The 72,089-nt window shown below is 36.7% G+C and overlaps 1 protein-coding gene and 1 pseudogene across 1 annotated transcript; both read right to left on the bottom strand.

Moving 5' to 3' along the window:
* Positions 1-36,435: 36,435 nt before the first annotated feature.
* On the bottom strand, positions 36,436-66,938 carry ZC3H15 (zinc finger CCCH-type containing 15). The gene is made up of 10 exons (XM_077154381.1): positions 66,695-66,938; positions 48,515-48,616; positions 44,136-44,247; positions 43,352-43,504; positions 42,830-42,921; positions 41,476-41,658; positions 40,191-40,337; positions 39,938-40,039; positions 39,061-39,184; positions 36,436-37,913 (listed from the first exon to the last, which is right to left on the bottom strand). Exons 1-10 carry the CDS (start codon positions 66,767-66,769, stop codon positions 37,723-37,725), a joined length of 1,281 nt encoding a protein of 426 aa, XP_077010496.1. The 5' UTR covers positions 66,770-66,938; the 3' UTR covers positions 36,436-37,722.
* LOC143676823 (unconventional prefoldin RPB5 interactor-like) lies at positions 51,889-59,805 on the bottom strand (annotated as a pseudogene).
* Positions 66,939-72,089: the final 5,151 nt, after the last annotated feature.

The raw sequence follows: 72,089 nt of genomic DNA, 5'->3' as shown, positions 1-72,089 counted from the left end.
CAGATACCGACTTTGAGATGCCAGTGGGGCATTCAAGCAAGTGACTCTTGCCGCTTCTGGCTCTACATTCTTCAAATGGTGGGGAAATAGACTCCTCCTCTGTATGACTAGAACTGAAAAGAATTTGTTACCCCTTCGAATCTACCAGGGCAATTCTGCATTTTATTAGCTCTGTTACCTAGGGCTTTTAGTTTCTTAATATGGAACAAGAGAAACCTCATAGACTTCTTAAAGTAGATAACATGTGTCAGGTCCTGCCATCTAGTTGGGTGCTGAGATATGATGGGTATCATCATCCTCATCATCCTTACAGTTAAGTTCAAATATTGGCTGTGACATTTACTAGGTGAGTGATTGTTAACCTCTCTAAACCTCAGTCTTCTCATCTGTAAAATGGAGATAATGAGAATAACGACCCCATGGGATCGTTGTCAAGATTTATCTAAAGATGATCTATGTATAAAATCTCTTCACAGGACAGTACTAGTAGCTCCCATATAAAGTTAAGATTTAATACACTCTTCAGTGTAAAACATCTAGTATGATGGCTGGCATAGAGTCAGGGCTCAATAAATGTTAGTTGCCACTATGTTGCTAATACTGCTGCTACTGCTACTACTGCTAGTACTAGTACAATTGCATTAGATAGATACTTGACTTTCTCCTCTCCATTCATCATGAGTTCTTTAAAGAATTTTCTCAGTACCTATCTTTGTCATGAAGAATCAACTTTACCCAAAGAGAAGTCTGAACTTTGTCTCTGGCCTTGGGGGGTGGGTAGAGGGTGGTAGAGGGTAACCTCTAAACCTTTGGGATTTCCTAATAGTTTATACTCAGGAGAGGACTCAGGGTAGGCAAGCTACAACAGAAAAACAAAACAAAACAATAACATGATTAGAGGGTTGGGGCTTTGAGTCATGTGATATCCACCAGACTTTCAGGGAGGAGAGGGGACTAGAGAATGAGTTCAACCACTGGCCAATGATTCAATCAGTTGTGCCTAAATAGTGAAATGACAACAAAAACTCTAGAGACCAAAGCTTGGATGGGCTTCCTTTGTTGACAATATTTTGAGTATTTTCACACATTGACTTGCTGGAAAGGTGATGCATACTGACTCTTTGGAGAGAGGACAACAAAAACTTCACGTTGGAGACCTTTCCAGACCTCACCCTATATGTCTTTTCTTTTGGCTAGTTCTTATTTGTATCTCTTTTGATACAATAAAACTGTAATAATAAATATAGCACTCTAGGTACAAATTAGTACCTAAAGGTCTGAGAAAAATTGTGGGCTTTGCCAAGTGTGGCGTAATCAGTGATATTGAGAGAGCAGTTTTAGAAAGAGAACCAGAGCAGACCAAGATTTCAAGGAACTGAGGCATGAGTGGGTGGCAGGAAAAATAGAAGCAATAATGGTAGCATGTAATGGCATAAAGGAAACCGTATGAATTGTTCCAGGGAATTGTCAAACCTGAGGCAGAAGCAGGAACCCTTAATTTGGAGTCAAGTGGTGACAGTGAGGGTGGCCCTGGTAACCCCCCAAATTGGGGCTGGTGTCTGAAATGAGGGCAGTCTTGCAGAGGACTATGCCCTAACTCTGGCCTAATTTCAAGTAGTTAGTATCAGAAGTCTTTGTGCTATCTCACTTGGAAAAGAGATAGATAGATGATAGATAGATAGATTTGTTGAGTTTACTTGCTAAGCAGCCCTGCCTCCTCCAGGTTTCTGGTAGGGACAGGGGTCAGGGAGAAAGAAGTGGCTAGCATGGTGCATGGATCCCAGATCCTGATTCCTGGGCCTGGCGTGTGTCTCCCAGCCCTGTTTGGGTCTGTACAGTGGCTAATTTAAGGGAAGTGGGTGATTCTGCTATGCTGCAGCTCTGCAAGAGGTAGGTTATAAGTTATCGACCTTGTACAGTCTGTTTATTAGCTCTGGAGGTTAGGGAATGGAGGGACAGAATCTCAAACCTTTAATTTATTTTAGAAACTGTGTTTCTCTGTCTCTGTTAATGCAAGAATTGTGGATGAGGGTTTCTTCCAGTTAAAAAGTGTGGAGATCAGATATTTTTAAACAGATATTTCAATTATTTTTTTTCATTTATAATAAAAATATATCATATAAATATAAACTAAAAAACATTTTGACCTGCCATGCTGGAGACCTGGGTTCGTTTCCCGGTGCCTGCACACGCAAAAAAAACCCAAACATTTTGAAGGCAATTTGTTATGTGTATCAGCAGCTTAGAGATGTTTGGTTTCAAAGTATGTATTTTAGAATAATATGCATAGAGATAATACTTGAGAACCCTGAGAGAGTATTGGGAGAAAGGACAGCTGATGCACCTTACTAGGTCTTTGCTCACAACAGATGAGAGGAAGAAGGGAAGTCAGCAAAGGGCGCATAAGGAGAGATTAGTGATCCAGAAGTTAATCCAGAATGATAGTAGTCACACTCTCAAGGAAGGAAAGAATTGCCGGAAGGAGGGGTTCCCAACAGTTCAAATTTATACCTAAAAGCCTGAGAAAAAATGAGGGCTTTGCCAAGTATGGGGTAATTGGTGCTATTGAGAGAGCAGTTTTGGAAAGTGAACAAAGAATAGACCAAGATTTCAAGGAACTGAGGAGTGAGTGGGTGGCAGTTAAAATAGAAGCTATGATGGTAGCATTGTAATGGCATAAAGGAAATTAAATTTGGTGCCTCAGTAGCCTGCCTGGCTTAGTGGTAAGTTTCTCATTGAGCAAGCAGCCCAGTTAGGGCTGCCCTGCGTGTAACTGGACTTAGCAGGGCCTGCACCTCTGTAAGGTTTGCATAAGAGTTGTCCTTAGCTTCTCCTAGTGGGTCCCTGCTGCTTTTCCTCTGGTCCTTGTTGTTTCATCTCCAAACGGCCCCTCTCCCTTTCATGCCACATAACTATCAAGACCTGTATCTCCATATGGCGTGGACTATGAGAAGGTAACCTCAGCTTCTCTAAATGGTCCTGGTTACTTCTGCTTTCTGCACTATATAGTTTGAAACTTCCCATCCCCAGTATGCACAGGAAAGCCCTCCCCTTCTCCTCTGGTCCACAATAAAGGCAAGAGCCCTGGACCTACAGGTGAGTTCTTTCTGGCTTCCTCCATGACCCTCACAGGAGCCTAGGTTAGGTAAGACCAGCGGGCCCCTCCACTGCCCTCATGCTACCCTCTCCTCTCCCAGGGCTTTTGCTCTGACAAAGCTGTCCTTTCACACATTCTCAGCTAGCCGGCTGTGTTTGCATTTCTTCACCCAAAGTGCTCTCACATACCATCTGAAACATATTTTATTTTATTTTTTTTGCATGGGCAGGCACTGGGAATCGAACCCTGGTCTCCGGCATGGCAGGTGAGAATTCTGCCACTGACCCACCATTGCACTGCCCAACAGTAGTCTACTTTTAAAAGATGTTCTCCAAAGAAGAGAGGAAAAACCACAGGACAGTGTCTCATGTGGTAACAAGGTCAAAGGAAGAATCTTTGCAAGGGAGGAGAATATTTGTAGGATCTCAAATAGGGACAGGAACTGAAAACACCATCAAGAGAGAAATCCTTGATGGAGTAAGAGCTAGAGAAAGCAGGGAAGAATAGGACTAGGGCCTGGTTAAGGGGTATCCTTGTAAAGGGAGAAAATTCACATCTTTCTGGGAAGCAATAGTAAAGGAAAGGGCTGGAAGATTGAAATTACCAAGAGATATTTTAAGATAGAGCAAATAGAATTGCACAAAGTCTACTTCACACAACTTGAATCTTACTGGTAACCAATAAAGTGACTAGCACATTCTGAGAGATTGCCAGGAGTAGGGTGGGAGTTGAAGGTCAAGAGGAGGCAACATGGAAGAGCTGCTGTTGAGAAGTAACAATAGGGCGTTGCAATGGTGGCTTAGTGGCAGAGTTCTCACCTGCCATGCCAGAGACCCAGGTTCAATTCCCGCAGCCTGCGCATACAAAAAAAAAAAGAGTTGACAATAGCCGAATACAGTAATTGTTGGGCACTAATGAGAGTCTAACTGAAATTAGACATATTAAACTGCTGTAGACCCTATTAACTTTGTCCAGCAGATTTTGCATTATATTGAGCTTGAAAATGCTGAGACAGGAATGAGAGAAGATGAAATTGGCAAGGGTTGCTTGTGGTGGTTAATAGTACATTATTGACATGATTTGGTTGTGAAACAATTAGATATTAACTATTTCAAAACAATAAATCCCCAGGTAAGTTGCTCCAAAGTTTAGGGTCATTAACTTAACAATATCCTGAAAAATCCAAATTCTTTCTCTGATTGTTGGCTTGTCCTCTTGGGCTAGTTTCTATCACAGTTCCGGTATTGTGGCTGCAGTTTTAGGAATCCTTGGGGAAGGAGTTTGGGGCATGTTAGTAGATCTCTCTAGAGTATGAGGGGCTAACACCTAGCATTTTCATTTTGGAGAATAAGATAGCAGAGAAGTACTATTCAATATTTTGCTGTGCAAACAATGCTGCAATGGACACCCTTGCTGATGCCTCATTATGTATCTGTGAAATATTTTGTAGAATGAATAGAGAGATGTGGAATTGCTTCCTAACAGTGCATATTTTAAATGCCACGAAATACTTAAAACCCGTATAACCACTTTACACTATCACTAGCAGTATAGAGAAGAAATGAGGATTTCGCTATTCTTATCCAAATTTTGATAATATCAAACTTCTAAATATTTGTTTATCTTGTAGGTAAAAAATTATATCTCATTGCTTTTTCAATGTGTATTTTATTGGATACAAATGATGTTGAGCATCTTTTCAAATGTTTGTGGCTTATTTGCATTTCATTTTCTCTGAGTTTCTTTCCCAAAGGCAATTACAGGGAGCCCTCTCCACAATGTCATTTAAAGGAGAAAGAGAGAAATGCTCAACTGCTCAAATAGATTCCTACCCTTGAGTCTAATGCCATGACTGAAATTCCCCACATTAGTCACTCCTGAGGGACTTTCTGGGAACTTGAATTTTAACCTGGTAAAGGGCACTATCTTCCTGTTGAGACAAAATACTGGTCTATTAACACATTAACTGTGATTATGTTTTTGATTAAGTGTTTTTGCCATCCATTCCCACTGAGTAGAAAAAGAACCAGAAGCGAATGAGATGTGCAACTAGAGTAAAGAACCTTTGAAACATAGGGCATGGCCCATGTTATTTAAGAACTTTAATGGAGGGCATTGAAGAGACCACTTCAGGGCAAATGCTCTCTCTGTCAGGAAGAAGGAAATGAAGGAATACTTGCAAAACAAATGAATTACCCCTCTCAGCCTAGAGTTCATTTGATCTGTTATCCTGGCTGCTTGCTAGGTCATTATTAAAACATGGTTATTTCCCACTGAAACTAATGCTACTTTGATTTTTCCTTTATTATTAAAGCAATCTTAAATAAGCAGTTCAACAACTATGATACAGTAGATCCTTTCAGATATTCCTCACAAAAGAAGCCTGTGATAGAAAAGTCATTTGAGAGAAAAATGAGCGATTTTTAAAAAGTGGCAATGAAAGGCTTGTTTTTTGCCATGTGTTAAATTAAGAGAATGTTTCTATCCTTGTAAGTGGTTTTGGTCTCTGAGAAAAAGATATTTAAGGAAAGCAGATGTTGATGAGTCACATTTAAGCTATTATGGTTTGAAATGCATTTATTATTTATATATGGAGCCGTTGTCTAGAAGGTGGCCGGCTAAGGACGCCAGACCAAACCCCCTTCTAAATGGTGAATATTTTATGTTGTCAGTGTCAAAGAAATTGGACTAGAAAATCTCTCTAAGCACACCTCCAACTCTTGAATTCTAGGCTTTTTATATGCACTTTGAGCCTTTTCCACTTTTGTCCATTTATGTAGCCACTTGGTGATGTAGTTCCTTCATCCCCTTATCCTCAACCCCTTTTTAATGTGGCAACTTCTTTTGGTCACTGTCCAACCACTGGCAGTGAAGGAATTAGGAAGGAAGGCAAAGGGAGGAAGCTTCCAGAGCACGAGACTTGGAGCAACATTTGATATTCATAAATATTTACAGATAGCCTACCATGTGTTGGGCCAACAAAAAGTAGACAGTTCAACCAAATAATCAAAGACATGATGACCCACACAGATAAGTGCTATGAAGTTTCCATGACAGCATATAAAAAAGGACTGAGGATCTGAGACTCCAGGAATCAGAAAGTCTTCTCTCAGGAAGGACTAACCAACATCTGAACTGAGCTCAGAGGAGAGTGGTCAAAGCATGTTACACATATTAACTCAAACTTAACAACAACCCTATGAGTATACGGTAGATGATGTAGACTCATGATCCTTTTCTGAGGGTCTCTGCTTTGCCTCTCTTTGATCTCCATATTCTGAGGTATTCTTATGATGAAGCAGGTTTCAGAGACAGTTTTTGTAGGAATAAGGCTGAGGCTATCTGAGAAAACACTTAAAAAAAAAATGAAGGATGAGGTTATGAAAATGTCTTTTGGTCATGCCGAGTCCCACGGTATGGAATTTAGGAAGAGACTTACAATCCAGTTATGTTTTCCTTATTTAATTGTAATGTGTCATATTATTGAGTACATGTAGTCAGGTACAGTTTATGTAATGCACTTTATGTATTAGCTTGCTTAATCCTCACATCAACTCTCAATTTTATTATCATTTTACAAATAAGATAGCCAAGAGAATTGTAGGAAGTACTGAAGGGAGGTATGAGCTGATCCCAGGCAGTCTAGCTCTGGAGGCTACACATTTAAGCACTATCCTTAATTTACCAGCAAATGTCTTGTTACCTTTTAAAGCTATTCTCTTCTTCCTTCTCTAAGAGAGACACATTAGAAAGAAAGGTCCTCAGGAAGTACACAATATAGTCACTGAATTAACGGGAAAATAGAGAACCGATGGTGGAACTCTCTAAGAGCAGCAATTGCTGAAACTGCTTTTTCTTCCACAACAACAAAAAATACTAATGAGAATATGGAAGTAATTTTGTGGCCAATGAACACGACATACTTCAGATATGCAGAAAGCCACTGTGTAACTCTAGAATCCTTAAACTGGCAGTATGGAAACAGCTTTAAAGCTGTATTTGAGTCAGGATTATAGTCAATTCTGTTATGCTGAACTAATTACAGGAGAAAAAAAGCGACTATTTTCAACAAAGTTGCAGAATTTCTCTGACCTGTATTAAATAATTTGTGTCATTTTCTTGGCTTGTCTTTTTTCCTTTCATCACTGAACCGTATGAGAGAGATTATGTATTTTAAGTCTGCCTTTCTCATCTCATCAAATTAAATTCCGGAGTTCTTTGGAGGAAGGGGTTTCCCTTGTTAGAAGGAGCTCTTCCACTTCTGGTGAGATCTAAAAAAGCAGGATTTCAGTTGATCACTCATGACTCACATTTTAATCCCTTCTTTGTATATAAAACGTCAGCGTTCTTACTGCTCACTTCCTCCAATTTATTCTCCTAGCTGACGACAAGCATTTCTATGGCACTTTCTCCATGCCAACCAGTGTTCTAAGCACTATACACCTATTAATTCGATAACTCTATGAGTATATGGGTCCAGATACAGGTAGTTTGAGAGATAGGGCGGGGAAGCATGTGAAGACTTTCTGTTACTTTAGGTAAATGAGAAACATTTATACTCATAGACGAGGAAAGTGAATTACAGGAAGGATAAGCAGTTCACTCAAGACCTTGCAGCTGCTAAGTGGCAGAACCAGAATTTAAACTAGGTCAATCTCACTCCAGCATCTGTCCTCTTAATTGCCTACTCCAAAACTCCTCCCAGGTTAAATTTAACTCTTTGCCTCCCCAATGACTGTAATTGGGGAGCTGAACATGGCTGAGGAAATACAACCATGCTGATTGTACTCACTTCAAATTCTTGTCTTGACATAGCCCTACTCTACTTTCCAGATCAATTCATTCATAGGTTATTTTACAACTCTCTCTCCAAACCTTTGCTACTTCTTCCACCCCCATTCCACTGAAGACTTGTTTCCCATGTCAGTGAGAAAATGGAAACATTCAGAAGAGAATTTTCACATGGTCCCATCACCATATCTATTGATTTGTTGCATCAAGCCACATGTCCCATGCCTTACATTTTACCGTGGATGAATGTCAATGCTCTTGTATAAATCCAAGAGCCTTTTATGAAGCACTGGGACACATCCCCTCTTCTTTTCTCCAGGATCTCTCTCAGAATTTTCTTCTCTTGCCTGTATCAACAATTTTTCCACCTCTACTAAATCATTCCATCAGCATTAGATGTAATATCTCCGTCTTAAAAACAAAAGCAAAGCAAAACAACTCTGGATTAATTTTGCACAACACATTGTCCTCCAAGTTTTATTTAGTTCATTGTGTGCCTCTTGTCCTTTCTTTTTGTAGTTGCGCCATAGTCCATCATATAAATGTATTACTGTTCATCATTGTGCTTCTCAGTCATTGTAGCCTCTGATCCCTCCATCTGTTGGGTGTAACATCTCATTTTGAACATCAAACATTGCACCAAAATATGAGCCATTTATCTCAAGAAAATTGCCTTTACTATAACTAAGAGTAATGCACTGATGTTTGCACTTAATTTCTGACAACTTATTAGTGGCATTATTGTCTAATAATCAAATACTTCATCATAGACTGAACTTAATTATTAAGTTGAAAGAGCAGTTTCCCCTCTTTTTCTTACCTTCAAAACAATTTTTTTTAAAAAAGTAGTTTTCACCTAGAAAGAGCACTTACTTTAAATAAGAACCAATTTTTAAACCTAGTGTTTCATTAAACTCAGGAAGCTCCAAGCATTGGAAAACAAGGCTTCTCAAAGAAATTCGCATTAGCTTTTGCTTCCATTTTTTCTACTATAATGTGGTTAATTCTCTGTCCTCATCTTACTTGAGCTATCAACAGCTTTTGGCACAGTGGTCACTTCATCTTCCTTGACATACCTGGCTTCTGGGACACCAATTTCTAATATTCTTCTCTTTCTTTATGGGGACTCTTTCTTTGTCTCCCTTGCTGGTCTCACCTCATGTCTCTAAATGCTAAGCACTGCAGTGTTCTAAGCTGAGTTTTTGGTTTGCTTCTTGTCTCTATCTATACTCACTTTTTAGTGATCTCCAATCTAATGGCTTTAAATACCATTGATAACTGAGAATGTGTCAGTTCAAAATACCTAACTTAGGGGGTTGTGATACATAAGTACCCTATAGGCTCAGCTACAAACATGTCTATCTAATAGGCATCTCAAACTTCACATGTTCAACACAAATTTCCACTTTTCCTCCTGCAGACTTTAACATCCGTAATTCCTTGCTTCCTATCATATTGTACATCTAAACTGTGAGAAAATCCTGTTAGTTCTACCTTCAAAATATATTCAGAATCCAAACTCTTCCAATACCTTCCTCACTACATTCTTGTCCAAATTACATTCAACTGCCAGGTGGACTATTGCAAGCTTCCTAACTAGTCACCGCTTTTTACTCTCGCTCCCCTTTTGTCTAATCCAACACAGCAACAAGAGTGACCCTTTGAAATATGTCAGATTATGTCTCTCCTTTGTTCAAAATCCTCCAATGGTTGTCCAACTCTCTCAGGCCCAAAGCCAATGTCTGTGCATTGACTTCAGGGCCCACATCAATTTGCCTTTTGTTCCTTGTTGGATCTCAACTCTTACTGCCTCACCATACTAGCCTCCTTGGTGTTTCTCAGACATACTGCGTACACTCCTTCCTCCATACCTTTGCATTTAATTTCCCTCTGCTTGTAATGTTCTTTCCCTAGATAATCTGCTCAAATGTCTCTGCTCAACTCTTCTTGCCTTCTCCAGTCCGTTTCACAAAGAATTTTCCTTTCTTTCTTGCAGCATCAGGGCCACCAGGGGAGGTCCTAGCCAGAGGATTAAGTTAAAACCACAAAACCAGGTTCCCGAGGACATCCTTTGAACATCTAGATTAAGACTTGCACAATGATAGTCCTGCTCCTAGATGTTGCAGTTACATGAGGCAACTATGCCCTTTAGGGTCTATTACAATATCTCACAAGTTCCTCAAAGAACTTGGAAGGTGATGTAAATGAAAAAAATTATTTTTAGTATATTTTAATCATAATTTAATATTAGTGATATTTCATAGTGGTAGAATTGTATAAGTATTATTACTAGCAGAAAGAAAAGTATAATTTGTATAAATGAAGTCTGGAGAAGTATATGACTTAATCTTTTCTTCTGGGGAATTTATTATGCTGTACAACATGAAAAGGAGAGAGAAAACAGGGGAAGGAGAGAAAGGAAAGGGGACTAACAGTTATGGACTTCTACTTCTACAGGCTTTCTACTAAATGCTTCATAAACATTTTCTTCTTCAAAACTTACTATGCCGGAGTGAAACTTTTCCCCACATTTTATAAATGAGAAAGGTCAAAAGGTTAAGGTCATCCAGCTATTAAGGGGAAGAATCAGGATTTTGTGATGAGAGCATGTTACTCCAAAACCTATCCTCTTGCCATTTTACTCCATGCTGGGTTTGATCTTTAAATCTTTCTAGAATAAATAAGTCCTGTTTATTCAGCCAGTGAGTGAAGCCAAAAACCAAGTGGAAAAAAGAAGTCTTTTCAGTTTGCAAATGTCAAGGGTGATAATATGTGGTTGTATTCTTACCATTGAGCTAAAAATCTTGCAACTCAGGCTTTTTTTTAAAAATATGAAGGAGAGAAGAAATTTTCCATCAGCACGTCTAAGGAATTAAGGAATGATAAGATATTATTGCATATAGCAACAATAGCCCACCTCTTTTCTGGAATCAATTCTGCGTTGGGAAGAATATGAATTAGTTTTAAATAGAATGTATTACCTCATCTGTTCTTACCAAAGGCAATGAAGTTGGGTAGCTAGGCTGAGAGGAAGCATTAAGGGTCCCCTGAACTTACTGTTCAGTCAGCAAAGAATTGTAAAATACGTTTGCTTAAGAAATTATCATTATCCTCTTTTACACTGCCGTTTAAAGTGTATCACAAAAGAGCTCCGGAGACGTACATGACTCGGCTTTGCTGCGGAGCTTACCTGAAGGGAGCCGAAGCCTGGTCACCTTTTAGTGGCGCAGGTGCTGGTTTTGGCTTTGGTAACCCTACTGCGATGTGATTTCGAGATTCTCCCTAGACTTCATGGAGCCGTGTTTGCTTATCCCTAGAGTGGCCACTGTAAACCTCTGTAAGTTCACTAACGGGGGCAAGGAAAAAAGGGTTATCCATTATTCATAGCAGTGCAGTTTGATGGAAAGAGACAGGCAGATCTCCAGGTGATTTGTTACTATGTGTCAAAGGGTTTGGAGAATATTGATTGACTCAAGGAAGCATTTTCCTGATTTATGAAAAAATTACTGTTATGACCACCTACCCATGCTGAAAGCCTATACTATGGTGTATTACGTAGCATGCAGTGTGTTTTATAGTGCTTAATAAAAATAAAATGTAAATAAATAAATAAATAAAAAATAAAGTATATCACAATAGAAATATTTGAAGAATTATAATTTTATATTTGTTCCCACAGGAGTTTAAGTTTCAGTTGCAGAAAAATCTAGTTAATTCATTCAAGTCAATATTATTTATTAAGTGGCTATTTGCACTTTGAACTCTGCTGGATACTATGTACAAAATGAGCCTGATGTACTCAAACTAGTCCATAGCCTCTAGGAACCCTTGAGGGAACCCTATTCTTTCATGACTCCTAGGCAATGAAAAACTCGGGATGAGCTACAACCTGGCACAAAGTGGTGATTTAAGTTGGCCAGCTCACTTCCTTCATGGAGTGAGGGGAACTGAAATAAGGGTAAGTATTCTTTCCTGATCTTTTGTGTAACCAACCTGCATTTAATCATTTAAATGTCCTCTAAATGAATTCATCTTGAACATTAATCATTTTTATTGTTATTCTTTGAATCCATGCCAAAATGCTTTACATGTTCAGTATTGAGATACTTAGAAAGAATGCAAATTTTTTCAGTAGTTGATTCTGAATACATGTGTATTTACGAAGTCAACATATGGATTTTGGTTGGGACAGCTGCCTTACCAAGGATTATTGTTGACATTTTAGCTACCTTACTTTGATAGCCACTTTTCCCGTTTAGATCCAATGCTCAGTTGCTGCTGGAAATGTCCTCACCCCCAATACAAATTTTGGGCTATGCTAAGAACGTATTTTAATTTGTCTCTCTATATTTTTTCCTGCTCTTCCAAGAATATGCAATACCAGTCTATCTCCATTTGGGGGCACCAGTGTGTTATGCTTTTGTTTCACCTAACAAGTTGTTCATGGTATTGTATCACACAGTCAGAAGATTCCAAGAGAAAGTTTATTCAAGTCCTAATCAGCCACACCTTCCGACGCATGGATACAACTGTGTCTGTATATGGGTGGGAAAATACTTGGCAAAGAAGGCTACAACTCATCTGGGGGAGGCGGAGGAGTGACACACTGCCTACGATTTTTTACTTCAGATTTGAAGAGGGCCCTTATGTCTGCACTTCTGTATTCGCCAGTCCGCTTTGAGCTTCTGAAGGTCCAGATTCAAGAAATCTTATTAGTGCTGTCAGTTATGCCCTGCTTGCATGGAGATTGGGAGGGGCATCTACTCTTTTGGTCAATATACCCAGACATGAGGCAATTTTGGAGGTCCTAAATTAATATTACCTGTCTGTTATAGTTAAGTGCTCTTCCCACAGCACACATGCATATCTTTATTACACTGTATTAAAAGCACCCATTTGCTTTTATTTCCTTATTAGACTGTGATCTCCTGGGGAGAGGATTTTTTTTTTTTTTTAACTTCTGTTATCCCACATACTTAGTGTAGTGTTTGGCACACACAGTGGCTGCACAATAAGTGTCTGTTGAATAAATGAAATAAGTGAGGAACAAAAGTGAGCATTTGACTAATTTTTTTCCTCCACATTTGAGTGAACTAGAGTAGTTGCTAAGTAGATAAAGCATTCAAATGTCCAGTTCTATACTGGTCCCTGCTTCTATAATGATTTTAAGTGATTTATTCTCTGTAGTAACAAGTTCTCCTCCATGTGAAACAAACAAGTTAGTGTCACATTGCTTGCACTCTGTAAAATAGTAGGGGGCATTTGGTCACTCTAATTAAAAAGTTCTAGTTATGAGTACTGTTGTGAGGATGGTGTCACACTGAAAAGGAATGAGTAGATCCAGGAATATGAAGAAAGGATTCATTAAATGGCTAAATTGTTTTACGAGTTCACTGGTATTATTGCACAATCATTTGGTCCTAGGGTTCAGTATTCATTCTGAATGGATCTGCTGTGCCTTGGCCCAATTAATTTATCTGGCAGATCCACTGCCCAGAAGTGAGTAGTTGAATAGACTCAGATATTCTTCCAATTAAATCAAAGTAATGTGGACTATATTTTGGTAATCATAATTGCACCACAGTATTATTAGCTAAGGTTAAGAATAAGGAATTATTTATAAAATAATGCCTTTAGCAAACTCTTTAAGACCAATTGGGATTTGAATTCTGCTTCTGACACTTACCCGCTCTGTGACCTGGGGAAATTTTCTTAACCTTTCTGGGCCTCATTTACCTTTTATGTAAAATGGGTACAATGGTCCCCAGCTCAGAGGTTTGTTGTGAGGACTCGTGAGATTAGCATGTTAAGGATTTAGTATGATATTTGGGACATGGTAAGTGCTCCTTAGATATAAAGTGTTTATGACTGGGGAACTCCATAGATATAAAGTGTTTATGACTAGGACACACTGTGGCCATCTCAGCCATCTCCCAGTCCTTGCCTACCCCACCCCCACCCTTCAACCCCTTTTCTATTGTGTGCAGATGTTTCAGTGTTTCCATTCTTAATTAAGGGGAGATGGGGTTATATAAATACCTCTCAGGCAGCACAGATTTGTCTCTCCTCTCATAAGCAAACTGGAGCGTGCAGAGCTGCCATTCACTCACCGTGACCAGAGCAGATGGCCTCCCTGGGAGACTGGCCATGATGGAGCTCTTTCCCTGCCCTTTTGGACACTTCGTGCTGTGTAAGTAATAAAGCATTCATTTACTCATTTGCTAAAAGTTTGTTGTACCTGAGCCTGTGTTCACACAGTGTACAAATTATTATCATCATCTTTATCTTCATCCCCATCATTATTACTACTCCATCTATAGGTGAGGTTCTAGTTTGTTAGCTGCCGGAATACAATATACCAGAAAAAGAATGGCTTTTTAAAAAGGGGAATTTAATAAGTTGCTAGTTTACAGTTCTAAGGCTGAGAAAATGTCCCAATTAAAACAAGTCTATAGAAATATCCAATTTAAGGCATCCAGAAAAAGATACCTTGGTTCAAGAAGGCCGATAAAGTTCAGGGTTTCTCTCTCAAGTGAGAAGGCACAAGGTGAACAGGATTTCTCTCTCAAGTGGAAAGGTACATGGTGAACAGTCAGGGCTTCTCTCTCATCTGGAATTACATGGTGAGCAAGGCATCATCTGCTACCTTCTTCTCCTGGCTTCTTGTTTCATGAAGCTCCCTGGGAAGCATTTTACCTCTTCATCTCCAAAGGTTGCTGCTGGTGGACTCTGCTTCTTGTGGCTAGGTCATTCTCTGCTCTCTCAGAAATCTCTCTCTGAATCTCCCAAAATGTTTCCTCTTTTATAGGACTTCAGAAACGAATCAAGATCCACCCAAATGGGTGGAGACACATCTCCCCTAATCTAGTTTAACAACCACTCTTGATTGGGCTACATCTCCAGGGAGATGATCTAATTACATACAGTATTGAATAGGGATTATTCTGCCTTTCCTGGCTTCCTGTTTCATGAAGCTCCCCGGGTGGCGTTTTCCTTCTTCATCCCCAAAGCACTGGCTAGTGCTCTCTGCTTTGTGGGGCTGCAGCAGTCTCTGCTCTCTCTGAATCTCTTTCATTCTCCAAAATGTTTCCTCTTTTATAGGACTTCAGAAGCTAATCAAAACCCACCCAAATGGGTGGAGACACGCCTCTACCTAATCCAGTTTAACAACCATTCTTGATTAAATCACATCTCCAGGGAGATGATCTAATTACAGTTTCAAACATACAATACTGAATAGGGATTAGAAGAAACGGCTGTCTTTACAAAATGGAATAGGATTAAAACATGGCTTTTCTAGGGGACATACATCATTTCAAACGGCACAGACCCCCAGTAAAGGAAAATCAAGTCTAAAATTATTTAAAATACCAAAATGATTAATATGAAAAATATTTTGTTGAAATAAACTTAGCAAAACCCAAACAGTTCAGGAATTTTTTTTCAAAATACTTTAAGGATCTAGCAATTAATTCTAATATTTGCAGTTTTCATGATTACAACATATTTATCATAGAATGTAAATCTTATATTCATATACACACACTTTGTATTTTAGGAATTTATACCGAGTTTTATGAAAAGGAAACTGGCTCTGCCATCCAACTCATTAAAATGATGAGAACATAGTTTAAAAAAAGATTTTTATTGTGATATCTTCACAATCATACAGCCCATACATGGTGTACAATAAATGGCTCACAATATCATCACATAGTAGTGTATTCATTGCCATGATCATTTTTAGAACATCTGCATCACTGCAGAAAAAGAAATAAAAAGGAAAAAAAGAAAACTCATACATCCCATATATCTCTTATACTTTCCTCTCATTGACGAACGTTACTGCAATCTACCCAACCCTTTACCCTTTATCCCCCCTAATTTTTTTTGTAAAATATATTTTTATTGTTATCTTCACACACAAATAGTCCATACATGGTGCACAATCAATGGTTCATAAGATCATCACGTAGTTGTGTATTCATCACCATGAAAATTTTTAGAACATTTGCTTCACTCCAGAAAAAGAAAAAACTCATACATCTCATATCCTTAACTCTTCTGCACACAGACCACTAGTATTTCAATCTACCCAATTTATTTTACTCCTTATCCCTACTATTATTTATTTTTTATCCATCTTTTTTCCTACTCATTTATCCATACTCTGGATATAAGGAGCATCAGATACAAGGTTTTCACAAGCATATGGTCAAACTGTAAAAGCTATATAGTTATACAATTGTCTTCAATAATCAAGGCTACTGGAATACAGTTCAACAATTTCAGATACTTCCCTCTAGCCACTACAATACACCATAAACTAAAAAGAGATAGCTATATAATGCATAAGAATAACCTCCAGGATAACCTCTCAACTGTTTTGAGATCTGTCAGCCACTGAAACTTTGTCTAATGTCTCTCTGCCCCTTTTTGGTCAAGAAGGCTTTCTCAATCCCATGATGCCGGGTCCCAGTTTATCCTGGGAGTCCTGTCCCATGATGCCAGGAAGATTTACATCCTTTGGAGTTATGTCCCACATAGTGGGGTTGAGGGGGCAAGGTGGGAGGTGGCAGAGAGTTCACCTACCAAGTTGGCTTAGAGAGAGGCTACACCTGAGCAACAAAAGAGGTTCTCTGGGCATACTCAGGCACAATTTTAAGTAGGCTTACCTTCTTCTTTGCAGGAATAAGTTTCATAGGGGCAAACCCCAAGATCGAGGGCTCAGCCTATTGATTTGGTTGTCCCCACTACTTGGGAGAATATCAGGAATTCCTCAGATGGGGAAGCTGAATGTTTTCTCCTTTCTCATCAGTTGCCCAAGGGGACTTTGCAAATACTTTTTTATTCATGGCCCACATTACTCTGGGATATATCAGGGTATCACACTAACCCGTACAAACCAAGAACTCACACCCTATTCAAGATTCCATTTATTAGTGTTCAACTAAACTGATCATGGATGTTAAATTAGGTAATGTACTACCCAAAATAAAAATTTTGCACCAAATAATCTTCTCTCCCTTTGCTGTCACACAGAAATTGAAGTTTTAAAATATGGACAATATCATCCTTCATCCTGTGTTCTGCTCTACCTTAGTCATATACAGATCAGCTTCCTTCATCTCTCTAGTCAAAGACTGATCACTTCTTCAACTTTTTTTTTGGCATGGGCAGGCTCTGGGGATTGAACCTGGGTCTCTGGCATGGCAGGCAAGAATTCTGCCACTGAGTTCCTCCTCCAGAACAGCTACTAGGGGAGTAGAAACGATAAAGAACAGCTCCCGGAGACACGACAGAGATCAAAAAGACAGCATACCCCATCCTGGAACGGCTGACTGGCTGAGAGAACCCGCTCCGGTGAGATCGCCGAGGGGCGTGGGGTTCCCTGGGCGGGGCGGAGAGCGGCCGGAGTTCCTCCCTTCCTCCTTCCAGGGCCAGCTGGCAGAATTGGGCAGGCGGTCCCCTCAAGCCGGGGCGGCTGGCACCCCCACCATGCGCGGCCCCCCAGACCAACTGAGAGAATTGGATCGGAAAACCCCAGGCCGCGGAGAACGGTGACCAGGGTGGGGTCCCTTCCAAACACGTGACTCCCCGGTCTGGCTGGGAACGGTGCACTCTCCCAGGCCGTGGCGGCTGGCGCCCTCCCGCCACGCTCGGTGCCCTGGGCCGACTAAGAAATTTGGACGGGCGCTCTCATGGGCTGCGGCGGCCAGCGACCCTCCCCGCATTCGGACCCCCGGGCCGGCTGGCACTCTTCCAAGCTGCTTCGGCGGGCGAACCTCCCCCACGGCGAGAGTTTTCCAAAGTTAAAGGTCCCACAGCAGCTGTTACTGGTGGGACCCGCAGACAAACGTGTGCCACGAGCGCCACCTACTGGGCAGGATAAGAAAAACAAAACCCAGAGATTTCACAGAAAAATCTTTCAACCTGTTGGGTCCAACACCCAGGGAAATCTGACTAAATGCCCAGACCGCCAGCAGAAGATAACGGATCATGCTCAGAAAATTGAAAATATGGCCCAGTCAAAGGAACAAACCAATAGTTCAAATGAGATAGAGGAGCTGAGACAACTAATGCTGAATATATGAACAGAAATGGAAAACCTCTTCAAAAACAAAATTGATAAATTGAGGGAGGACATGAAGAAGACATGGGCTGAACAAAAAGAAGAAATAGAAAAACTGAAAAAACAAATCACAGAACTTATGGAAGTGAAGGATAAAGTAGAAAAGATGGAAAAAACAATGGATACCTACAATGATAGATTTAAAGAGACAGAAGATAGAATTAGTGATTTGGAGGATGGAACATCTGAATTCCAAAAAGAAACAGAAACTATCGGGAAAAGAATGGAAAAATTTGAACAGGGTATCAGGGAACTCAAGGACAATATGAACCGCACAAATATATGCGTTGTGGGTGTCCCAGAAGGAGAAGAGAAGGGAAAAGGAGGAGAAAAACTAATGGAAGAAATTATCACTGAAAATTTCCCAACTCTTATGAAAGACCTAAAATTACAGATCCAAGAAGTGCAGCGCACCCCAAAGAGATTAGACCCAAATAGGCGTTCTCCAAGACACTTACTAGTTAGAATGTCAGAGGTCAAAGAGAAAGAGAGGATCTTGAAAGCAGCAAGAGAAAAACAATCCATCACATACAAGGGAAACCCAATAAGACTATGTGTAGATTTCTCAGCAGAAACCATGGAGGCTAGAAGACAGTGGGATGATATATTTAATTTACTAAAAGAGAAAAACTGCCAACCAAGACTCCTATATCCAGCAAACTTGTCCTTCAAAAATGAGGGAGAAATTAAAACATTCTCAGACAAAAAGTCACTGAGAGAATTTGTGAACAAGAGACCAGCTCTGCAAGAAATACTAAAGGGAGCACTAGAGTCAGATACGAAAAGACAGAAGAGAGAGGTATGGAGAAGAGTGTAGAAAGAAGGAAAGTCAGATATGATACATATAATACAAAAGGGAAAATGTTAAAGGAAAATATTATCCAAACAGTAATAACACTAAATGTTAATGGACTGAATTCCCCAATCAAAAGACACAGACTGGCAGAATGGATTAAAAAACAGGATCCTTCCATATGCTGTCTACAGGAAACACATCTTAGACCCAAAGATAAACATAGGTTGAAAGTGAAAGGTTGGGAAAAGATATTTCATGCAACTAACAACCAGAAAAGAGCAGGAGTAGCTATACTAATATCCAACAAATTAGACTTCAAATGTAAAACAGTTAAAAGAGACAAAGAAGGACACTATCTACTAATAAAAGGAACAATTAAACAAGAAGACGTAACAATCATAAATATTTACGCACCGAACCAGAATGCCCCAAAATACATGAGGAATACACTGCAAACACTGAAAAGGGCAATAGACACATATACCATAATAGTTGGAAACTTCAATTCACCACTCTCATCAATGGACAGAACATCTAGACAGAGGATCAATAAAGAAATAGAGAATCTGAATTTTACTATAAAGGAGCTAGACTTAACAGACATTTATAGGACATTACATCCCACAACAGCAGGATACACCTTTTTCTCAAGTGCTCATGGATCATTCTCAAAGATAAACCATATGCTGGGTCACAAAGCAAGTCTTAACAAATTTAAAAAGATTGAAATCATACACAACACTTTCTTGGATCATAAAGGAATGAAGTTGGAAATCAATAATAGGTGGAGTGCCAGAAAATTCACAAATATGTGGAGGCTCAACAACACACTCTTAAACAACCAGTGGGTCAAAGAAGAAATTGCAAGAGAAATTAGTAAATACCTCGAGGCGAATGAAAATGAAAACACAACATATCAAAACTTATGGAACGCAGCAAAGGCAGTGCTAAGAGGGAAATTTATTACCCTAAATGCCTATATCAGAAAAGAAGAAACGGCAAAAATGCAGGAATTAACTGTCCACTTGGAAGAACTGGAGAAAGAACAGCAAACTAATCCCAAAGCAAGCAAAAGGAAAGAAATAACAAAGATTAGAGCAGAAATAAATGAAATTGAAAACATGAAAACAACAGAGAAAATCAATAAGACCAGAAGTTGGTTCTATGAGAAAATCAATAAGATTGATGGGCCCTTATCAAGACTGACAAAAAGAAGAAGAGAGAGGATGCAAATAAATAAGATCAGAAATGGAAGAGGAGACATAACTACTGACCTCACAGAAATAAAGGAGGTAATAACAGGATACTATGAACAACTTTACGCTAATAAATACAACAATTTAGATGAAATGGATGGGTTCCTGGAAAGACATGAACAACCCACTTTGACTCAAGAAGAAATAGATGACCTCAACAAACCAATCACAAGTAAAGAAATTGAATTAGTCATTCAAAAGCTTCCTAAAAAGAAAAGTCCAGGACCAGACGGCTTCACATGTGAATTCTATCAAATATTCCAGAAAGAATTAGTACCAACTCTCCTCAAACTCTTCAAAAAAATCGAACTGGAGGGAAAACTACCTAATTCATTCTATGAAGCCAACATCACCCTCATACCAAAACCAGGCAAAGATATTACAAAAAAAGAAAACTACAGACCAATCTCTCTAATGAATATAGATGCAAAAATCCTCAATAAAATTCTAGCAAATCGTATCCAACAACACATTAAAAGAATTATACATCATGACCAAGTAGGATTCATCCCAGGTATGCAAGGATGGTTCAACATAATAAAATCAATTAATGTAATACACCATATCAACAAATCAAAGCAGAAAAAATCACATGATCATCTCAATTGATGCAGAGAAGGCATTTGACAAGATTCAACATCCTTTCCTGTTGAAAACACTTCAAAAGATAGGAATACAAGGGAACTTCCTTAAAATGATAGAGGGAATATATGAAAAACCCACAGCTAATATCATCCTCAATGGGGAAAAATTGAAAACCTTCCCCCTAAGATCAGGAACAAGACAAGGATGTCCACTATCACCACTATTATTCAACATTGTGTTGGAGGTTCTAGCCAGAGCAATTAGACAAGAAAAAGAAATACAAGGCATCAAAATTGGAAAAGAAGAAGTAAAACTATCACTGTTTGCAGATGATATGATACTATACGTCAAAAACCTGGAAAAATCCACCACAAAACTACTAGAGCTAAGAAATGAGTACAGCAAAGTAGCAGGTTACAAGATCAACATTCAAAAATCTGTAGCATTTCTATACACTAGTAATGAAGAAGCTGAGGGGGAAATCAAGAAACGAATCCCATTTACAATTGCAACTAAAAGAATAAAATACCTAGGAATAAATTTAACTAAAGAGACAAAAAACCTATATAAAGAAAACTACAAAAAACTGCTAAAAGAAATCACAGAAGACCTAAGTAGATGGAAGGGCATGCCGTGTTCATGGATTGGAAGACTAAATATAGTTAAGATGTCAATCCTACCTAAATTGATTTACAGATTCAATGCAATACCAATCAAAATCCCAACAACTTATTTTTCAGAAATAGAAAAACCAATAAGCAAATTTATCTGGAAGGGCAGGGTGCCCCGAATTGCTAAAAACATCTTGAGGAAAAAAAACGAAGCTGGAGGTCTCGCGCTGCCGGACTTTAAGGCATATTATGAAGCCACAGTGGTCAAAACAGCATGGTATTGGCATAAAGATAGATATATTGACCAATGGAATCGAATAGAGTGCTCAGATATAGACCCTCTCACCTATGGACATTTGATCTTTGATAAGGCAGTCAAGCCAACTCACCTGGGACAGAACAGTCTCTTCAATAAATGGTGCCTAGAGAACTGGATATCCATGTGCAAAAGAATGAAAGACAACCCATATCTCACACCCTATACAAAAGTTAACTCAAAATGGATCAAAGATCTAAACATTAGGTCTAAGACCATAAAACAGTTAGAGGAAAATGTTGGGAGATATCTTATGAAACTTACAACTGGAGGTGGTTTTATGGACCTTAAACCTAAAGCAAGAGCACTGAAGAAGGAAATAAATAAATTGGAGCGCCTCAAAATTAAACACTTTTGTGCATCAAAGAACTTCATCAAGAAAGTAGAAAGACAGCCTACATAATGGGAGACAATATTTGGAAACGACAAATCAGATAAAGGTCTAGTATCCAGAATTTATAAAGAGATTGTTCAACTCAACAACAAAAAGACAGCCAACCCAATTACAAAATGGGAAAAAGACTTGAACAGACACCTCTCAGAAGAGGAAATACAAATGGCCAAAAGGCACATGAAGAGATGCTCAATGTCCCTGGCCATTAGAGAAATGCAAATCAAAACCACAATGAGATATCATCTCACACCCCCCAGAATGGCCATTATCAACAAAACAGAAAATGACAAGTGCTGGAGAGGATGCAGAGAAAGAGGCACACTTATCCACTGTTGGTGGGAATGTCAAATGGTGCAACCACTGTGGAAGGCAGTTTGGCGGTTCCTCAAAAAGCTGAATTATAGAATTGCCATACGACCCAGCAATACCATTGCTGGGTATCTACTCAAAGGACTTAAGGGCAAAGACACAAACGGACATTTGCACACCAATGTTTATAGCAGCGTTATTTACAATTGCAAAGAGATGGAAACAGCCAAAATGTCCATCAACAGACGAGTTGCTAAACAAACTGTGGTATATACATACAATGGAATATTATGCAGCTTTAAGACAGGATAAACTTATGAAGCATGTAATAACATGGATGGACCTAGAGAACATTATGCTGAGTGAGTCTAGCCAAAAACTAAAGGACAAATACTGTATGGTCCCACTGATGTGAACCAACATTCGAGAATAAACTTGGAATATGTCATTGGTAACAGAGTCCAGCAGGAGTTTAGAAACAGGGTAAGATAATGGGTAATTGGAGCTGAAGGGATACAGACTGTGCAACAGGACTATATACAAAAACTCAAAAATGGACAGCACAATAATACCTAATTGTAAAGTAATCATGTTAAAACACTCAATGAAGCTGTATCTGAGCTATAGGTTTTTTTTTTTTTTTACTATTATTATTACTTTTATTTTTTTCTCTATATTAACATTCTATATCTTTTTCTGTTGTGTTGCTAGTTCTTCTAAACTGATGCAAATGTACTAAGAAACGATGATCATGCATCTATGTGATGATGTTAAGAATTACTGATTGCATGTGTAGAATGGTATGATTTCTAAATGTTGGGTTAATTCCTTTTTTCCCGTTAATTAAAAAAAAAAAAAAAAAAAAGAATTCTGCCACTGAGCCACCACTGCATCACCCCCTTTTCAACTTTTTAAACAGTTCCCATATAGGATAATACTAATTTTCGTAGCTGCAGAGCTCTAATGCTGAGTCTTAGGTGTCACATAAATACCTGAAGTTTTGGGGAATGACCAGGTTATACACAAACAGCTCAGTTTCTCAAAATTTAGAGATAACAGAACTCCTGAATATTTGTTACTACTGTAAGAGCTTACAATCTAGGACCAAAGATAACCCATGCTCTCGATTTTAATTCACCAAGCTTGTACATTATAGTTAGTTCATATGAATGAGGCATAATATTTGTCTGTTTCTATCATTTCATTCAAAATACAATCCTTAGGTTTCATTCACCTAGTAGCATGCCTCACAAAGAATATAATTTTTAATATAACAAATAATTATGGTACAATGTTGAGTAAAAAAAAATCTTCACAATCATAATGGCGAAAAATACATGAACTGGATAGAAACATCTTAAACTTTTAAAATATTTGAGTAGTAAAGGTATCATCTTGTCTTTCATATACATCTACATATACATATATACATTAATATATATAAGCAGAATACCATGGTCATTATTCTATGTCAATACATGGAAAAATATATTTCATTCTTTTAAACAGCTGCATAGAATTTTATTGTATGCATGAATCATTTAAGGCATAGTGCTCAGAGGCTTAATATTTCCAAATTAAAATTTTAATAATTAACATATATTGTGTGCTTAAATATGCAGCAAGGGGCATGGAGTGGGGGGGGGGCGGTCACTGCAATGAATGTCATAGTTTCTGCCCTCAAGGAAACACTCTAAAAGGGGAGCTAAGATACACAAATAAAGAAGGTAGAGGGTAGAGACGTATTTATTAATTGCCATATGGATTCTGGACTACCACCTTGGGTGATTAAAGGCTTCATAAGAATGCATTTTCAGTATGTTAAAGGATGGGAAAGATTTAATAAGGTAGAGACTGGGAGATTAAGTTGAGGGAGAAGGTATTTCACAAAGCAGCAGCAAAGTAAGACATTTAAATTACAGTGTATGTAATAGTATATAATTTCAGTGCCTCTGTACCAAGTATCGGGCTACTTCTTTACATATAATACCCCATTTTAGTCTCATTCGAATTCCAAGTTTACCAAGTACTACATTTGTATTCAAGAAATAGACATCTGAATTCCCACTTTACTAAGTACTACATTGTGAGTTACCAACTAAAGGAATGATAAGGTAAGAGAGGGAAGCTGAGACCTGATCAAAGAAAACTTTGAGTATCATGACTGAATGTTTAAATTCTATTTGGTACGCAGTTTAGAGCCACTGAAGAATAATGAAAATTATGATTTGAGAAGATAAACCTGGCAGTGCTTTGGGTAGATTAGTTACAGGAAAGAAAGGAAGTATGCTAGATTAATTATGAGTAGGATGACCATATGCCCAGGTTTGCAAAGGGTAGTCCCAATGTATACCAGTTGTCCTAGTAAGTTTAAAAGAGCCTTCTTCATTCTCAACTATCCCTTTCACTCTCAAAAATATCCCAGTTTGGAAATAAATTATAAGTGACTCTTATAATGAAGGAATTGTGAAAGCCTGAGTAATTTAAGAGCGTGGCACTGTGAATAGGAAGAAGGATGGGGTTGGAGAAACCTTGGGTGTGATAGAATAATAGTCTGAGTGGCTGAACATTACAATTTCATTAATGCGTGGGTGGGGAGAAAAGAAGAAGAGGGGGAGAGGAAGAAAATATTTAGGATAGAAAAATGACTTCAGTTTGCAATCTGATATACAGGAAGAAATTTGCCTTGAGTGGTGCAGGAGCTTCTTGGAGGCTAGAGACACAGATATCCATATAGAAGTAATTAATGAAATCATGTAAGTGAATGAGATTGCCAAGAGATGGAGAATAACCAAAGATGTCAGAGGCCTGGAAGAAAGGTAGATATAGAAAAACCCTCAAATTGTCAATACCAGATGAGGTTAATGGGTTGTTCAGTAATTACTTGATAATATTGAGCCCAAATTAGCAACTGCCTATGTGGAATACTGAGTTTGAAAGTAGTTGGTCAGGAGACCAACTTCAGAAATGGTTTGCTGCTCGTTATCATTTCATGACATGTACATTAAGTTCTTTTCTTGTGAATACAAACTCCTGAATATTAACTTATAAACACATTCTTCGCCCAGGACTAGGGCGACTGGAACAAGAGGGTTAACACAGACAGTTGAGTGGCCCACCCTATGTTTCTGTTGCTTGCCACTTATTTTCCTAGACACAAATGTATGTATCTGAATAATCACGTTATTGTTTCCCACATAACTTGCCACAGACTGTCAAATTGGGGGTTCTTTCATACTTATCAGGGATGACAAGATCAAGGAACAGAATTTAGCTCTTAATTATCAGTGTATTCAGATTACATGGCATATTGACAAGTTACTTAATGTTCACATGGGAAAATCTGACTTACTGCTTCACTTATGTACAGATGAGGGACAGGCCCATCTTAAAATCCATCTACGTAATTGATAAATACGTATATAAAAAGACATTTTGAATTAATAGCAAGCCTGCATTGATAAGTGAGAAAAAAGGTACAATTTTTAACATTTTGTAAGGCAAATTCATATTCTTTTGCCCTTCAAGTTGCATAGAAGCACTTCAATTAGAAAAATTCATTTAACTATCTAGGAAGTTGAAATTAAATAGCAGGAGTACTGGCATGCTTTTAAAACTTCTCTTTTTAACTTTGATGCTTCAGGAAGTATCAGTAATACACATAATTTACCTTAAGTCTAACTGGAAACGACTTCAAAATAATCTAAATATCCTTTCCCTTATTTAACAAAATTCGTTTTGGAGAAAAAACAATTTCAAAGTAGGACACTTATTTCTCCATATATTTGAAAACAAATGGTTCCATTGACTGAGGTTATATTAAATTTGTGGAGGAGAAAATAGAGCAGGAGAACAAATCTTTCCAAGCAACTTCAATATTCCATTTCTTAAATACTGTCAAAAAGACATTGTGCAGCAATTCAGCTACAACCCTAAAAAGTAGACATGTTTTTTACACTTGCTTGGGATGTATGAATCCAGTTAAGAATTCAGGATTCTTTGCCAATATTGTGAAATGAACTTAAGCAGTTAAGGCAATCTGCGATATGCAGTTTGTTTTCATAAATACTACCCACTTTTTCTACGTTAGCATTGAGTCTTTTGAATGTAAAACCAGTAATTTTTATTATGGTCACAGGGAAAGCTTGTTCTTTGAGGGAAAGCACATTCAATAATAATTTGTGAAGGGTTAGTAAATGACTTTAGCTAGGATCTTGCCAGACACTGAGCTGTTTGAAATTATTCAGTCTCATCTGTTTTTTACAATTTTGTTAAATTAAAAATGCACTGCAGTATTCCTGATATTAAAATAATTCTGCAAATCTTTACTGGCAATATGTTTATTAAAGAATAGACTATGCAGATGCTGAGCAGTTTCCTCTTTCCCAGGAGGACTGTACAACTAAATGATCTTATTACTGGTGTGTTTAGGGTTGAAGCAAAATAAACTCATCTTGTAGGTCATCTGAATTTCTAGAGCCTAGTGTTCAAAGTTGAATTCTTGGACAGGTTTTTATCTCTTCAAAATGTTTACCCATTTTTACTCTTCCTTCCATTCTTACTCTTCCTTCTAGCTCTTGATTATGTAGAGTACAGTTATAATTGTTATAATAGTCTTTTCTATTACTTCTGTCTTTAGTTTTGATTGATTGCATTTTCTAATTATGGATTTATTTTCCATAATAATGTCCGTCTTTGTCAATGTATGGGGAAATAAATGAACCATAAAATAAAAATCGTCAAATGGGTCAAAATTTCCAGAGCTCTTAGATCCAATCAAAGCCTAACTTTTCAACTACATACTTGGAAATAAAAAAAAAAGAAATATACTGTTATTTGTGTCTTCATCTGAGAAAGTCACTCACCAAATATTTAGCGTCAATGAAGTTTCACAAGGTTTTATTTTTTAGTAGTTATTATGGTTTTACATTAACAGCTTTGAGAATGAGAATGCAGCAATTTACTTGGGGTAATTTTTCTTGTTTTACGGAATCACTTTAAATACAGATAAATATCTTTAATAGTGAATTCAAAGGAAACAAACTTTCAACAACTCAATCAACTACTTTATTAATTTCTCATTTTTATTTATTTTACACCTGAGTTCCCATGAAACTGATATTTCATATACATTTAATTTACATTAAATCAGCAGGGCTCATTTAAACATTACCTGTTTCAAAGAAGTAGTACAAATCTAAATTTAGAGCTTCACTCTCATTTCCAGACAAGATGGTGCCATGGATTGTGGACTCACACCCCATCGTGTCTGAAACAATGATCAAAATAGATTAAAATTTGAAACATATGGTTTTCAAAACACGGAATAACTGAATATTAGACAAAGGACAGCAATCCCTGAGATGGGAAACAAACAATGTGAGTCCTATGATTGCTCTCAGTGTATCCTTGCAGGGTTTACAGGACATAGAGCAGGCAGGGGAAATCCAGGAGAGTCTGGGGAGGCCAAGGCAGCTACAGTTCACAAGGCAGAATGTCAGAGAGGAAAGAGCTATGCAGAGAGCAAGCTCTGGAGATATAAAGGGGTGCCCTTGTGTATTCACCTGAGAACTACTGGTAAGTACATGCATGTCAGGAAACTACCCAAGGATGGAGGGAAAAACCATCCAAAAGATTTAGAGAGAACAATACCTGAAGTTCACAGGGCCAGAATGGTTCTTGTTTTCAACAACTGGAGAGGAAAATTTCTTAATTCATGGGCCATAAAGAGTACTCATAAAGGCTTTTCCTCAGTAGTTAGGAAAATTAGACCTAAAGACTGCTCTGATTTGGCTTAACCAATTAAAAGCAAGACTTGAAAGGATATATCTGTTTTCAAGCAACTGTATTCAGAACAAAGCTCAAGAATAATTATAAAAATATTAATATATCCAGCTCTTAATAAGGTAAAATTAAAAATATCTGATACCCAATACAAAATTATCAGTCAAAAGAAGCAGGAAAATAAATCCATAATTAGAAAATGCAATCAATCAAAACTAAAGACAGAAGTAATAGAAAAGACTATTATAACAATTATAACTGTACTCTACATAATCAAGAGCTAGAAGGAAGAGTAAGAATGTATAAAAGGACCCAAGTCTAATTTCTAGAGATGAAAAGTACAATGTCTGAGATAAAAAACGAACTAAGTGTTCGGTTCCCGGACCATGCACCTCCCCACTCCAAAAAAAAAAAAAGAACTAGATGTGATTAACAGCGAATTAGATACTAAAAAACAATTAATGAATGTGATGACTCTGCAATAGAAACTATACAAAATGATTCAAAGAAAGAAAAAAGACTAAACAAAACAAACAAAACAAAAAAACAGTGCATCAGTGAGCCATGTTACAATTTCATGTGGCTTAATATACATGTATTTTGCATCTCTGAAGGTGGGGACAGAAAACTAAATTGAAAAAATAATGGCTCAACATTTCCCAAATTTAATGAAAGGTTACATCAAAGGATCTAAGAATCCCCATACACCTCAAGGCATAAGTAATATGGAGAAAACTATACCAAGCCACATCATAATCAAATTACTTTTTAAAACAGAAAATCTTAAAAGCAGCCAGAGAAAAAAGAGACATTACACACTGAGAAACAAAAATAATAAAAACTTTTTTTATCAGAAACAATTTAAGCTAGAAGGCAGCAGAGTATCTTTAAGGAATTGAAAGAAAGAAAAATATATTTTCAACTTAGAATCTTATATCCAGCCTTCAAAGTAAGGTGAATTAAAACTTTTGCAGACACATAAAGAATATATCATGTGCAGATCTGCAGTACAATGTTAAAGGAAATCTTTTAAGCAGAGGAAAATGATACTAGATGTATATCTGTATCTATATTAGGGAATGAAGAGCACTGAAATTCAACTATATGGATAGATATATAAGTTCTTAATCATAATGTAAAACTCTTTAAAATATAGCTGATTGCTTAACACAAATGTAATACAGTATATTGCCAATTTTATAACAAATAAAATGTATGACAACAATAACACAAAAGGTGGAAGGGAAGAAACAAACATACTTTTGGAAGGTTCTACTACACATGAGGTGGTATCGCATCACTAGAAGGTAAGGCTTTGCTAAGCTAAGTATGTATACCATTAAATGTAAAGCTACCACTAAAATAACACAAAAAGTTTAGCTAATAAGTCAAAGGAAATAAAATGGAATCATATAAAACAATCCAAAAACAAGGCAGTAAAAGAAGGAAAAGAACACAAACAGGACAAATACAAAACAAACAGCAAAGATGTAGACTTAAACCCAACTATATCAATAATCATATTACATGTAAATGGTCTAAACACTCTAATTAAAGGGCAGAGAGTATCAGCTTGTGTAAAAAGGCAAGCCCCGACTATATAGGCTGTCTACAAGAAAGCCATCTTGGATATAAGTCAAAAATAGGTTAAACACGAAGAAATGGAAAAGATATACTGTGCTAATAGTTATCCAAAGAAAGCTGGAGCGGCTCTATTTAATAAAGGAAGTAGATTTAAGCACAAATAATATTACCAGGGATAAAAAGGGTTATTTCATATGATAAAGGGGTCAATTAATGAATGGGACATAATCCTAAATATTTATGCACCTAATAACAGTACTTTAAAATATATGAGGGTAAAGCCGATACAACTGCCAGAAGAAATTGACAAATTTACAATTATAGTCAAAAACCCTTCTCTTAATAACTGATAGAACAAACAGTCAGAAAATGAGTAAGGCTATAGAAGGGTTGAAAAATGCTATTGATCTAATTGACATTTATAGAAAACACTAGCCAACAACAGCAGAAGCACATAGGGGATATTTATCAAGATACAACACCATAAGTCACATAACAATTCTCAATAATTTCAAAAGGCTCAAGTCATACAAACAGTACATTCTCTGTCCACAATGCAATTAAATTAGTAACCAATGACAGAAAATACCCAGGTTTTGGGAAAATAACACATTTCTAAATAACTCAATGGTCAGAGAGGAAATCAAAAGGGAAATTAGAAAGTATTTTAACCTGAATAAAAACAAAAATTGATGGGATATAACATCAAAATTTATGAGCTGCAGCTAAAGTAGTACTTGGAGGGAAATTTATAGCACTCAACACTTAGAAAAGAAAGGTATCAAATCAATGACTTCCAGCTGCTGTATTAAGAAGTAAAAAAGAGCAAATGAAACTCTAAGCAGAGGAAAAGAAACAGAAAATAGAAAAATCATAGAAAAAAGTCTGTGAAACCAAAAGTTGTTCTTTGAGATAATCAATAAAATTTGGTAAACCTATATAGCTATGATGTCTAAAATTAAAAAAAAAAACCTGATAACATCGAGTTTTAATGAGGATGAAGAGCAACTGGAACTCATAAACTGCTGGTGGGAATATAAAATGGCACAACCACACTGAAAAACATTTTGACCACACTGGAAAACATTTAGAAAATTTCTTAAAAAGTTAAACACATGAACATTCCACTCTTAGGTATTTATCCAGAAGAAATGAAGGCATATGTTCATATAGACTTGTACATGAATGTTCATAGTTACTTTATTTGTAATTGCCCAAACCTGGAAATAATCCCAAAGTCCACCAACAGATGAAAGACTAAACAAATTGTTACATTCATACAAAATACTATGTAGGAAAAGGAATGTTCTTTTGATAACTGCAACAAGCATGCAGAAATTTCCAAATAATTATGCAAGTGAAACAAAAAAAAGAAACAACAACATTGCATCAATTCTACGATTCCATTTATATAAAATAAAAAGTGAAAACTAATCTATGATGATCAAGTGCTTGCCTGGGGATGGAAGTGTGAGGTACTACATGAGAAAGGAGGGATTACAAAGTCCATGAGTAATCTTTTAGTAGTGATGAATTTACAGATTATATCTTCATTGTAATTATAGTTTCACAGGTATACAGGTGGATACATTTGTCAAACATTTACCTAGAATATGGCTTACTTTACTTTTAATGTCAATGGCTCACCATGTAAGCTTACATTTTGAAAACTGTCACAAAAATCTCCAAGTAAAAGCCACTGCACAGAAAATTCCAAAATAGCTGTATTTCCCATAAAAGAAATCATTCTCATTTCTTCAGGTGAGTATGACTCTTATTTATGTTTGCAATTACATCAGATATAAAAATGTAAGTACAAGAATAAACCTGTTAGCAGTCTAAGTTTATTGTCAATGCTACTGAAATACTATTGGTTCACTTTAATTTTTTTCCTATGCTTTTACTGTTTGCCTTTGGACAAGTTCTGACAGCCAATTTTGCATTTGGTCTTCTGATCTTCTAGTTATCAAGTGAAAGAGAATATGAAAAAGACAGGCATTTGAAAACTCTTAGCAATATGCAACTTTTTTTCAGAAGGATGGGCAATGATACCTCAAATTTAAGAATCATCTAGAAACCTCAGAAATTTTTCAATTGATTTTTAAAATACTCTGAACAGATTTAAAAATACTGATCTGAGAACAGACATGCTCTTCTGAACATAAAAATATTCTATGGTACACTCTCAGCACATCTAGTTTCCCATGATAAATTTTTCAGGGTGCTTATTAAAGCCACAAAGCACTTTGGGATGGCTATCTTATCCTGAAATTTCTTTGAAAATTCAAACCCATTATTTCTAGAAAACATTGTACTATCTGGTATTCCCTTCAACAAAAGTTCACCTTATTTCATTTTGTATTGCTTTGAATAATTGTGCTCATATAAATCAAACTTGTAGAGAAGAAGGGAGCAAAGATATTTAAACAAGGCACAATTTGGTTCTTTCAGTCTTGTTTATATCATAGTTTATAGCTCAGTAGAGATAGCTAATTTCCTCACCAGGTGACTTGAATTGTCAAATGTCTCTGATGAGTGACATTTCCTCAAATTTGGAATAACAGTTAATTATTTTATGTGGACAGGACCTGTTTTCCTTCTAGAGCATTGTATTTTGCATTAATGTATTTTATTTAAAGAGTATTTATTTAAAGGAATACAAAATTCTCACACATATTAATCAAGTAAGATGTGTCAGAGCCAACATTAGAACCCTTCTTTAAGAGTTTTTTTTTCCTTTTATATCTTTTAGCTAAACCATGTTCACCTAAAACAGAAATTGCAGGTAGACAGAAATCAAATTCCCTCTAGTATTAAAATGTTTGAAATAAAATCAGCCTAAGTTTTCTACAAGAGCTGAAATCCACATAAGCTATTAAACCTTTCAAAATCTTGGGAAGGAATGCCAAGTTTTGTCTTTAATACCATTGTGTAAATTAGGTTCAAAATCCAACTTCAATCTGACTGAAAATAAATGATTTTACCTTAGAAGTGCTAATCTCTGGGTTTAGAAATGAATCTGCTTTCCCAGAACTGTGAATAATTTTATCTTTAACCTAGACAAGGTTAATTACAAAATTAAGATTTGTCCTGATTAAGACCAGCTCCTTCTGGTATTTTACTACTTTTTAATTAACGTTTTAAGTAAAATCTTGTTCTCCCACTGTTGTTATTTTAGGTGTACAACAAATGTTAATCTAAAATGTTTCTGATGTGAAATATTTTATAATTCAATTTTGCTACTATATCTAAAAAGGACATGAAATACTAGCATTAATTGTATGTTTAAAAAATCTACATACAAGTTTTATTTTGTGTTTGGCTTTTATTCCATTTTTTACATGACTTATTCACATGTAAAGGGTGAAAAGTACATTTCTGTTCTTGCTCAGATGAAACCGTTTTATTTTGTACAAATGGATTAGCAGAAGAACCTACTGTGAAACATTTTTACTTGTAAGAAGCATGCCATGCTTGATATAGGAAATAGAGGTATATGATTAGCGTATTACAGGACTATTATCCCTGTGAATGCCCTTTCAGCCTCCTAAACATTCTGCTTTCTGAATTTCTAATAAGGGGTACCATCTTCCACCTTTCATACAGTTTTGCTTTGTACAGATATTATCAATCTCTTCTGTGTAAGAATATTTGCTGCCAAAAAAACCTTTCTATGAAAGAACAGAAGTGGGGTGGGTTTTCAAGAGAGGGCTGAAGTCTCCCGTATATATATTATCCTATACATCTAAGGATTCTAAAAGTCTACATATTAGATAATTGAGGCATTGTATTCTGGAGAAAAAGTAAAGACCAATCAAGTAATTCCCTCAAGTCAGATTATATCATAATTCTTTTTAATCCCCCAAATTTTCTACATTTTTCTTTAAAATAAATAGTAAAGCAGCTAAAGATATCAGTGATTAGTCTTTCCCCAGAGATGGGTATGATTAAAGTTTTCCTTTTCTTCTATGGCGGGTGATTAATGGAGGAGGTATAGGAATACCTAATACTTTTTCACATATTAGAAGAAAACAGTTCATCCAATGAACCACCCGACATGACGGGTTAATTAACTTGTGAACAATCAATAGGTGACAGCTACTGGTTTAGTTGTGCATATTTCCACCGATTAACTAGCTTTTCAATCACATGTTAATTCATAAAATTATCAAAAAGGATTCAGCAATTAAAAGTTTTTACTTTCACTATCTATTCAGCACTGACTCAAGATTCAAGAGTGAACAATTCTAGTATGTATGGCAGTAATTTTACTTTTCCCATTCTGAACTATCCTAATTTTAAGTGAAATATGTACAACACACACTTATGAAGTGATCAACAAAATTATTGTATTACACATTGCTACCTTGAAGTTTCAGTTTTTCAATATTATATTCTTTGATACTTTATTTTTATACATGCTGTAAAGTCATAAACAAGGTATCTCAAATAAGGTAACAGCACAAAATTCTTACAGATGTAAAAGTGGTACTGATGACCTCTGTCATATTAAAATACATACGTTTTCTAAGACTTGGATAAAAATAGAGTTTAGAGAGTTCACATATGGTGGAATGAGAAACACAGCCACACATATGGAATGAAACTGGTCCTTTGAAAACAGTGGTATGCCCTAGAGATTAACTGGCAAAATCCCAAAGTGGTAAGTATTCATTATTTTGAATTACTGCACAAGGCTAACAAGACAGAGCTAAGTCCAGGTGCTTAAATCCCATTAAGTACCAGATTTTGCATACATCTGTTTGAAAACAAGATCAACTGTCAGAGAAATTTATATCTCTGGGGACCCAAGTAGTAAAATAACCACCTCTGCCTGAAAAGTCAATCAACATTTTCAAAAAGTACATCTTTACTATTATGAAATATTACAATGCTATCAAATTCTAGTTTAATTAGTTAAAATGTTTAAGGATTCTAGTAATTTCCACCTCTGTCATTTTTATTCATTGAGAAATAAGGCAGTGATTTTTTTTCACAAAACACTGCTATCACAAGTATGACATATGCTCTTAAAGAAAGGACAAATACCAAACACAAAATTTTAGTAATCAATCTTTTCACCTGGTGTTCGTTGAGACAGTCAACAAAACATGTATTTGAGTTTATACAGAATGAACACATTGTGCTAAGTACCTAGAAGTATTAAAACAGTATATATACATACTAAAAAAACCCACAACAGAATATAATATACGAATCACAGTCCCGTGATGCTAAACTTACATGGACTGACAGCCTGTAATCCGTGACCCCGAAGTTCTTAAAGTCAATTACCCAGATTAGGTACAGAACTTATATAATACAACTAATTTTCTTATTCGAACTTCTGTCACAAACTCCCTTTGTCCACTTGTTTTAAAACCTGAGCAGAAAGGTAATGTTTTCTGAAAGATCTGCTAGACCTCAATGTCTGATCTTTTAAGCTCACTATCACATTTTAAATAATTTAATGGCCAGAGTTGACTAATTCAAACATATGGTACAACAATTATACAATTCTGTATCAGTTTATTTATATATGGCAGCTTTAAAGTATCATATAAATCACCTGAATAAAATAAAGCTTACAATACAATCACTTTAAATTAGAAAGATTCTGACAAACATGGGATCACAGATTATAGTGGTTATTGAGGATTTAATAAAAAGTGTAGGGTAGTGTAGTAATGGTCTACATAGTAAGGAGAAAATGAAAAGTTCTTAACTTTGGAAAACGATCTCATTTTACAGAATAGAAAGAATTAAGCACAAAGCTATTGTTCCCCTCGTGTGTGCAAGGTTTATAAGTTTTTGCATTCTAAAGCACAGACTTTTAAAAATGAAGCTAAATAACATATTTGGAATTAGATTATAGAAATCTCCTATGATAGCAATTTGTACAAAAGATTTAAAATGAATGTTATGTGACAAGGAATTTGAAAAAGTAAAGGCAATTTCAGATTCACTATACTAAGAGAGGGCAACTGTGCTGTAAACAATAAAAAAAATATTTTTATTTGCCTGTGGTATGTACTGCATGTTGTTTTAAAAACATTTAATTTTGCATTTTCATTTCTCAGATTAAAATGTTTTTGTGTTCTCTGAGCATATATTGTCTTTATAATGGAAGAAAACGGAAGGCAAGATGGATGAGGGTCATTCTAGTGTTAAAGATGTGTAGGTATCAAAAATTACCTCCACAGTGAACATGTTCCCCTTAACTTCTTTACTAAAGTAAACTTGGTCTTCAAAATCATGTTTGCTCTCAGGTAGTAATGCTTTAAATCTAAATCAAACAGCTAAAGGTCTTAAACATTTTTGTTTATATGAATCTATTACATATATATAAAAAAAACCTTTAAGACCTAAAGTAAATGGGTTCTAGCTTTTACTTATGAGATAATTCTTAGTAATATTTAGATGGTTTCAAAAATGGAAAAAAAAGGAGATTGTCTGGGTTACAGCTTAAAAAATGGTTTAAGTTTTAAATTACTTTGAAAATGCTTCATTATTAAACCATGCATTAAATAACACTTAAAACTTTTCACAAAAAGAATGGGACAAATCTTTCCTGGATATAAACTCTAAAACTCAAGCAGTCTTTTTTTCTTGACACAAAGTACTAAGTATACTTTTACTGTAGATGGAAAATAAAGTGACTATAAACTTGGCTCATGATGCTCTATATTTGAAAAAAAGTCAATTATATTACTGAACAGCTAGGAAGTCAATTTATCAACTTTAATGGTATCATTTTACAAGATATACAATGTTTTCTAAGTTTTACAATTCAGAAGCACCGTAGAAATCATTTAGTCTAACTTTTATATGCAAAAAGCTAAGACTCAGAGATTTAAAAATCATATAACAGCCAAGACAGAGATGAGATTACAGCTCAGGTCATCTGACGTCTGATTTAGTGCTATTATCTTAGTTGCTTTAAAATCCATTTATATTTTCAAATAACAACAAAAAGCACTGTTTTAATTTTTAAAAATATTTATGTAAAAATGATAAAGGTATAACTAGAACTAAATATGTCATTAGCAGATTATGTCCATTTTAAACGTGTTATCACCATATTTCAGGGGATCTCAGTGCCCAAGGCCCTCAACCTAAAATTTTATGGTGAATTTGTTTAAACTCTTTAGAGTAATCAAACATCAGTAGGAACCACTGTAACACCATGGAACTCATGATGATTCTTAAGTAGTATCTGATTAAACTGTAGGTGATATTTAATTAGGTATACAATCTATTGATTGAGGAATTACCCTTTCAAGGAGGCTAAGTAATTCTGTTACTACTCTTCATGGTTCTATAATAAAGGCTAAGAGAAACCTTCAAGTGTGTATGTGTGTTCTGTGACAGTTAGCAATCACATATTCTGTTAAACCTCAAACTAGAAATATTCAGAAAACTTTCATAGGAAAATGTAAAAGAAAAAAAGCCCATATTTGGATTTTAATGTATGATGGTCTTTATTTACAACTTTATTGGCAAAAAGGAAGGGGGAAAAGTTTAAAACAGTTTAACACAGGGCATTGCAGCGTATCCCATCAGATAAAAGTTCTATTTAAATGTCCATCTGACTAATTGTCCAAAGATATACAACACTGAATCTGCATATGCAGTTTCCTTTACAAACTACAGTGCTCTTATTTTATGTAGTCTTTTTTAATATATAAATACACAGGAAATTAAACCACTCATTAAAAACTGCATTAAATGAGGGGTACTTATGTTGTTCTTGTAATAACACATGCCCAATGAAAAGCAAACTGGAAAAGCAGTTACACTTCCCACCTAAATGGACAGTTACAACAATCATTTTCTGCAATGACCATTATGTTTCGATTCTCATGAACTACTCCGAACTTACTATGAGATGTAGTCAAAATCAGAAGAGAAGACGTAGGGAAAATATTCCATTTTTGGAGGAGCATAAGCCCTCCAGAATCAATACGGGAAATAAACATCCTGTTGAAGAATTCTAGGTGGAGAAAATTAATGTAGTCAATTTCAACTCATGTAGAGCTGACAATTTTTTCATTAACTTATTTGATGTCATTCTTCTAAATCAAGTGTGTTTAATTCTTCTTCTAGTTCATCCAAATCTTCCCCAGTAAAAAGGTTTTCGTCAACAGGAACAGCATCAATAGCTCCATTTTCCTGTCCCTCTCCTTCGTTGTCCTCCTCTAAATCACTTCTTTCACCATTTTCAGCTTTACCGCCAGACGCTTCACTTAATTTGTTTTCTAAAAATAAAAATAGAAATCAATAAGACCCACAGAGTAAATGCAATTCTGTTAATCAACTGACAGACACAGAATTACACCTTCTCTTTTCCTCTTTCCATGAACGCTTTTCTTTTTCTAAGCTTATTTGTACCAAATAAATGATTACTAATTATTTATGCCTACTATATAATACTACTTTTTTTTTTTTAATTATGATCATTTGACTGCTCACTGTTAAGATATACTTCTTGAGGGCAAGATCTATCTTCCATAACTTTGTGTACTTTACATGACCTAGCAATTAGGTTTTTAAACAAACTTCTACATAACACGTTGTTGGAATAATGGTTTAAATACAAGCATCTACTTAGCTTTTGTTTTTGCAAACAGCACTTAAATCATACTAGCTGTAATACTGTAAATTAGTATGAAATCAGTTACTTTCCTTATAGGGTTTAAATGACTGAGAAAACAAAAATTCTGCCTTTTCTTGCTCAAGGACATCAATATTTACATGAAGATAATGTTTAACAGTCTAATTTAGACGTTAGCAATTTCAAATTTCTCTGATGACAAACTCTCAGGAATTATAATTGAGTCTACTGCCACCAAAGCCCTACTTCTAAAAGGAGCAAATCAGTCTGCAGACTGGCAATAAGACAATAGCCTGACAGCATTCTCAGATGTCAGGAGATCAGGCCAGTTTTTCAAGAAAAAGAACTTGGGTTCTTTTATTGTAAAAATAAGGTTTAGTTTTTTCTCTCAACTTCTGCCTAGATTGTAAGTCTTTCTGCCTGACTTTTCTCCTGCAACAATTATGCCAAAACATGTTCTATTAGAGTACATTCTCCTTCTACACATTATGCTGGGTTTTCATTCTGAGGTGCCAATGTAGATGGCTTTCAAACCTTTACTTCCTGAGAATATTTACATAGTGTCTAGACAAATGCCACCTTTATAACATCCAAAAAGCAAACTCATGAAGTCCTAAACAGAAACTCTTAGTGGTATCTCCAAACTCTTTTCTGTTTCCTTCTAGTTTCAGTTAATGGCTTCAATATCCACCCAGCCACCCATTTCTACAACCTACTACTTCAACCCCTGGCCTAACCCCCTTTAGAAAGCTTCCTAATTCTTAGAATTATGCAAAACTTAGCATACTTACCATCTTTTTCTGAAGTATACATACTGAATCTTTCAAGGCTGGCTACAGTAATCCCTGTCTCATCTACATCTCTTGGGATGTACAGGCTTAAATCTATATCATTCACGCTTACAGAATCATCAACCTTAACAACAGATAGAAAAATTGTTAAAAATAAAAAGTTTTCACAAAATTATTTGCCTGAAATTATATCCCTAGCATTTACCTAACGAAAGAGAATTGACACTAATGCCAAGGGAAAATTAATCATTTGATCAACCACTGTCAAATTTCATGCCTTTTTTTTTCAACTTCTGGGAAAAAGAACAGCAATAACAGATTTAAAATTTCTTCCTTTGATAGCACATTTTTCATAGAGAATGATATTCTCTTTTAACTCAAATACTGAGGCCAGAATTTTATAATAACCACACAAAAAATTAACATTAAGTTATTTGCTATTACTAAGCTTGCCTAGGATCAAATAATTAAACTGTTGCTCCATACTCCCTCTCTGTACTTTGTGTGTCCCTGGCCATGATTGGTTTTCTAGTATAAAATATTAACACCCCCCCCATCTGCGTTTTTTTCCTTTGGTGGGAGGGAATAAAAGCACATACTTTTTAGAGCTAATACATACAACACTCAATTATACACCAGGCACTATTCTAAGTTCTTTATACATTAACCTACTTTTCACAAGCACCCTATGACATAGAGGTTGTCATTATATGCCTATATCATAGAGAGGGTGGAGGCCTGGTGTGGAAGCAACTTCCCACTGTTGGAGTTGGATTTAACTAAGGCAGTCTGTTCCAGACGGGGTGCTCTTAGCCATGCTGCTCTACTGCCTCTCTCTATTAACATGAGGAGATGAGGTGCCAAAGCTTCTTCTTACCTCATCGCCACCTGATCCCTGGATGTAACGGGTATCATCTGCTTCCTCATCATCATCATCAACCAGTTCAGGACGGAATTCAAACACTTCACGACCACTGATCTAGTTAGACACACAAACATATCAATTCAGGACAAAATCCAAACGTTTAGCTTTAAACAAACACATTATTAAAGGATAAAATCTAATATGACATAGGTATTAAAAGTGAAACAAAGAATAAAGAACTTATTTGGGTGAGTCTAGGACATACCACTAATGCCTTTCCAGCTTTGAAATCTGCTTTCCTTCTTTCCATATCTTGCTCAAGTTTATCAATCTTTTCTTGTCTTTTCCTTTTCTTCCACGCAAGAAAAGATTCTAGAGTGATTTTGGTAACATTTGGTCCTAGGGCAGAGCGCTGCAAAAATAAAGAGTTAATTTTTCCCCCAAGAGTCACCTACAATGGTGTTTAATACGTTTTCACTAAATACAATTAATGTTGCTGTTACTATTCTGAATTTGGAATAATCAAATTTAATTTTACTCTGTGGCAATGAGCAAAAATTTTTTTTAAAATTGAAGGGGAGTAAAACTTCTGTTGAAAAACTAGTTTTACAATGAGCCAAATGCTGGAGGGAAAAAAGCACCATGACAATATCAAAGTATCATGTGTGTGCCTCTGGAGATGAAAAACAAAACTAAACAAAAAATACCACCTGCTCCTCAGAGCCAATAATCAAGTAATAAATATTTAGAAAAATAACAGCTGCTGAGCATATCCCAGATAATTAGTGTTAAGTGCTTTATATTTTTGCTATCTCAGTGATTTCTCAAAACAAGTAAGCAATAGAGGGAAAATTTAAGAAATTTACCAAGATTAACAGCTAAGAGGTGGAAGAACTAATATTCAAACAACCCTGTAATTACCAGACTCTAAAGTTGATATTTTCTATTATCTCCCATGTGAGAAAACCAACAATATGTGCTTAACAACACAAGTATATATCCCAAAATTTACAACATATTTGGATTATTCAAGTTGAGGCATAACAGGTATACTTTCAAATATTACAACACTAAACCTAATATTTCTAATAGTTTCAACATTCTCATGTTACCCTCAATAGCCACTATCCCTAACTCAGTAACCCCATCTGCTAACTCAAAGAAAACGTTATTTTGTGTCAAGTCAGAATTGTTTCCATTTGTAGATATGTTGGTAAATGGTAAAAAACAGATATTGGGGAAAAGTTCTGTCACTGAGAACAGATGTGTAAGCCAATCTTAAGGAAACTATTTATTGAATAAGCCATAACTAGTACTTAAAATGGTCTCATCATTCTAAAGTGAATACCATGATTGGTTAATATTCTTGGTTAGGCTTATATTTTAGACATATAAGAATAATTAGGGAAAAAATGGGCTACTCTGAGAAAAGGTCACATTATTTCTTTTCCATAACAACATACTATTGCCCCCATGTGGTAAACATAAGAATTTCACAATAATTACTGCTTTGACTTTTTTTTTTTAATGGTAGGATAAATACTAGTTACCTCTCTTTCAATTAGATCTTCTAATGAAATTTCATCTTCTTTCTCTTCTTTCTTTTTATCTTTTTTCAACACAAATCCAGGAGGAAGTGCATGACGATACATGCAAGTATCACCCCCTCCAGGGCATACCCAAAACCAGCCATACTTGTTGTTTTCAATAGCTTCAAGGAAATGCTTGCACACCTAGAGAGAGACAATATTATTCACAAGTACTGGCTCAATGTAGTTCGTTTCAAAGGTAAATGGAACAAGTATATTTTATCCACATCTTTAACCTAACTGCTTATGTACTGAGCACCTGTATATACAGAAATGTACATAAAAACTATACATTAATCTTTAAATACCGAATATAATGGCAAGTTCCATTTAGAGAGATTTATATGAATTTCTGTATTTTAGACATTGTTCTAAATTCTGAATTATACCAAAAGAACTAGCTTCATTTTAACTTCTGTAAGTATAACCCAAATATCTGATTTTTAAATAAGAGAAAATACAAATGAGTATAAAAAACAAAACCAGTGATTTTGCTTTGGTTTGATATTTCCTAAATACAAATCACATGCAGTAATAAATTAAACTATTTGAACGGCCTGACACAATAGGCAACCTTTTACATATAAGTCTCAGGAGTAAGATGCAAAAGGAAAACAAAACATGAATGGGTGCCAAAAGCAGCTGTATGAAAAGCCTCAGGTATAAGCTTTGCAATAAGGAAAAGTTAACTAATAAGCAATTTTATTTTCCTCCAAAACAACAACAGAGGTAACCAAAACCAGCATTTAGAATTTTCTGGTACAGAATATAGTTTCCAGCATAACTGAACTACAAATACATAAGTACGTGGGCATGAATGAATGTAGGGTCTGAGAAATAAGGCATCAATTCTTATAAGTAAATTTTGTGGAACACTAGGGCCAATGTGTACCAAAAATCATTTTTGAATTCAAATGTAACAATATTTTTACCCTTGTGATTTAAAGTCTCCCTTACCATTACACAGAATCAACTACTGAGTGGGTTAATTTCATAGGTCTCCATTAATTTTGTATAAAAAAGGGAAGAATTCTAATCTGTGAATATGATTATACACACTTGAGAAAGTTAAGTCACTTCAGAAAATGGCATTTAAAGAACTTCCACCGTCAGTGGTTTTCCAAGGCTAAAGGCTATTTTAAAAAAGGAATTTTTTAATAACTTAACTCTTGTACATCTCCTAAAAATAAAGTTCAATGTATCTTATTATCCTTTCTAATAATTTAAAGAACAATCCAGTAGAAATTAGCAGCAAATACCTTGCCACTCCCTAATGATAAATACCACAGCAACTCAATTCAAGAAAAGGACATACTATTTGAGTTTTTGGTTTTTTCTTTTCCGCCTCACCGTGCTTCTTGTTCACTACTTCTTCCAGCTTTTTCTCATCCCAATTATCCATGGTATCTAAATAAAGAGATATGAATATTAAATACTATAATTTTACCTACAACTTTCAAAACACACTCAATCACCTCCTTTCAAGCAGGAATGCTGTATGATAAGACTAATGATCTAATACATTTTTCTTTAAAACACCAAAGGTAGGACTAAACAACACTGAAATTTTTTTCACTGAAGTTTCCTAAGCAATTTAGGCAGATGAGGAGGTGGTACTGGAAGAAAGGGTAACATACAAATGAGAAATAAATCACTGTTTTTTAAAGCATCTTCATTTACTTAAAGGACTTAATCCATATTTTATGAAAAACAAACCCAATTAATTATTTTTTCAAACATAGGCTTAAGATTGACATGTTTTTCAAGCTATTACGTATCTTAATAAAAACAAACAGTAATAAGCATTTATTTTTAAGAAAACATTTTTTAAAAATACCTTTCTCAAGTTCTTCATCTCTTGCATCAATGTAAACACTTCGCTTTTCACATTTTCTCTCCAGAGTCAAGTCATGAGAGAACTTACATTTATCTCCTTTAGTACATTGTCCTTGCTTGAAGAATGCACATACTACAGATTTGGGATCTGCACCTATGTCAAATGGCATATGATATCTGGTATTACAAGTACAGCTTGTGTCTGGGATTTAATTACTTTGGGTTAACTTGCTATTTTCCACTTACTGATATGAGAGGGAAATATTACATAGGTGATTAGTAAGACATCTTTTAGGTGCTTTCTAGAGAACTTTTATTTATTTTTGTTTCTTTTGTTCTTATATGAAAAAGTTAGGGAAAGGAAGCAAAACAAACATACGTTATTCCGTAGTCATTTTTGAAGTTGGAGTCAATGAGGGACGCAGAAGAAAAACATGCAAATGGAGGTATACTCTCAAAGTCTGGGACTTAATAGCTTACACAATCATAGCTTTGCTTTGGCTACTACCAAATACAATTTGAATACTATAAAACAACTAGTAGATTGTCCTTAATTTTGACTTAAGTGTGGGGGCCAATGGCTGAAGTTATATTTATGCAATGACAGAACCATTTACATATATATATAGAAATCACGAGACGGTCATTGATCATGGATAATTTTGACAAAGAGAGTACCATTTCCTAGCAGACATAACTGATTTATAATCTGAGAAAAATAAACATTAAAACAAATAAAACAAACTATATTTAAAAAAAATAACATCTCTGAAGTCTAAGTTTACCTTTACTTATTTTTTGAGCAGCAACTACAGGTTTGAACAGTTCATTTAGTTCCTGCAATTCTTTCTTCTTGTCATCTTTCTTTAATTTCTTTTCAGCTTCACTTTGTGCAACCTACAATATGCCCAGGTTTAAAATGTAAATTTGATTTATTCATACAACAAAAATGCTTTCCCTACACAGAAATGTTTATGATATCACTAACATATTTAAATATTTACATGCATATAGTCCTTACCTCTTTAACAGGGCTACAATGGCTGCCCAGTATATACTATAGGTTGAGGCTAAATTATTAAGGCAAAATTGCTAAACCTTGTATGACTTTTTATCTATAAATGTTATCACCTCTAGTAAAAGCATATTCAAAAGTTCAACGCAATAAGTATTACGCCTTTGCTCAGCATTTTTAGTAAGTCGTTCTCAACTGGGATATTTCTCTTGTGAAAACAACCCAGACCAAAAGAAATGTGTGGTACATTTTAAGGATCAGAGACGCAAATATCCTAAATGTGCAGTCACACACAATAAAGAATTATACCACCCAAATACCAATGGTGCCCTTCAATGTGGGAGATTTAAAACAAAAGACAAAGATAAAAAAAGTAAAATAAGTGACACATGACCCAATTCCAGCCACATGATTTACATACCTAATATGATTAGATGATTCATCCAAACATTAGTATGTCAGGTCCAGGGAATACAAATGTGAAAAGACAAAGATGTTTATTTAAAGTCCAGAATCAAGTGGGAAGACAGATGTGCCAGCAACTATAATATAATGTATTAAGTGGTATAACTGATGCACAATACATAGTGTACTAGGAACCAAGAATACCTATACGCTTAAGAAAATTAGACAGCGCGGATACTCAATAATGAGTTTTTCTGAAAGGAAAGAAGAGGAATGCAAAAAGAGCCCATCAATGCAAGGACTAGAAGGATTAAGGTATTTGAGAAATTTAAAAGATAAATTTGGATCAAAAGCAACTGACAGGGTACAACTCAAGGTTATAAAGATGGTGACAAAATCAGGTCGTATTTTACAAAGATTGTGATAATAGCTTTGTGGAAGATGGACTGGAAGGACCCCAAGAATGAAGGAAAGGAAAGTTAGAAGATTACTGTACTTACTAAGGTTCTAAGAAAACACAAGAGCTTAGAATATTAGTAATGAGGATAGAAAAAAATAGAAAGGCTACCTTTAGGAGGAAGAATAGGAATAGATGACTAGGTGTGATGGAGGAGAGGGAGGAGTCTAGGATTACCATGTGCATGTTTAGTACTGTTAAACAAGACAGGGAATACAGGAGGAACAGGTTTCAGGGTGGGAAGTAGAGATGAGCTAAGTTTGGGACATACTGAATATGAGGTGCTCACAGACCATGTGAGTGGAGCTATTCAGAAGGAAGCTGGACACGGATTTTGCTTCTGGGAGAGAAGGGTCTGGCCTGAGATAAAAATTTTAGAAACAGCAGTCTCCAGTAATAACTGACTAAAGCTTTGGGTGTATATGAAATTACTCAAGGATAGCATACAAACTGGTAAGAGCAGAGTACAGTACTCTAAAGAAAACCAATAATGGCCAAATGTTACAGTTAGGTTAGAGAAAATCAAATTCTGAATTTGACTATATTATGGGCATGTTTAAATAGGAACAACTTTATAAAAAGAAAAAAATAAAGTCACTTTTTAAAAAATAAAAATATTCTTTACTCATTAGACCTATTTCAAACATTTGTGGGGCACAAAGCAAGAGTACAATGCAAAGCCCACAAACTATTTGTCTAAATATTTAAAAGGCAGCAATCAAATTTTAAAATGTTAAACAAACTTTGGTTTCTATACCTACTTAACATACCCTAAAGATAACATGGAAGCACAGGTTCAAATTGAGAATGTTTAGGTCCCTTGGAGTGCCACAGTGGAACATAACAGTAAAGTAGGAGTCAGCCCATGGCTCCTCCACTTCCCACTTCCAGCTTCAACTCACCCCTTACATGTGTGAGACTCGGTGGGGGTGAGGGGGAAGGGAACAGAGGAGGAAGAAAGAGAGAAGGAGGAAAAGGTGTGGATCCAGGATCTGCCCACACCCCTAGTGCACAGCCTCCCTGTGACTACCTCAGGCATAATGGCAGCCCTGTATGCCACTGGTGGGGATGGACACTGGGAAAAGGCTCTTGCAGGCTGTGAAAACAGGCCTAGAAATGATGTAAGGAGGGCTGGTGCAAACTCCAGGTAGGCACATTCCTGTGGCCCCATAAACTCCTTGCCTGAGGGGAAAAGGTATGGCTAGAAGAGACAGAGTAGGGTTGTCCTTTAAAGTGCTAGGCAGGACAACTCTTCTCTGGCTCTTAAAGCAGTACTGTTTTTAATTTCCAGTGTTATATCTGGTAGTTTAGGTACCTCACATCTGCAGAAAAAAGCAAAGAACATCTTTAGATTGGAAATAAGAAAGTTAAGTATAAGCAAGAAAGTATAAAATGTGGTCAATGTACTATCAAACCAACTACTATGAATATATGGCTTTTCCAGATCTATGAAATTTGAAATTTTAACTCAAAATACTTCCTGAAAGGACAAAAGTAGGGGAGCAGTAACAGAATTGAAAGGAGTTGAGGGAAAAAAGTAAATACTTCTTACACACCTGTATTATCTGTATTATGCCAGGAGATTTACATTATCCTTCATTTAACCACCATAGGAATCTGAAAGGGATAATGAGCCACTCCATTTTACAGAAAAAGACCAGACAGCTAAATAATTTAAGATCATGTAACAAATAAAGGAGAAGATTCAAACATAAGTCTATCTGCTTCCAAGATCTGAGAATACTTTTTTTTAAACCAGGCAATAGTTTTTGATTCTAGAATCCAGCTGGGTATAGGTGAAAATGCTGGGGGTACTGATTTGTAGACAGCCCAAATGAGAATTTCAGATGGGGAGTTAACCATCTCATAAATTTATATTCTGAAATTCTCAAGTGAAAAAAAATTAGTTATACTTTGAGAAAGTCTTTCAACTCTTCCACATTTAATTAAGGAAGAAGAAAAAAAGTGTTTCCAGACAGGGAAATGGAGATACGGTAATGAAAAAAAGTACCTTAAAAAATAAAGAACTATTTTTATAAAATCTTAAGCTCAAGGAAGTAAAAGTTCTAAAGAATATGAAGAAAAAGGGGCTCAAATTTCTGAGCAAATTGCAAAATGTTTAAAATTCATATGGTAAAATGCCTGAGAACAGCCAAGAGAAACTGAAAAAGAGCATCAATTAAGGGGAAGGGACTTGCCTTAACAGACAACAGGATACATTATTAGGCCACAATAATAAAAATCAACGTGATACTGGTTTAAGGACAGACAATAAGCAGAATAGAAAAGAGAATCCAGAAATAGATTCTAATATATTTGAAATTTAATATGCATCAATAGTGGTAATTTAATTCAGTGGGATAAACGATGTTGGTATACATGGCTATTCAAGTAAAAGAAAATAACTTTAATGACATATAAACTAAACATATACGACAAAATGCAGACTGTGATAATCAAGTAAAATAACAAAAATCTATGGGAAAGATGCATAATTCACTGACAGAAGAAACCTTTTAACTATATAAAATAAAAGCTACATGTTTGACAGTATAAATACTAAAGTTTAGTGTATGGCAAAATAGAACTGAAACATCACAAATGATATGAAACGCACATAAAAAGTATCCCTCATAAATAGACAAAAGAAAGACAATAAAAAAACATAGGATTTGAAGAGTATACTGAAACAGTCAACAATTATATGAGAAAATACTTGACTTCACTAATACAGAAAAAAAGCAGAAAGATATCACCTAATGCTTACCAGGTTGGAAAACATTAAAAAGAACATTAGTACCTATTATTCACGTACTGTGAATAAAAATATGAAGCATTACAGCCTGCGTGGAAAAGTGATCAGACCATATTTATTAAAATTAGCAATACATTTTCCCTTGACCTAGAAACTTGATCACCAAGTAATTTATGTCACAGAAACAAAAGAACAAACACATGAGAACACATGCACAAGGGTATTTCTTGTAGAACTAGTCTTATGTCAGAAAGCTGGAAATACTGCTCAGTTATGAACACTGAAATGGACAGATGCAGTATATCTACATTGTAGAAGAGGATGCAGACATTAGAATATATTAGATCAAATAGCTAGGAGTAATCCTCAAGAGGTATGCTGAGTAAGAAAGGCAAGATGCACAAAGATTTATTAGAGCACTATTCTGTATTAAAGTACAATTTCAATACCAAATATTTTTATCTGTAAGAGATACTACATAATATTATGTCCATATGAAAAAGTATGGAAAGACAGAATTTAAATTATTTACCTGACGTGGATTTTGTTGACCAAATTTAACCTGATGGGTGACAGCTTTGATAAACTTCTGTTGCTTTGCTCCTTTCTTATTTTTCAGACCAAAAGTTTTGTCCTAAATGAGAAACATCATAGAAATATCTTAGCAATTTCTACTTATTTACCTATTTCTTCCCACCATTAAAATCATTCATCTATTGCTAAACAAAATTTTCTTCCTTATGCTATAAAAAGACATGCAAAATACCAGAACATCAAAAATCAAGGCAATATATTACTTCAAAATATTAGTCAGGATTCTCCACAATTTGTTACATAGTTAGAACTATGATGATTAAACTTAATATTCTACAATGAATCTCCAGTATTTTGGACTATCAGTTTGATGGGAGGTGCAGAGTTGGTATAGTGGGATAGGAAATCCTAGAATCAAGTAAGTTTAGGAAAATGCTTGGTAAAATAGGTTCTTAAGCATAAGACATCGTAGTGTCTTTACCAGAGAGGAATATAGTATGCAGTACTTCCAAATATTATTTTACCACAGAATGCAGTTTTCATGGAATATCTTGAGGGACTAAGTACTACTGAACACATTTTGGGTAATATAACACAAGAGGAAGAAAACAAGATCTGGACTGGTATTTCTGGTAATAGTTCTCCTCTCACAAACAATTAACTTTAATAAAGAAACTGAACTACCAAAATTCATACATTTCTAGTTATTATTAAACCACAGATAACCTAGAAAAAAGAGGTAAACACCTTGCCGAAGTTAACACATATAGTATGTGTGGAACCAGGAACTAAAACCAGGTAATCCGGCTTCAAAGTCTAGGCTCTTAACCAACAACGGTATCTAAACTTATATAACAAACTTATTTTGTGTCCATTTAATACACAGAAAGGCCACCTTCAACAATGAAAGTGGGGTAAAGGAGGGCAAGGTAAGTAAAGAAATACTTTAGCAAATGCCCAATTGAGAAAACAGATGGTATCTTTACCCTTGTTCATCCTAGGAACATAGTGATTCCACACAAATATAGCCAGTTCTTTACTTCTAATCTAAAAGTGTTCTTGCTAACACATTCAACGAAGAAAAACTGAATGTGCTAAAACTGAATAAACTCACAATTTATAAAAGGAGGTGAGGTGGGAGTCTGTCCCCATGAACTGGGGTATGTGTGTGTGGGGGGATGGGAACCAAACCTCTAACTCCATAGTTAGAAGGCACTATTCCACTTCTATACACAAATACTGATGGTTTATAGTTACAATTTTATATTAATAGAATTATATGTTTGAGTGCCACACTCTGTCACTACTCTAACTTTTCACTTTTCCATTTTATTTGTGAAAAAAAATAAAAGAGCAAAATTCAACGAAATATTCAAATTATTATTATATAAACACTGATGCATGGGGGAAGGATGACTACCAAATGGCACTTGGTTGGCTGCCAGTCCACAAGCCTAGCTTAAAATGCTTGTTTATGCATAGTCTATTTTCTGAATTCTTTCTTTCCTCAGTTTATTTAGGTTTCTAACACGCTGGGGGAGGGGGAGTGTCAAGTCTGGTGATCCTTGGCTATCTAACCATATTTTAAAACTTACACTGCACATATGCAAGTGTGTACGTATGTATGTGGGTACTTGACTAATGGGCCTCACCATATGTAACTGGGTAGAAAGTCTGATGGGAAACTATTAAATATGGTATCCATGCCCTCTGTGTTTCTCCAGAGAAGATCCTCCAGAGGCATCCTTAACCGGAAGGACAATAAGGCCAGCTGCAAGACAGGGGAAGACAGGAGATGGGCTGAGGTGTTTCAGTTTACTGCACAGACATTTAGGGGGTCCTTTTTGAGGCCCATATTTTAACTACCCCTCCATTTCTTCTGTGCCTGGTATTACAGAACTGGCTGAGTGGCAGTACATAAGAACTATCAGCCACTTCAACCCTTTTAACCAATTTCCCATTTTTCATTCTCTTGCCATCTGCATTACCTAGTGCTTCCCATTCCTGAAATTTTCTAGATTTTGCACAGTAAATGCACTTGCTTCAATGACACGCTCCTTGGCTGGCATTATTCCACTCTATTAAGTCAGTTACAACTCAACCATGCACTTTTAAGCTTCATAAACTGAGGCTCAACATTATAGATATCTCCTAACTTCAAGATACAGTCTGTACTTTTTCCTCATTTTCTTGCTTATGGGTGGTGTGCCAGTTTGAAATTGTCATGTACCCCAGAAATGTCATATTCTTTAATCCTCATCCAATACTTCTGGGTGGGATTTTAAAAATGGTTTCTATGGAGATGTGACCTCCCCAATTGTGGATGGCAATTTATAATTAGATGGTTTCCATGGAGAGGTCTCCACCCATTCAAGGTGGGGTTGCTTACTGGAGCTCTTTAAGAGGGAACCATTTTGGAAAAAGGCAGAGCCAACAGAACCCACACAGCCAGAAGCCTTTGGGGATACAGAAGGAACACACCCCCAGGGAAGCCTTATGAAATGAGAAGCATTTCACATAGCAGGCATTGCCAGGTGCCTTTCCAGCTGACAGAGGGGTTCTGGACCCATCAGCCTTTCTTGAATCAAGGTAACTTTCCCTGAATGTCTGAGTTTGGACATTTTTATGCCCTTAGAACTGTTAAACTTCCAACTTAATAAATTCCCCTTTTCAAACTGAAAGCCACTCCGTTTCTGGTATATTGCATTTCCAGCAGCTTTTACAAATTAAAACAGGTGGTTTCAAAGAGAACGAGGCAAAAAGATCTTTACTTTTTTTCCCCCATAAAATTTCTACTTGGAAAAATCAGATGTTTTACAAAATACCATTCTTTCAATCAAAGAAACTTTCATAGGGTACATGTAAACTTTTTTCCTTAAAGATTGCAGTTAAGTATGTCATTCAAAGGGGAGAGGTTTTTTTAAAAACAGCCACCTAACTGCAAAACCTACAAGTTAAGTAGGTTTTTTTTTTGATAAGTAGGTTTTAAAGTGTTCTTAAAATGCTAAAGTGAGCAATGAAACACAATTATTGAATCCATTTGAAAATTTAAATTTCTTTAAAATGATGCAAATGACATACATATCACATCTCATAAAAAAATCAGTTTTGAAACACAAAACTGATATAAACAGTATTCTTTAAAAAATAATTTGAACTGCTGCCATGGCATTACAAGGCAAACTCAGACAAGGGTGTTGACAGTGTTCAAGGAAGTAACAAAATAAGCTGAATATTAAGTATTCACACATTTACTCTAATTTTAATACTGAGGACAAGGGTAAGAGAACTTGCTGCCAAATTAACTCCGGATTCCATACTTCAAACTACATATAAAATATTTTGCTATATATATTCTAAATGAATGCACAACTAGGTTTCAGGATGTAAATTTCCATTTCCCAGAGCCCAGTTTTTCTGTTACAATTTGGCAGCTTTGAACTTTGAAAACTTCTTGGTATTTTCTTCTGATACAAATGACAAAACTTATTTTCGTTCAAGAATAGTGGGTAGCACCAGATAAGCAATGGATGGATGAAGTGTTAAGGAGGGTAATAAAACTTCCTTTTCTATTATGGTTTCATAAAAAGCCTCAGGAGTTTCTGGTAAGAACAAAAATTTCTTTTGATAATTTTCATGTTGTTTTTCTAAAATGCACTCAACTGGTATCACTGCAAGTGGTTTCTTCACAGCTAATATTTCTCAGAACTCCTTGTCTATCAAATTTAGTAGCACTGCTTTCACCAATATCACTACAAACACTATTCTTTCTTCTTCAGTATTGATTTACAAGGGACATATTCTCCATTCATAACTCCAATAAATTCGCTGCAAATGTCAGCAAGAGTCCTAATGGTAAGCAGCTCTTGGGTAGAATGACTATTGCTTTCATTTACATTTGCCTTTTTCTTTCTTTCACGAAATTTTAAAGTGTCCCCTTGTCCTCCCAATATTTATTCAGATCTTCTTAGGTGCAACAATATGAATTATCTCCAAATCCTAAAATGTCATTGTTCTAGTTTGCTAGCTGCCGGAATGCAATATACCAGAAACAGGATAGCTTTTAAAAGGGGGAATTTAATAAATTGCTAATTTACAATTCTAAGGCCGAGAAAATGTTCCATCAAAGACATCCAGGGAATGATACCTTGGTTCAAGAAGGCAGATGAAGTTCAGGGTTTCTCTCTCAAGTGAGAAGGCACATGATGAACACAGTCAGGGTTTCTCTCTCATCTGGAAAGGCACATGGTGAACACGGCATCATCTGCTAGCTTCTCCTGGTTTCCTGTTTCATGAAGCTCCCTGGGAGGCATTTTCCTTCTTCATCTCCAAAGGTTGCTGGCTGGTGGACTCTGCTTCTCATAGCTATGTCGTTGCTCTTTGCTCTGTCTGAATCTCCCATTTTCCAAAATGTTTCCTCTTTTATAGGACTCCAATAAACCAATCAAGACCCACCCAAATGGGTGGAGACATGGCGCCACCTAATCCAGCTTAAAAACCACTCTTGACTAAATCACACCATCCAGGGAGATGATATGATTACAGTTTCAAACATACAGTATTGAATAGGGATTATTCTACCTTTATGAAATGGGATTTTGATTAAACATGGATTTTCTAGGGGGCATACTTCCTTTCAAACCAGCACAGTCATGGTCATTTTCATAATCACCATTCTTGTTGTTGTCTACAACACTATCATCATCTTTCACACAGCGATAAATATTTGACCCATTCACTGAACAATTCAACAGACTATATTCATTTTGCCACTGAAAAGTTCTCAATTTGTAACATCCTTATGACAAGTGCTGGGAATAAGAGATCTATTATTTGATGAGACACATTCTCATTTGTGTTTTAATTTTCCTTTTCTCCTTTACAAGTTGCATCTTCTCCCTTTGCAATCACAGTATTAAGGCCTCTATCAAGTTCACTCACATTGTATATTCTGATTTTTTTAATGTGCCAATAATGTCCTTTTGAACCTTTTTGCCTTCATGTTTAGGTCTCATCAGTATCATATATTGCATTTAATTGTCACTGTCTCTTTAGTTTCCTTTCCTTTTTTTTTTAATTGTGGAAACATATATAAAATATAAATCTTCCCATCCCAACCCCTCCCTAGAATAACAATTCAGTGAGATTAATTATCTTCACAATGCTCAGTACCCTAACCACCATCAATTACTACAGCTTCCTCTTCACCCTGAACAGAAATACTACTCATCTTGCATTAACTTCCCAATGCCCCTGTGCTGAGCCACGCCACTGGTTACCTCACCTATAACATGTACTCTACTTTCTTTCTGAGTTCGCACATTTTCTGATATTTTCCTTGTGGTTACCATGGCACTTAAATTTAACATCATAATTCTGTAACAATCTTGTTTGCTTTATTACCAATTTATCAACTTCAATAACATACATAAACTATGCTCCTATGTCCTTCTGTGCCCTCACCTTTATGAGTTCTTGTCACATATTACCTATTTATGCGCTCACAGTGATATCCTGGAGCCTCAGAGAGCCATCCTTTTCTTAGACTTATCATTTGCCATTTCTAAATTCCTTTGTATTCAGTTTCCAGAGTCACCACGCACACAAACACCCTCACACCACTCCTTCCCTGTAACCTTTGAGACTTTATTAAGTTCTATGAGGACTTTATTAAATTCAATGAAAACCACTATCTCCCTAATTTTATTTTAACCATGATTTGGGTTCACTGTAACTTCTCTTCCCTCTCTTCACCCCTCTCTGCTAAACCAGATTAATTTTACAGTGAGAATCTGTCCTAAGACCTAAAAGGCAAACGTACAGAATATAAGGATAAATCATGATTCCCTGAGGCTCCAAGAATCCTATCACTTTGAAAACAAGGCTTCACTTAAAACCCTGATACTTTCACATCACCCATAAGTAATGCTTTTCCTTTTACAGGCCAAACACCACTCCTTAAATAAGATATTTTATAAAAAGAAAGGGGGACAGGTCAGCATTGAATAGAGCTCCAAGATAACTGGGGCCTACCTCTTGGGACACTAACGCTGACACTGTTTTACCTAATTAATTCCTCGCCCCCCTCAAATACATTGTCCAATTATTTATTTCTTTTGCCTATTCATCCAACGAACCTTCAGCAAACTGGCTAATTCAGCTTCTAGTGATCAACAGCTGACCAGGGCTGAAGTTTTTCACTGGCAACCAAATTTCTCTTTCCTGATCCTTAGACATCTGGTTTCCATTTCTACAGATTCCTACCACTACTTCCTTGTTGCTACAAGTCCTTAGTGGGACATCTTTCATTTGCTTGCATAACCCCAAGGATTATTTCCCTTTTTCCATAATCAAATCTTTTATTCCACAAAGCTGAAGACAATTTGCTGTTATATTGTAACTGTAAGAAAACAAATGGAATATGCCATTTGGGACCAATGTGTGAATATCTAACAGTACCATAACTCTCTTTTATATTCATTTTTGAAAAACATCTCAATGAAATTTTGGGGAATTTAAAGTAAGAAAGAAAAAGCTACAGACAATATGAAGAAATGATTTTCAGGTGGGCAAGAAGTAAGCACCATGCAAACCATATAGATCAGCCTGTGGTTACTTTCTGTAACTAGTTCTTATCTATAATATTCACACATAAAATGGGTGCCATCTGTTATCTCAAAGTTCTGCAATAAAAAAGGTATTAGCCCCATTTTGCAGATAAAAAACTATGGTCCATATAAGTTCTGTAACTTCTCCAAACTTGTCCATTACAAAGAGCCATAAGATGAAATATGGGAATCAGACCCAGTCTATTTGATAGATCTATCTGACTCCAAAGCTGATGCTCCTTTCTATAAACTACACTGCCTCTCATGCCTCTTTTCACTTCCTATACTTGGAGATCTCAAAAGCTCCATGCTATTTTTCTATGGTAAATATGGTAGTGGCAGTGGAGGCAAATAGAGGTAGAGAAGAGGGAAGAGGAAGACAGGGCAACCATTTTTTTAGGTCCACTCAGAAAAGTTACTTAAAAATACATGTAAAGGAGAGAGAAAAATCAGAGAGGTCAGCAAGATGGTAGATATAGTGAGAAACTCTGGGATTCTCTTACCTCAAAAGCAACATTGAAAAACCAGCAGAAAAGGGCAGAATCTACTTTCTCAATACTGTGAAAAACAGTTAAAGACTTGCACTAATTGGGCAAAAGTGGAATCAAGGAAAAGAAAATGTAAATAGAGTAGGAAAATCTTGTAGCACTTTTAACAGCCCTTCCCTCAATGGCTTCCTGGCTCAATGTTGCCCAGGCCATGCTCTTAGTGCAGCTCCATGTTCCTCAGTTCTCAAGTGAGTACAGTAACCCGTAAGTGCATATTGGGGTGCACGTAAGTCTATACCAATCCAACAGGCAGCAGCCCGAAAGGCTGATCCAGAAGTGTATCTCTATCTTGCTCATTCCAGAACTTGCTTTGGATATAAAAATAGCTGGCAAAGCTGCTAACACACCATAAGAAAACAACCCAACCACAGCTTCTTAGAGCAAAGGATTACTGGGTGAGACATAAAATAGTGATCAGAACTGAATTTCTTATGGGGAAGTTGGGTGCATACCAATCATCTGTGCATACAAGGAGATTGATAAGGCCATTTTCACACACCCAGGGTAAGACCAATACTCAGAAAAGATCTGAGAGGACCCTATACTTTCAATTCAGGTTATTCTTCTAGATAAAGGTGGCTAAGTGCTGAGGGAGAGCATAGCACTGAGTCTGTCTGCAAAGACTGGAAAAGCAGTTTTCTCTCCTTTTTGGCTAGCTTTTGGCATTCAAACTAATCTCTTATAATAGTGGCTAAATATAAGCTTAAGGATAGAAAATTCAAAAACTACATAAGTGAAAGATACAGTCCACATAAATAGCTTGAGAACATCACAAATAGACTTCAACAATAACAGTAAGAAAAACTGGCAAGCTCTGGGAAAAGATTATGATTTCAAGAATTAAAACACTAAAATATTCAAATGTCCAGACTTCAACCCAAAAATCACAAGGTATATAAGGAACCTGCAGGTAAATATGGCCCACTCAAAGAAACAAAATAAATCTACTGAAACCATTAAAGAGGAGGAATACTAGACACTGGACATACCAGACAAAGACTTTTAAAAACTAGCCTAAAAATGCTCAAAGAGCCAAAGGAAAATATGGAGAAAAAAAACAAACAAAGGAAATCAGGAAAATGGCATCAGAGCAAAATGTGAACGTCAATAAAGAGACAAGTTAAAAAGGGGAACTAAAAAGAAATACTGAAGCTCGAAAAATACAAGTAACTGAAATAAAGAGTGGCCCAGAGGATTTTAATAGCAGATTGTCCATAATGAGCTAGCAGAAGAAAGAATCAGCAAACAGGAAAATAAGACAACTGAAATGATCCATTCTGAAAAAGAGAGAGAAAAAAATTTTTTAAAAGTGAACAGAGGGGCGGGCCGCGGTGGCTCAGCGGGCAAAGTGCTTGCCTGCTATGCCGGAGGACCTCGGTTCGATTCCTGGCCCCAGCCCATGTACCAAAAACGGAGAAACAGAATACAATAAAGCAAGAAAATGTTTAAAAATGTTTCCCTTTCTTCCTTCCTTCCTTCCTTCTATCCTTCCTTCCTTCTCTCTGTCTTTCCTTTAAAAAAAAAAAAAAAAAAAAAAAGTGAACAGAGCTTAAGAAACCTGTGGAATACCATCACACAAAAATATATGTATTATGGGAGTCCCAGGAGATGGGGCAGAGAGAATATTTGGGGGAAAAAAATACTGAAAACTTCCCAAATATAAAGTAAGTCATAAATGTACATATCCTAGATGTTGACTGGACTTCAAATAGTATAACCACAAACAGATTTACACTTACAGACTGTAATTAAACTACCTAATACCAAGGACAATGAAAGAATCCTGAAAGTAGCATGAAAAGCACATGTTGAACAAGGGATCTTCCAGAAGACTAAATGCCAATTTCTCTCCAGAATCTTGGAGGTAAGAAGGCAGTGGCATGATATATTAAAGTGCTGAAAGAAAAAAAACTGTTGATCAAGAATTTTACATTCAGCAAAACTGTCCTTCAAAAATAAGAGATGAAAATTCTCAGATAAAGAAAAGCTGAGGGTGTTTATCACTACTAGACTTGTCCTACATAAGAAACGTTAGGAGTAAGTTCTTCAGGTTGAAATAAAATAACACTAGACAGCAGCTTGAAGCTGTACATAGAAATAAAGGTCTCTACAAAGGTAAATATAAATGCCATTACTATTCCATTTTTGGACCGTAACTCCACTTTTTACTTCTTAGATGATCTAAAATGCAAACGCATAAAACAGCTATAAATCTATGTTGGTCACAAAATGTATAAACATGTCACTTGTGATACGAACAGCATAGTGAGGGGGAGGGAAGATAATAGGAATATTGTTTGCATATGCTAGTAAGGTAAGGTGGTATCACTCAAGCAAAACTGCTATAGATTTAGGATGTTCAATTTAAGCTTCATGGTAACCATAAAAAAAATACCTTAAAAACAAATACATCTGAGCTATAGGTTTAAAAAAAAAAAAAAAAGAATCCAATTGCCTCTGCCATTTTTAAATTTGACAAGGAGGCACTTAGTTCCAGGATTGGCCAGTACAGGAGGGATCCTTCATTAGGGGCTGAGTGGATCCTGACCCCAACCCTTCTATGTATTCTCATAGACCTTTGTCACCCTGGTCTAAAGTCCCAAACTCAACCATTCACCAGAGCGCTCTCCATCTGGGAGGCAGCTGGGAGGGCTGCTTCACTCTCCTCAGGCAGAGAAGATAAGGTACAACACCTCTTCTTAGGCAGAAGACTTGGGCAGAGGGCTTCAAAAGTAGTGGGGGAAGCTGCCAGGGGGAGGGCACTACTGAGCTTGAACTCCAGATAGGAAGAAAGGGCATTCCAGGAAGTGGGAACAGCACAGGCAGAGGTATGAAGATGAAGAAGACCAAGTTGAGTGGAAGGGAGAGCAAGTGCAGAGAAACCCCACCTCTTCCAGGACCTTCCCTGGCCCCTGCAGGCTGCTCCTCTGAACCAGGCAGCCCGCAGCACAGGCATTCATCTGGGCACAGGCCTAGGTGTGGCTAGTAACCTCTATATTTTGAGTAATCTGACCTCTTCAGCCAGGCTGTGGTTTTGCTGGGGGGGAGAGGGGAGAGCAACCACACTACATATATAATAGCAGACATCTAAAGTGCTGCATAACTTTAGAGGACAATAGTGCTACATGCCAGCCACAGCTCCATGAGATTTACATGTAAAAAGCTCAACCTTCACAGCAATGAGGTACAGGTTATTATCCATGGTTCATGGGAGGGAAACTGATGCACACACAGGATATAGAACTAGCCCTGGGGAGTAAGGGAAAAAGGAAAGATTCAAGTCCAGGAAGTCTGTGCATAGAGTCAATGCTCCCAATTATGACACACCCACCGCTCCACAGTCCCCTCTGTCCTCTCAAGGAACCAGACCCAGTGCTGGGCTCAAAGGAGCCCCCTCAACATATACTTGAATCAAAGAAATTGCCAAAGAAGCCAAAAAGCTCTTACAAAGAGAAGGCAGCAAGTTAAAAATAGAGATTGTAGATCAAGACAGCTCCCAAGAGAAGTGGAGAGCCAGGGCCTTAGAATGTGTGGAGACCAGGCCCCTTGGGAGCAAAAGTGGGGCCAGCTTCCTGGGCAAAACTATCCCTAGGGCTGGGGGTGGAGGGTGGGGGGCAGCCAGAGCCAGATAAAAATAGCGCATAGGTAAATGGGGGGTTCACTTTGGACTTTGGAAAAATAAATCTTTCTACTTCACCCCATCTACAGAATGGTTGGGGAGGGAGGGAGCCCTGCCTAAGAAGCCCAACGTGTTTAAGAAAACTGCAATTTCACAGTTTCTGCTAGCTTCTTGTGTTACTTAGGATGGAGACAAAAGGAAGGTGGTTCATTTGTATTTAAAAAACAAAACAAAAAATTAAGACTTTCCTTGACTTTCCAGAAGCAGATCTGAGTGCCCAGCCAAGGCAGAGCTAAAAAGATCTATAAGAAGATGACAGAAACTTGGGTTTAGGAACCTAAGGGTTAGAGGGGGAGAAAAAGGTTCTAGCAAGAAAGGGAAAGCCAAGGATAAGGGAGCCTCTGCGGACAGGTGGCTGGGGTTGGGAAAAACATACCCTATACACATTCCCTGTAGCAGGGGATGGTTGATGAGTTGCTTTTGACAACTTTTCTACTCTGTGATCCTGCTCCATTATCCCAGACCATCACAAAAAAAAAAAATTAAATAAATAAATAAATACAAAAGGAAATGAGAGGGAATTGTAAATGGTTCACTATAAAGATCAACTAAACACAAAAATAGGCAGTAATGGGAGAAACAAGGGACTAAAAAAGTATGAGTAAAAAAAAAAACACAAATAGGAGAACGTTAGAAATAAGTCCTGCATTACCAGTAATTTTTACTTCAGTGATTATTTCCATTTAAATGGTTTAACTCTCCAATCAAAAGGTAGCGAGTGGCAGAAAAAATAAAAAGCATGACAACTAAATGCTGTTTGTAAGAAAATCACCTTAAATTTACAGGCATAGTAAGTTGGAAGTAAAAGAATGAAAAAAATATTCCATGCAAATTATAACCAAGAGAGTTGGGGTGGCGAGACTCATAACAAGCAAAACAGACTTAAAATAAAAAACCATTACAAGGAACAAAGAAGGACATTATAAATTGATAAAAGTGCCAACTCAACAAAAAGAGCTAACAGTTATAAACAAACATACACCTAACAGCAGAGCCCCAAAACATATGAAGCAAATATTGACAAAACTGAAGAGAAATAAACAGTTCTACACTAGTAGTAGGAGACCTGAATTCACCACTTTCACGAATGGAAGGAACATTTGAACAGAAGATAAATAAGGATATGGAAGACTTGAACAATACTATAAACTACTTGGACGTAACATACACACACACAGAATACTTCAACCAAGACCAGCAGAACATACATTCTTTTTAAGTGTGCATGGATTGTTCTCTGAGCTATCCCCACGTAAGGTCACAACACAAGCTTCAATAAATTTAAAAAGACTGAAATCATAAAAATATCTTCTCCAACTACAACTGAATGAGACTAGACACACAGAATGAAACTTGCAAAACTCACAGATATGTGGAAACTGAACAATACACTCTTAACCAACCAATGGGTTGGTCAAAGAAATTACAAGAGAAATTAGAAATACCTTGAGACAAATGAAAACAGTAACACAATATACCAAAACTTGTGGCAAACAGCAAAGCTGGTCCTCAGGAGAAAATTTTTAGCTATATATGCTTTTATTAAAAAAAAGAAATGTCAAACAGATAACCTAATTTCACACCTGGAGGAACTAGAAAAATAAGAGGAATCTAAACCCAAATACAGCAGAGGGAAGCAAATAAAAAGACTGGAGTGGAGAGAAGTGAAATAGAAAACAGAAAAACAATAGACTCAATGAAGCCTACAGTTTATTCTTCGAAAAGATCAATAAAATTTACAAATCTTTAGCAATACTGATAAAGAAAACGAGGGACTAAAGAATTAAAATCAGAAATGAAAGTGGGGGCATTCCTAGTGACCCTGCAGAAATAAAACTTGGGGATACTATTAACAATTGTATACCAGCAAACTGGGTAACCTAGATGAAGTGAATGAATACTCAGATACACAAAATCTACCAAGAACGACTCAGTAAATGATCTCAACTGAACAGTAACAAGTTAAGTGAGTGAATCTACAATCAAAAACCTTCGAACAAAGAAAATTCAGAACTGGATGGCTTCTCTGGTGAATTTTACCAAACACTCTTAGAAGAACTAACACCAATTCTGCTCAAACACTTCCAAAAGTCCAAACAGGAGGAATGCTTTCTAACTCATTCCACGAAGTTACAAGCACCCTAATACTAAAGCCAGATAAAGACATCACAAGAAAAGAAAATTAAAGACCAATATTCCTTTGAATATAGATGCAAAAATTCTCAACAAAATACAAGCAAACTGAATCTAACAGCACATTAAAAAGATCATGCACCATAATAAAGGCAAGTTACCTCAGGAATGCTAAGAGGCTTCAACATAAAAAAATGGATCAATGTAATAAACCACATTAATAAAATGAAGGAAATACATGCGATCATCTCAACCGACAGAAAAGACATTTGAGAAAATCCAGTCCTGCTTCCTGCTATAACTATTAAAATTGTGGGGTAACAGTATAAGGACAAGCAGACCAATGGTACAGAACTGAGATATCAGAAATAGACTCTCCTATCTACAGCCAACTGAAAAGGTGCCAGGCCCACACAATGAGGAGAGAATAGTCTCTTCAACAAATGGTGTTGTGAAACCTGAATAACTACATGCAAAATAATGAAACTGGACTCCTACTTCACACTACATACAAAAACCAATTTAAAATGAATCAATGACTTAAACATAAATTAAAAAATTTAAACTTTTAGAAGACAGCACAGGAAAATATCTTCAGGACTTTCTAATAGGCAACACATTCTTAAGACTTCACACCAAAGCATAAGCAACAACAAAAATCGATAAATTGCAATTCATCGAAATTAAAACTTCTGTGCACGAAAGAACATTATCAAATAAATGAACGACAACCTACAGAATGGGAGAAAATATTTGGAAACAATATATACAATAAGTAACATCAAGACTATATAAAAAAACTTCTATAACTCAACAATGAAAAGACAAACAATCCAATTAAAATATGCCAAAGACTCGAATAACACTTCTCCAAAGAAAGCATACAAATGGACAATCAACACATGACAAGATACTCAACATCATTAGCCATTAGGAAAAATGCTAATCAAACCCACAATAAGACAGCACTTCACACCCACCAGGTACGATATTAATGGAAAATAACAAGTGTTGAAGAGGATGTGGAGAGACAGTAAACCCTATGCATTGTTGGTGGGAATGTTAAATGGTGTAGTCACTGCGGAAAACAGTTGTGGTTCTTCAGAAAATAAAACACAATTACCATACGATGCAGCAATTCCTCTTCTAGGTATATACCCCAAAGCACTGAAAACAGAAACATGAACAGACATTTGTACACCAATATTCACAACAGCACTATTCACAATAGTCAAAAGGTAGAAGCAACCCAAGTGTCCTCAACAGGTGAATGAAGGTATAAAACGTGGTATATATGTACAATGGAATATTATTCAGCCATACAAAGGAATGAAATTCTGATTCACGCTACAACATGGATAAACCTTGCAGACATGTTGAGTGAAATGAGGTGGACACAAAAGGACAAATATTATATTATTTCACTAATATGAAATACCTAGAGAAAGCAAATACATAGATAAAAGTGGACTACAGGTTACCAGGGGCTGGGGGTGGGAGATAAAGTGTAGGTAGGAATGGGGTATTATTGCTTGATGTGTAGACTTACGTTTGGGTGATGAACAGTTTAGTTGCACAATTCTGTGAATGTAATTAATATCACTGAGCTGGACACAAACTAGTAGTTAAAACCGGAAATGCTGTGTTGTTTATGTTCCCACAACTAAAAAAAAAACCACATACACATGTTCTACTTAACTATTTGGGGGTGTTATAGTTTGCTAGCTGTTGGAATGCAACACACCAGAGACGGATTGGCTTTTAATAAAAGGGGATTTACTTTCTCGGTTCTTCAGAGGAAAGGCAGCAAACTTTCCACTGAGGTTCTTTCTTACATGGAAGGCACAAGATGGTCTCTGCTGGTCTTCTCTCCAGGCCCCTGGGTTCCAACAACTTTCCCCGGGGTGACTTCTCAGCTGCAAGTGCTGAGATGAGGAATGTCAAGCTGCTCTCTCTGAATCTCTCATTCTCCAAAATGTTTCCTCTTTTATAGAACTTCAGAAACTAATCAAGACCCACTCAAATGGGTGGAGACATGTCATCCCCTAATCCAGTTTAACAACCATTCTTAACTAAATCACATCAACCAGGGAGATGATCTCATTACAGTTTCAAACATACAGCATTGAATAGAGATTATTCTACCTTTATGAAATGGGATTTATATTAAAACACGGCTTTTCTTAGCGGGCATACTTCCTTCCACACCAGCACATTCTACCCTCTGGCCCCTAAAAAAGACATGTTTTTTACCCGTATACAAAACATATTAATTTCATAACAATATCAGAAACCTTAAACCTTTCAGTAGCAATACAATGAAGTACAAAATTAGAGACAGTAGAAGATCTCATCAAGTCAGTTACAGGCATGGTCTGTCCTAAGGCAGAATTCTATCCATTTGCTCTGGACCTTTGAAAACTCACAACAAGTTATTTGCTGCAAACATACAAAGGAGGAACATTCATAGGATACATATACACATTTCCATACGGAGGAAGGAACACAGGGGTCACCGGACCCATACGGTTTTGAAAACCTACAGGGCAAAGTCCATTAGATTTCAAAGTCTGAGAATCATTTATCCTCAGGGATTTAGAAAGCAGCAGTCCCACCCTTTCCAAATGCCTACGCCTGCTTCTCTCTGAATGCAACCTTGGGGGATACTGGGGAGACCACCCTTCTCTAGGCTCCACCCTCTCCAAGCATCGGGGCTGCACCCGGGCTCTCTGCCATCTGTGGGGCACACACTCAACCCCTCCATGTGGTGGCAGCCAGGCTCCCCTCAAACCCCAAGGAATGTGCTTCACCCTCTCTAAGGCTTGAGGTCGCATGACTCTTCCACTACAACCAGGTGGAAGGCCCATCCTCTGCCTTTGGGGCAAACTCACCCTCTCCACGGGCTTGGGTGGGCCCACTCTCCTGGTCCGAGGCTTCTTGACTTCAGACCTCAGACTCCATGGTTTTGCCTCTGAAGTTATTTTTCTTCCAATGTGTCCCTTCTCTCAACCCCTCAGTCCAGACTGGCAGTGGCTCTGTTTATACAGGTCCCACAGCACTCTCGTTGGCTTTCTATGCAGTAGCCTTACTATTGTAAGCCATTACTATTGTAATGGGGACATTTTCTCGGCCTTAAAACTGTAAACTAGCAACTCATTAAATCACCCCTTTTAAATGCGATTCCGTTTCTGGTATATTGCATTCCGGCAGCTAGCAAACTAGAACAGGGGGTGTTCCTATAAAATCATTAACCAGACTCTGAAATAAGCCGTTGTCTATGCTTGTCAAAATAGAGTACGAAGAAATATTTTCCCACAAAAATTATGATAGTCCTGAAGATCTATAAGCAACATGAACAAGGTTTCAATTATTTCCATTTTGAGTTTACCATGAAACATACCTTAACTTTTAAATGTTTTGATTTTGAAACCGTTTCTATTATTGATATTTTACAAATGTGTACAATAATTTGAGAAAGTACTAGTCTGCATAAAAACTATGCCTAGGGCATTTGAGAACTTGAGAGCTAAACTTGCTCTGTCTCTCCTTAACCCCTTGCAACAATCATTGAGACATGCTAGGGCTTTAGAGAAGTTTAAAAACAAACAAAAAAACCCCTCCTACAATATTTAATTAAGCAGGCTTTTCCTAAGCAAGGTACATAACATAATATTCTCCACAAATCCAGCTTCAACATAATTTAACACTACAATTCACAATATTCTACATCTCCAGTGGTAGTAAACAACCATCTGGTATACAAGTCGGCAAAACTTCATTATCATTTAAATACGACATCCATTTCATCTGACCGGGAACTGAACAATACAAAAACAGGAATAAAAACACTCTTGCCATTAAAACTTTATCCTAACATTAAAGGCCTGGCTCAAACAAGTTCGGCATTATTCTTGAGCTTTACTGATCTTAATTCATCTGATCACACTTCATCAATAAAGCTAATCGTACATGTTAAATATAAAAAGAAAATAGGCTTAATTTCACCATAAACATTTTATTTAAATCAAATTAGCAGACTAAAAATTACAGCGAATTTGACAGACACATTTTAATTAGGCTGGTAAAGGGAATTCGGAGGGCCTTCACAACCATTTTTCAAAGCTTTAATAGCCGAATAATTTTAAAAACCATTTATAAACGAACATCTAATTTCAAAACATACAATATACATTGTTTTAATACAGCATTTTTTCATAAAAGGTTGCCATTATCCACATATAACTTACGAAAGAAAATGATCCTAGCTTTTCCCAATTACATACAAAGTGCACTAAAAACTACTTATTTTAATTACGAAGTAGATTAATAGCAGAAACCGAGGTAAGACTTATCTCGTTGGCAGCGATACCATATGAAAATGTCTACGGAGCCTCAAATATGGTTTATTCTTTGAAGGAAACGCACTGATAGAGTCACTGGAAAACAAATGCCAAACATTTAAGAACGCCAACGCGTTCTTCGGCCATCAAAGGGCTACAGGCTCAATGCACTAAACGACATTATTTACATATAATATATATATAATGTATGTAGATTATATCATAACCATAAAATTTAGAAATGGCGCTTAACACAATTAGTGGCAGTGAAACCTAATGTGTTTGAAAGCATTATTCTGTTTAATCTAACTCAGAATATATTCCTCAAGCGTTATGTGTAAGCCGCTGAGCTGTGACCGGGAAAAAAACCTCCACTTCTTATGGTACTTTAAACAGTTCAGAAATGGATCAAAAAAGCCATTAAATAGCAATTCATTGGCTAGAAAGAACTAAAATTACTATTCCTGGAATGATGGGTAAAAAAAAAAAAGCAACACAAAGCCCCGTCATGAACCGGCTTTCCAGCCGGACCCAGACCCGGTCACCCATAACATAATCCTAAAAACGTCCCAATTATGAGGAAACTAGCGAAGAACAAAGCCGGGTGGCGAGCCGAGGGGGTTCGCTGCACACTGGATTCAGTGAAGGCAGGAGTGTGGGCGGAGTAGCAAGGTGCGGGGGCGTCAGTAGCTTCACTATAGCGATGAGAAGCAGCCAGCGTCATCAAGGGGTTGGGGAAGGGGCAGTGGGCAACACAGAGCCGAAGGGAGGGACACGTGGATGCGGAAGACGCGTGCAGGAGCCCGGGAGCCGGGCTGCTACTTCTCCATGGCTCGCGGCATGAGTGGGGGGAGGGGGGTGGGTACTCACTTCGATAATCTTCTCCTTCTTTTTCTGCTCCGCCTTTTTGCTGCCCCCGGCTTGAGCCTGTTTTTTGGGGGGCATTGCGGAGACAAGTGGCACCAGCCAGACTTAAACCCAGCAGGAAACCGTCGGGGTCTCTGGCCCCGCGGCAGGAGGAGGAAAAGACCAGGGCCGCCTTCGCCGCCGCACAGCGCGGAAGGCGAGTCACTCACTCGCCGGCGAAGCGCGGCCTTTGCGACAGGTCGGTGCCGTAGAGTATTCTGGGTAGCAAGGAGCGGCGCCCGGAAGCGGAGCTGCGCTTGCGCGTCTGCCGTGTACGTCCAGGAGGGGGCAGAGACAGAACGTGGGAACATGGCTGCTGGGTGTATGTGTCGTCGCGCACCTACCTGGCACTTTCTAGGTCGCGGTGGGCTCCGCGATGAATCGGGGAGGGCGGATTGGGGCCCAGTGCCTTCTTCGCGTCCTCTTTCGATAGATGTGCATGTCTGACTCTTGTCCCTCTTCGCCACGGGTGGAGGCTGGCCCTGCCGGCTGGGTTAGTGGCCATCTGTAACATTCATATCCTGAGTGTCCACCGAGCAGCCGCAGCAATTCCTTACTGTTCCGAGGGCCAGGGTACTCAGTAACCTTAGGGTGACGTTGTAGGACAGGGCCTGATGACACACGGGTATGGCGATCTTCAGATTTTTGCGAAGAAGTTTTAAAAATAAATGGAAAAGTTGTCACTTTAAGTGGTTCCATAAATCTCCAGGATTGGCGTCCAACAGAAAGGGACATAGGCGCTTTTGAGTTTTATCTAACCTGTTTTCAGACTTTAAGAAGGTGCCTAAGAGTGCCTGGATCAATCCTAGACGCTTCAGGATCCTTTATAACGTGCAATTAACCAAACCTTACTTTGAGGGTGGAAAGTACATCTTAACAGCTTTTATTGAGTGCTTAGTAAATCCAGAATCTGCTTGGCACATTACACGCATTATTTGGCTTAATTATCACAGCGTCATCTAGCTAGGAATTGTTGCAGCCATTATTTTATAGATGAAGCACAAAGAGGAAAAAAACATAACCCTAGGTTATATTATGGGCCGAGACAGGGATTCTTATCTTGGCAGTCTTACTTAGAAGCCTGCGTATTATCTAACATTACAAAAATAGGTCTTGTTTGTAAAAATATTTGATTGATTTAATGGAACCTATTAATATATGTATAAACCAATATACTATTTTAAAACAATTTTGGGGGGGAATATATATAATCAAATTTGTATTTTAAACATTTTAAAGTGTGCAGTTCAGTGGTGTTACACATTCGAAATGTTAGGCTCCATTATCACCATCCATTAGCAAACTTTTCATCAACCCAGGTAGAATTTGTATACCCATTAAGCAATAACTCCCCATTCCTTTCTCTCCTAGTTTGAATATACTTAATGTTTCTATGAAATTGCTTATCCTAGATAGTTCGTATGTGTGCAGCTTATTTCACTTAGCATAGTATTTTCAAGGTTCGTCCATGTTATAGTATGTATCAGAACTTTGCTTTATGACCCTTGCTTTATGACTGAATAATATTCTGTTGTTTGTGTATATTACATACTGTTTATCCATTCATTTGTTGAGGGACATTCGGGTTGTTTTCACCTTTTGGTTTTTGTGAATAATGCTGCTATTAACATGGGTGTACAAATGTCTGTTCGAGTTGTTAAATACCTAGAAGTGGCATTGCAGGGTCATGGGATGCTATGTTTAATTTTTTTTTTTCTTCATTCCATTTTATGTTTAATTTTTGAGGAACTGCCAAACTGGTTTCTACAGAAGTTGTACTATCTTGCATTCCCATCAGCAATGCCTGAAGGTTCCTATTTCTCAGCATCCTCATCAATACTTGTTATTTTCTGTTTTGTTTTTAATAGTCATCATAACAGGTAAGGAGTGGTATCTCATTGTGGTTTTTTTTTGTTTGTAATTTTTAATTATAAGCTCATTCACAGCAGAATTTTAAATGTATATATAATTCTTCATTTCAGTTATGAAAGGTAAATTTCATTGATTTTCGGTCATCGATTGCTTTTTCATAATTTTCTTTTTCCTATTTATGGTTATGTTGTCTCCATGAATTACTAATTTTTAATGTAGATATTTAATTCCTCTGGAATAAACTATTATCCAAAACTTTGTTTTAAGCATCTTATTGTTATTGTTACATATACTGATAATCTCACATACTAAATCCTCTATAGAAACACACACATCTAAATAAAAAGCAAATGAATTGAGGACCTAGCAGTGGAGACAGGAGAGGATGGCATCCACTGGGACATCAGCTATGTGTGCCTCCCACACAGTGTCATATCTGATGACAGTTGCCTGCAAGCAGCTCAGTCTACAGGTGCTTATACAGCCACTCCAAGCTGAACTCTCTGAAGAGAGAAACCAAGTCTACACGCAGCATCTGCCATGAAATAATCCTCCTCCCAATTCTATATCCTTAAAGGGACTCCCTGAAAGAGAAATGGCATGAAATTGGCCAAAGCCAGTTAAGCAAGGGCCAGATTAAAATGCTCAAGTTTCTGGTGAAGAAAGTAAAAATGAATCAGGAAAGGAGAAATGTGTTCCCTAGGATCCCAACTCTGGTGGTCTACAGTAGGAAGAACATTCCAAGATACAGGCCTGTTTCAGTCACTACTCTCTCAGTAAAAAGAAATTCAGCTGAAACCAGAGAGACCTCAAAAAAAAGAAAAGACAATGAAATGTTATAAAACTATCCTAGGATAGACAGCCTGTGCTGGCAAGTTGGCCTCTTGTGGTGGCATCAAAGGGTACACTGAGAGAGACTGGAGGTGTTGGGCATGGATGAGACAGAGGTCACATGCTCCCTGCAGAGATATAGCAATGCTGTCTGTGGGAATAGGCACCTGATGTCCTGAAAAGACTAAAGTGTTGCAAAGCTGCTTGAGTCTGGGGCAGAAGGAGGCCTTGAGAAAGGTGTAACTTTCGACTCACCCTGCCACAAGGAAGCGACTCCGGCTTCCTCCTTCCCGTTCTTTAGTTACATTTTTTTACTTTCTTTATCTCGCAAAATAAACAGTGCTGAACCTCTGGGGTCTTTGAGTCTCCAGTCCAGTTCAGAGTCCCACCTGACTCCAACTTTTTTTTGAGTCTCCAGCCCAGCTCAGAGTCCTGCCTGATCCCAACTTTAACTATGTCTTTGTCCCTTATTGTTTCTTTCTCAATTCCCCTTCGCCTCCCTTCAGACACTGAGCTGCGAGGGTCGCAACACAAGGGAGAACATAGCCCTTCTAAAATTACTGATTTTATTCTAAATACAGTGCTTTAGCTCTGTAGAAAATGCTCAATATTATACTGAAGATAAAATTGCTCATTGTCCAAATATACTGAGTTAACCTTTCTAACATATGAATTCCAAATCTGAAATTTGCTGTTCTATTTAAAGAGACTTTATATACTTTCTTTATGTTTGAATTTTGTATAGTTGATGCTTTTCACTATTAATAATTTGTTGCTAAACTTCATTTATAGTAATAGCTCTGTTCATGCCTTTGGCCCGTTTTGTAATTGGGTTGTCTGTCTTTCTGTTGTTGAGTTGAACAATCTCTTTATATATTCTGGATACTAGACCTTTATCTGATATATTGTTTCCAGATATTGTCTCCCATTGTCTAGGCTGTTGAGGATTTTTGCATCTATATCATTAGAGAGATCGGTTTGTAATTTTCTTTTAATGTCTTTGATGGCTTTGGTATGAGGGTGATATTGGCTTCGTAGAATGAGTTAGGTTGCTTTCCCTTCTCTTCAGTTTTTTTGAAAAGTTTGAGCAGGATTGGTGCTAATTCTTTCTAGAATGTTTGGTAGAATTCACATGTGAAGCCATCTGGTCCTGAACTTTTCTTTTTTGTAAGCTTCTTAATGACTGATTCAATTTCTTTACTTGTGATTGGTTTGTTGAGGTCGTCTATTTCTTCTCGAGTCAATGTTGGTTGTTCATTCCTTTCTAGAAAGTTGTCCATTTCATCTACATTGTCAAGTTTATTAGCATTAAGTCATTCGTAGTATCTTCTCATTATTTCCTTTGTTTCTGTGGGGTCAGTGGTTATGTCTCCTCTTCCATTTCTGATTTTATTTATTTGCATCCTCTCTCTTCTTTTTGTCAGCCTCACTAAGGGTCCACCAATCTTGTTGATTTTCTCATAGAACCAATTTCTGGTTTTGTTGATTTTTCTCAGTTGTTTTCGTGTTCTCAATTTCATTTATTTCTGCTCTAATCTTCATAATTTCTTTCCTTTTGCTTGCTTTGGGGTTAGTTTGCTGTTCTTTCTCCAGTTCTTCCAAGTTAACAGTTAATTCCTCAATTTTGCCCTTTCTTCTTTTTTGATGTAGGCATTTAGGGCAATAAATTTCCCTTTTAGCACTGCCTTTGCTGCATACCATAAATTTTGATATGTTGTGTTTTCATTTTCATTTGCTTTGAAGTATTTACTACTTTCTCCTGTAATTTCTTTCTTGACCCACTGGTTGTTTAAGAGTGTGTTGAGCCTCCATATATTTGTGAATTTTCTGGCACTCTGCCTATTATTGATTTCCAATTTCATTCCTTTATGATCTGAGAAAGTGTTTTGTATGATTTCAGTATTTTAAAATTTATTGAGACTTGCTTTGTGACCCAGCATATGGTCTTGAGAATGATCCATGAGCACTTGAGAAAAAGGTGTATCCTGCTGTTGTGGGGTATAATGTTCTATAAATGTCTGTTAAGTCTAGCTCATTTATCATATTACTCAAATTCTCTGTTTCTTTATTGATCCTCTGTCTAGATGTTCTGTCGATTTATGAGAGTGGGGAATTGAAGTCTCCAACTATTATGGTAAATGTGTCTATTTCTCTTTTCAGTGTTTGCCTCATGTATTTTGGAGCATTCTGGCTCAGTGCATAAATATTTATGATTGTTATGTCTTCTGAATTGTTCCTTTTGAAGTCTAATTTGTTGGATATTAGTACAGCTACTCCTGCTCTTTCCTGATTGTTATTTGCATGAAATATCTTTTCCCAACCTTCCACTTTCAACCTATGTTTATCCTTGGATCTAAGATGTGTTTCCTGTAGACAGCATATAGATGGGTCCTGTTTTTTAATCCATTCTGCCAGTCTATTTCTTTTGATTGGGGAGTTTAATCCATTAACATTTAATGTTTTTACCATATGGGTAGTACTTTCTTCTACCATTTTGCCTTTTGGATTTTATATGCCATATCTAATTCTTTTTACCTTTACTGATAGTTTTCATTTCTACACTATTCTCCACACCTCTCTCTCCTGTCTTTTTGTATCTGCCTCTAGGGCTCCCTTTAGTATTTCTTGCAAAGCTGATCTGTGGGTCACAAATTCT

Source organism: Tamandua tetradactyla, chromosome 3 (assembly GCF_023851605.1).
Source record: "Tamandua tetradactyla isolate mTamTet1 chromosome 3, mTamTet1.pri, whole genome shotgun sequence".
Classification (NCBI taxonomy): Eukaryota; Metazoa; Chordata; class Mammalia; order Pilosa; family Myrmecophagidae; genus Tamandua; species Tamandua tetradactyla.
Note: the sequence above shows the minus strand (reverse complement) of the source record. Positions and strands in the feature narration are given on the sequence as shown.

Excerpts from the sequence above, each read along its gene's own strand:
- ZC3H15 (XM_077154381.1), bottom strand. The coding sequence starts at position 66,769 with ATGCCCCCCAAAAAACAGGCTCAAGCCGGGGGCAGCAAAAAGGCGGAG. Across the intron at positions 48,617-66,694 it reads AGAAGGAGAAGATTATCGAA|GACAAAACTTTTGGTCTGAA; the intron begins GTGAGTACCCAC and ends TTTCTCATTTAG. Across the intron at positions 40,338-41,475 it reads AAGATCTAATTGAAAGAGAG|CGCTCTGCCCTAGGACCAAA; the intron begins GTAACTAGTATT and ends TTATTTTTGCAG.